Below are 72089 nucleotides of genomic sequence, written 5' to 3'. Positions count from 1 at the left end.
CACGCTGACAACCCCCGCTCTCACATGCCTTGGGTCATAAAACCCTCTTCAGCGCAGCTCTGCCGCGGAATCCCATCCTATTCCCAGCGCAACACCTCCCTTCATTCCTTTCCTGGTCCCGGGTCCTCTGATACAACCCCCCTTTTCCTGTGTGCCCATTTGTCTTCCTCGTTCCCAGGCCGCCACCTGGCCCTGCGGATACTGTTTATTGCCTCCCGTACAGTAGGAAGCTTCCCCCATCAAAGGACCCTCGAGTTGATCAAAGCCCCCACCCTATGAGATCCGATCAACCCCACACATTCCGTGAATCGGCGGAATGTCCAGCTGCGCGATAATCATCACCTGTTGTGACCGGGGTGGGGACTTCAACTGTAAATATGTGTGGGAACGGGCCTGAAGGGGAGATTCCGAGGATGTCCTTTCATACTTCAAAGCGTTGCAAGAATGTGTTACATGCAATAAAGATCATAAACCTGTGTATAAGAGGCCAGGCCTCAGAGATGCGAGGAGAGCACCTCGAGAAGATACCCTGTTGTCTGATTTGATGTGTTCTGCTCCGTCGGAATAAAACTTCTGTTTCCTGCCTTCCAGTCTCCAGCGCCTGCCTCTTTGTTTGGTAACTTGAATGGGTATAGAGGCGGTTAACGCCGGGCAACTCTGAAAAAGGTCATCTGCCCGTACCTTTTTCTACAATTGGCGTCCCAAACGTGGAGCCCATCAGCGACTCGTGGATCCAGTGGGAGAGGTCCTGACGAGAGAGTGAACGACTGCAACGATCGGGAGAGCTCATGTCCGATAGACCATCGTCTGACAGCCGATCATCCGAACTTCACTGGTTCCGAACAGACCTCTCTCGAGTGATCTACGGTCCTGACTGGGAACCATCAGGAGTGCCGCAAGGACTACGAAGGATAGAGGACGATCGGGCTCTGGATTCGGAAGACAAGAAAACTGTCCATGCGGTCTGGGTAAGGTCGTGTAAACACGACGAATTGCAAAATGATTGTTTGATTGTTTGGAAAATAGTAGTATTACTCTTTGTTGATTTGTTTGGAGATTCGCTGTCTGCAAACGGAGAAACAACAGGCTCTCTCTTTGCAAGCAGTGAAGGATAGGTAACGCAGACTTTTTTTCCCCATTGTAATCCGTGTAATCCGTCGTACCTATCTTTCTCCCCCACTGATTGATTGTTTGAACCCGAACTACTGTTCGCGGATTGTTTTCTGGAGATTCTCTGTCTGCAAACAGGAAAGAACAGGTTTCCTCTTTGCAGATAGTGAAAGGGTAGGTGACGCAAACCTTTTGCGGGCCTACTTATTCTCCCCACTGATTGTTTGATTGACCGAACATTGACTGTTCGATATTGGTTCTTGAGGTATTCACTGCCTGCAAACAACGTAGAATAGAAATATTCTGTCTAGTCTTTGCACACAGTGATAAGATAGGTAGTGCTGACTTTTGTCCCCATTTTTACCCGTCATGCCTGTCTTCTCCCCACTGATTGGTAGCCTGTTTAGCCCGGACCGCTTATTAGAGATGAACCATCCGGCTCCACTGGAAGGTACCCCTAATAAGGACATGTTCACAAAGCATGGATTGATCGCTATAGCTTATAGCAAGCTGTGGCATAAATATACGAAAAAGGATCGAGAAAGTCAGTGGCCACTGATAGGATCCTTCGATCATGATAAAATAAGCGCGCTAAAAACAGCCCTAGGTAAAAACAAGACAACGCCCACTATGCTTGATAGTTTCGGCATGTGGCGCAAAGAAACTGAACAGCGTAAGAAGAGAAATGAGAGTAGGTTGGGAAAAGAGCTGCGAAAAGCAGCCCACCTAGCTGCTCAGAAACTAGAAGAAGAGATAAAGGAAAGAGAGGAAGCCAAACAGAAACTAGAAATGGAAACATCAAACCAGTGCCCGGTTAGAACGCCCTCCACGCTCTATCCTGAATTGTCCCTGAAACAACGAGCTAACGATGATCTTTTGTTAGGACCTCCGGTCATCTATATGCCCCCTCCATACGCCCCTTCCCAACCCTTAGCACAGCACCCACCACCCCCAGGTACAAACGAGAGTAGCGCCACAGCTTCGGCCCCCATGGCCCCTGTGCCGGCCGAACTCCTTGTATTAGATACTACACAAACGACAACGTTAGGCGACCCTGAGACCCGAAGGGCCGGTTCCGCTAGAACAAACAGGTTAAGCAAAGATGAGCGAGCAGGGATTGACAAGATAGCAAGGACACTGGTAGAAAGAAAGGAAGATGAAGAGTATATCACGGATATGTTTAACTCGTATACAGGAAGTCACAGACGACATTTCTCCGTACGACTGTGTTACCATGTCTTGAACGCATACGAGGACCGATATCGAGACAAAGGTCCCGAGAGCCTAACGACTTTGTACCGGAAGGTCGATATCGGGGATGAGGGCGAGTGTGATGTGACGGACCTCCTTATGCGTACGCTTGAGGTTTTCCGCCACCGCACTGAACAAGAATCGGGAACTAAACCCACGACATCCGTAGCGACCGAACCACAAACTGAGCAATCTAACGCCATGATGCCGATACGAGAGGCTGCCCCTTACTGGGTTCCTCCACGAGGTGAAGGGACTAACGATGATGCAAACCACAAAGATGCAAAAGGAAGGGTAGTGTACAACTGGGTCTACCAGCCATGGGACCGGCAAGAGATTCTGACATTCCGGAAATCTCTGCCTGACCTACGCAAAAACCCCACTGCCTTCTATACTGAATTGGGTACAGCCCTAGGTTCAACAATTATGACCCTGGCTTACATCGACTTGTTCTTCGGGTTATGTCTACCAGCTGATGTGTGGAAGCAAATCCGGAAAGTCGACCACCTTGAGCTGTTTGGACATACCTGGTCACAACTCGATGGCATTGATAAACAACGAGAACCTGGACAAAAGCCTTTGAAATCCATTTTAGACCTCCCAGACAAAATCGTACAGAAATTAAAAACCCTGATTCCAGAAAAGAAAGTGGACTGGTCGATAGTAACGGCCTGTCGCCAGAAACCCCAGCAGGATGTATCGGACTACTTCTCCCGGTTTGAAACGGTGTTCTCCGATTACAGCGGCCAGGACATGACCACTGCAACCGGACACCATCTGTTTGTCCAGAATTATGTTAAGGGTTTGACACCAGAGGTCTCCCAGAAACTGCAGGCCAGCGAGAGTAGTTGGGCAGCCTCCAAACCCACGGCCATCCTCCAGATGGCCCAATATTATGAACATCAGAAAAATGAAAACGATAGAGCAACAGAGAAAAAGAAGAAAGACTTGAAAGAGAGAGTGATGATTGCACAACTGCAAGGGGTGACTATAGGACGAGACCGATACAGGGGAAACTATCAGACGAACGTCCCTAAGACTGCACCTCCCAAGGACCGTACTTTGACTCCCCACTTTGGACGTACGGACATTAGAGAGGACCAGTGTGCTTTCTGTAAAGGGACTGGCCATTGGAAATCCCAATGCCCGGTTCTTTTGGAAATAATCAGAAACAAAGACCCCAAGGACATAGCAAGTGGACCGAGAAATAAGGGACAGCAGCGAGGGCCCCCAAATGACACGACTAACGACAGATCAGGCAGACCAAATACATTTGATCGACCCAGACAGAACCAATGCCAGCAATCTGACTACGATGACGCCCACGACTTTGCATAGGACTGCCAAGGGCAAGGGAGGGATCCAGTCGAGCTCTATGTTGACCAGCAAGGCCCTTATGTCACTGCTAAGGTCTTGGGTACAAAGTCTCCATTTCTGGTAGACACTGGCGCAACACGTAGTGCGTTATCTAAACGACTGATTCCAAGGGCACCCTTGTCTGGCTCACTTATAACATCGACAGGTTTCGATGGAACGCCCTCCACTAACCCTTTGTCCGCTCCGATCCTCTTCGACTTAGAAAACAACACCACTGACACCACGTTTTTGCTGTCCTCCAATAGCCCTGACGCCATTATGGGACTCGACTTATCAAACACTTCCGAGCGACAATTAGATGTTCTCAAGACGGAGTTCGAGTTTTCCTTTACGACAACCCCGTTTTGCTTAGACATTGCCCTCCCCGACGCATGTTTTCCATCACTGACGCTGACACATCCCTGCTTGACACTCTGCCTCCGTACCTGTGGGCCAAGACAGATTCGGACGTAGGGCGCATGATGATCGACCCAGTGCACATTACTGTTCGACCAGACGCAACACTCCCAAAACTTCCACAATATCGGATATCGCCCGAGGGCGAGAAGGCATTGGTAAAGATTATTCAGTCACTGATAGACGCAGGAGTGGTAGAGGAAGTGGTTAGCAACGTTTGCAACAGCCCTATCTTGCCCATCATCAAGAAACAAGGAGAGGGAGATGAGAAAGCATACCGCTTTATCATTGACCTTCGAGAGATCAACAAAGTGGTTGTACCCCAGTACCCCGTGGTCTCAGACATCACCACCATCCTGACTTTGATTCCTTCTACTGCCACCACCTTCACTGTCATTGACCTCAAAAATGCATTCTTTTCCATCCCCATCCACCCAGACAGCCGATATCTCTTTGGCTTCACCCTAAAGGCCCGCTCATATAGGTTCTGCCGAGCACCCCAGGGCTACACAGAAAGCCCTAGCATCTACAGCCAGGCCCTCAAGAGACAACTAGATCAAGTCCAGTTACCCGATGGAGTGGCGTTAGTGCAATACGTCGATGACATCCTTTTGGCAGCCGACACCACTCCATTAGCAGTCACAGCCACCATTCAACTCCTGCACTTCCTTGCGGAAAATGGCCACAAGGTCTCCAAGAAGAAGTTGCAATTTTGCCAACCCCAGGTCACTTACTTAGGCCACCTCCTGTCCAAAGACGGAAGGAAACTTACTCCAGACCGGATCCAAACCATTCTTGAAACTCCTGTCCCTAAGACTCAGAAACAGGTTCGCTCCCTACTAGGCCTCACCTCCTTCTGACGACAGTGGTTACCAAACTTTAGCCTCATTGTGAAACCGCTACTTTCTCTGCTAGCTAAAGATGTCCCCTTCCCGCTCCCTTGGACCCCTGAATGCCAAACCTCCTTTACGGAACTACGAGATGCCCTTTGTTCGGCCCCTGTCCTAGGTACCCCCGATTACACAAAGCCCTTCTCCCTTTACACTCACGAAAGGGAGGGGTGCGCTTTATCTGTCCTGACCCAGTCCATTGGCCCAAAGCAACGACCGTGCGCTTACTTCTCTGCCACTCTTGACCCTGTAGCTAGAGCCTTGCCTGCCTGCCTTCGAGCTGTAGCTGCCGCTGCTATCATTATCCGACAGAGTGAGGGGATCGTACTCTCGAATTCCCTCACAGTACTAGTACCCCATGCAGTTGACACCCTCCTGAACCAAACCAAGACGCAACACCTGACGAGTGCACGGCTGACTGGATACGAGCTGACTTTGCTTGCACCCCATATCACCCTGAAAAGATGCACCACACTGAACCCAGCAACTCTGTTACCCTTACCAGAGAACGATCCCGATGTGCTCCCTGTACATGACTGTGTGACTCTTACGGAAGAACAGACTAGAAGTAGGGTTGACCTCAGAGACACGGCTTTTCCTGACCCTGACAGAGAGCTGTGGGTGGACGGTTCTTGCATCAAACTCCCCGATGGCACCACTTCAGCTGCCTATGCAGTCACCACGGCTCGAACTGTGGTCGAGACAGCCCGCATCACGCAACGATCTGCCCAGGCAGCGGAACTGATTGCCCTGACACGAGCCTGCATTCTAGCAGCAGGAACCACAGCGAACATTTACACCGACAGCCAGTACGCCTTCGGGGTGGTGCACCATTTTGGGCTCCTTTGGAGGGAAAGGGGATTCTTGACCTCACATGGCACCCCCATTTTGCACGGAGACCTAGTCTCCGCCCTGATCGAAGCTGTCCTTCTCCCCAAAAAGCTTGCGGTCATCAAATGCCAGGCACACAAAAAGGTGACAGACATTATTGGACAGGGGAATGCACTAGCCGACACCACTGCTCGAACGACAGCTGAAAATAGGACAACAACACGTATGTACGTAACCTGGTCACAAGCAGAAAAATGGACTGACGCTAGGGACACTATTAGAGACATTCAAATGGCTAGCACACAACACGAACTGACTGAATGGACACGGGTGGGATTAAAGGACGATGAAGGCTGCTGGCGGACAAAAGACACAAACAAATGGTTGCTACCTGACTCATACTTGATTCCCATACTGACTATGGCACATTCCCCTGCCCACATAGGATCAGCCCCCATGATTGAACTTGTCTCCAGAGTTTGGCACAATGATAAAATCACAGACTCTGCCAAACGTCTGGTCCAACAATGCTTGATATGCCTGCAACACAACCCCGGGAAAGGAACTGTAGTACCCCGGGGAGGGTTTGGGGTCCCAAATCACCTGTTTGAAGTCCTGCAGATGGACTACATTCAGCTAGACAGATGCCAAGGCCTGAAATATGTACTTGTTGTGGTATGCGCATTTAGCAAATGGGTGGAAGCATACCCAACCCGTGAAAACACTACTATGGCCACTGCGAAAGTACTGTTAAAAGAATTTTTCCCCCGTTACGGCCTTTGTAGAATTTTGTGGAGCGACAATGGCCCCCACTTTATAGCCGAAGTCATCCAGCTCATCTTAAAGGGGCTGGGCATCAAGTAGAAGTTCCACGCAGTCTTCCACCCCCAGTCTGCTGGACTTGTTGAGCAACACAATGCCACACTAAAGCTCAAACTGGCCAAGATAGTGGCTACCACGGGTCTGAAATGGCCAGACGCCCTCCCACTGGCATTGCTATCGATGCGTTCCACCCCCACCAAACATCACTTGACACCTTATGAAGTTGTTTTCGGTCGACCCATGAGCGTCTGGTCTGCACCGAAACCAACTTCCATTCATGACGTCCCGGACGTCCTAATGTCTGATTACCTGTATAAATTGACTGAAACTCTGTCTGTCATTCATCAGCAGGTGCAGCAGGCCATCCCCGATGCTTCCAGGGGTCCGGGTCACGCCATCCAACCTGGGGACTTCGTGCTGATCCGGAATTTTCAGCGGTCGAAGAGTCTGGAACCCCGGTGGACGGGCCCCTGGCAAGTGTTAATCACCACCCGGACGGCTCTTCGTGTGGAGGGGAAACGGCACTGGCTGCACGCACACCACTGTAATAAGGTCTCCTTGACCCTGGCCACGACAGAAAACATCAACAACCAAGAAGAGCTCCTGAACAAGGACCGACCGTCACTAACCTGCTATCCTGATACCGAAGCACTTGAACTTTCAAAATTCTCTGATCCCACTGTGCCATCCAGAGAAGGGTATTTCCTGCGTCGAAAGGAGGGAGCTTCGGCTAAGTAGACCACGGACTAAGTTAAATCTCAGAACGGTGACCTAAACACCACCAAGGGTCACCCGGAGAGAAGCTAAACGAAGTCTGTGGTTCTGCCTGCTACCGAGCACCTTGAAGATGATGGAAGCGCCAGACAAGAAGATGATGGAAGCACCAAATAAGAAGATGATGGAAGCAACAGGAAATACCCACTACAGAAACCCAAGAACAGACAGACTCCACAGCACAAAGACAATTGCACTCTTCATCACAATCCTTTTCTGCTTTCTCCTCATGACCACGCTCTGGATTGTGGAAGAAAATGCACCTGCTCACGAAACATTCCTGACCACTGCTCAGCCTACCACCATGAAGGAACATTATCTGATTTCGCTCTCTCCTCAACTCAGAGAGAGGCAAAAGGAGTTTTGGAATAACTCCTTTGTACAGTTGCTGCACCAGCACAATCTTGCCACCAACGCCACCAACTGTTGGATCTGTGGGTTGCTACCTCACGCCACTGGACATTCAATTCCTTTCATCCCTTCACCCTTCTCAGTTCATGGCTCCTGCCTTGCTTGGCTGATCCTCCTGCAAGAAAGCTATAAAGACAATGCCACCTCCAGCAAAACCATGACGCACTTCTATCATGGGGTCTGGCGAAACAAAACGAAGACACACTTCTGCCCGCAGACCTCCAACGACTCAATCCACATGGACATCCCTGCTAAAGAACGAATTGAAATGCAGGTGTTCAACAATCCAAACAGACCCACCTTCTCCTACCTGCGGAAACGAACGGCTGCCACTCTGACTGTGGCCCTGTCAGTCATCAACGTCACAGGCCACATGTGCATAGAAGGGCTTGGGACACAGCTGGTAGGCCGCAGCGCCTGCCGTTTCACCAGAACTTTGGACTCCACCGATCCGCCTTCCTTTGTATCCTCTCCGAATATGTATTTCGTTTGTGGCACGAAGGCTTACACCTGGCTGCCCAAAGGCTGGGGGGCACTTGTTTCATCTCCTTCATCCTTCCTCGGACTTATGTGGCTCCAGCGAATCATCATAGACAAAAACGAGCCAAGGACATTGAACAAGCCGACTCGACAGGAGCACAGTTCCTCGATGCGATGAAGGGACTCGTTCCACTCTGGGGCCCGATGGCAAACAGCCGTGCCATCCGACATCTGACCCAGGCAGTTGAGACAACAATGAACATCACAGCTGGTATCCTTGCTAATAACACCGCCGAGCTTCAAGCGGTCCGCTTGGTGGCACTCCAGAACCGCCTTGTCCTAGATGTGGTTCTTGCGGACCGTGGTGGAGCATGCCGCATTATTGGGTCCAGCTGCTGTACATACATACCAGACAATTCACCCTCAGTGTACAAAGCCATCGAACATCTTCACAGACTCTCTTCAGAAGTCCACCAGGAACAGGAAGAATGGTCGCTTGGTGGTTGGTTCTGGAACACCGTTAAGAACTGGGGCTGGAGACTGTTCACCATTATCCTGATTCCTGTAGTTGTGATATGCGGTCTATGCTTAGGAATTCAATGTCTGCCACCTCTGTGTTCATTATGTACAAATTGTATTTGCCCTAAGACTGTGGACTTTGGAAACGAACGCATGGGAGCATTATATGATGCCGAGGTTAGGATTTTGATGAAGATTGACATTGAGTAGGCAAGTTGGCTAGATATGTTGAAAAGGGAGGACTGTTAAAAGTTAGGCCGCAAACGTCAACATTATCGGCGCCATCTTGCCCCTTTTTGAGCCCACTCGTGCGCGTAAGCGGCAGCCATTTTGAGCACCATGGCCTCCCTGCCCCTCGCTGATAGCCAGCGCGTCTCTCTCTCTCTCTTAACCTCGCAAGCATCCCCCGCACGCTGACAACCCCCGCTCTCACATGCCTTGGGTCATAAAACCCTCTTCAGCGCAGCTCTGCCTCGGAATCCCATCCTGTTCCCAGCGCAACACCTCCCTTCATTCCTTTCCTGGTCCCGGGTCCTCTGATACAACCCCCCTTTTCCTGTGTGCCCATTTGTCTTCCTCGTTCCCAGGCCGCCACCTGGCCCTGCGGATACTGTTTATTGCCTCCCGTACAGTAGGAAGCTTCCCCCATCAAAGGACCCTCGAGTTGATCAAAGCCCCCACCCTATGAGATCCGATCAACCCCACACATTCCGTGAATCGGCGGAATGTCCAGCTGCGCGATAATCATCACCTGTTGTGACCGGGGTGGGGACTTCAACTGTAAATATGTGTGGGAACGGGCCTGAAGGGGAGATTCCGAGGATGTCCTTTCATACTTCAAAGCGTTGCAAGAATGTGTTACATGCAATAAAGATCATAAACCTGTGTATAAGAGGCCAGGCCTCAGAGATGCGAGGAGAGCACCTCGAGAAGATACCCTGTTGTCTGATTTGATGTGTTCTGCTCCGTCGGAATAAAACTTCTGTTTCCTGCCTTCCAGTCTCCAGCGCCTGCCTCTTTGTTTGGTAACTTGAATGGGTATAGAGGCGGTTAACGCCGGGCAACTCTGAAAAAGGTCATCTGCCTGTACCTTTTTCTACATTGTCCATGGATGGTCTTATGGACCAGGCAGCTGACTTTAAAATGTAAGCGTTTTCTGACGGGGAGCCAGTGGAGAGTTCTAAGATTGGGCAAGGATGGGGACAGGGGGGGGATCAAGGACCATCCTGGCTGCGGTATTCTGTAGGACCTGGAGTTTAGCCAGAAGGCTCTCATTAATGGAAGCAAGAAGTGTGTTACCGTAGTCCAACCGACTTATGATAAGGCCTTGGACTAGGGGCATGCGCGAAGAAAGGGGGATCCATTTAAAAAAATGTCTTGAGGTTGCGCATCAGCCCGAAGCTTGTGTGCACTATCTTGTTGACATGGCTGGCCATGGACAGCTTGTCGTCGATTGTCACACTCAGGTTACGGACCGAGGACTTGGGAGGGGGACAAGGCCCAAGAGATGGCGGCCACCATTCCTCAGTCCAGTATTTGTGGGCATTTCCAAAATGCACGATCTCCGTTTTGCCCGCGTTGAGCATCAAGAAACTGTTAGTCATCCAGTCCTTGATTGAGATCATGCACTTTTGGAATCTGAGTTGGATATCTTTAGGATCAGGGCCTCGTGTGATCAACAGCTGCGTATCATCAGCGTAGGACACAGTATCAAAGCTGTGTGCTCTTATTACACGTGCGAGGGGGAATACATATAAGTTGAACAAGGTAGGGCTCAAAATTGAACCCTGAGGAACCCTTTGTCATTATCTTGGCTGTTTGAAGTGAAAGGCCCAATTTGCACCTTCGAACGCCGATCAGTTAGGTAGCTTTTGATCCAGCGGAGGGCTGTGCCTTCGACACCCATCTCCAGCAAACGCTCTAGGAGAATGCTGTGTGAGATGTTGTCGAAGGCTGCCGACAGATCCAGTTGGACCAGGATGGCAGAATGACCGGCGTCTAGTGTGAGCCTGATGTTATCCACAATATCTAGTAGAGCTGTTTCAGTGCAGTGGTGAGCCCTGAATCCTGACTGAGATGGGTCCAGCAGCTGGTTGGCCTCTAGGTGTTTACATAATTGCTTAGTGATAAGGGATTCCATGATTTTCCCGAATATTGGTAAAAGAGAGATAGGGGGGTAGTTGGCAAGCACTTTGGGGTCAGCTGAGGTTTTTTTAAGGATAGGTCTTATGATGGCTTGTTTCCAGTGAGAGGGGACAGAGGTGTGGGATAGAGAGAGATTGAGGGTTTTCGTGAGATCGGCAATCGTAGCAGGCGCAATTTTGGCAAGAATATGAGAGGAGGCAGGTCTGTGGAGGATCCGGATTTGATTTTGTTCAATGCGTGAGCTACTGCGGTTTCTGAGAATGGTTGAAATTCATTGAGGACTGCGACACGCGGAAGGGGAAGCGTGACGGGCTGATTGAGGGGGGAGTTGGGAGCCCTTATGATTGTTGACTTGGGGAAAGATGCATGGATAGTATTTATCTTATCCTGGAAATAGGATGAGAGGGTGTTGACCCAGTCCTGGGACTCAACAGGAGGGGGTGGCAGGTCGGAGGGTTCGTAAAGTCTTTAACTATTTTATATTGCTCTTTATGTGAATTGGCTGCCGCGTTTATCCTGTTCCCCAAATAGGTTCTTTTAGCTGTGGCGATCTCATCCATATAGCGTCTGTGTGCTGTTTTGTAAAGTTGTTTGTCTGTTGGATTCTTAGTATGTCGCCATTTACGTTCAGCTGCCCTTGTCGATAGTTTGGTTATATCTAAGTCTGGGGTGAACCATGGGGAGAGTTTGATAGGGGCTCTGGATGCTTTTTTGGGGGCAATTAGGTCTAGACTAGAGGTAATTGCAAGTTCAAGGGTAATTTCTGCGTTATTAGGGTCGGTGAACAATGAGAATGGCGGGGGAGAAAAATGGGTGGAGAAGGATGGTGTCTGGCTAAGAAAACTCAGGAGGCGGGGTAAATCTATAAATGAGATTGCTAGGATTTCGGCTGTGTCTGGTATCTGCAGTTCTATAATACTTCATTAGGAGTCCTTATCCTTGGCTCCACCCCCTCCGCATGGGACTCCTGGTGGCCCTTGGAAATTCCCCTACCCTGATGGACCACGCACGAGACCTCAGCATCATTCTAGTCTCATCACTCAAATTGAACTGCCAGATCAACTCTGAATCCTCAATCTGCTTCAACACCCTCTGTTTGCTTCAAAAGACTTTCAGATGGATCCCAACCGAATCAAGAAAAACTGTCATGTACGCACTCATCAGCAGCAGAATGGGCTGCGGCAATGCTCTCTATGCTGGAATCAACAAGAAACTCTTTTGCAAACTCCAGATTGTCCAGAAAGTCGCAGCCAGACAGATCCTCGACATCCCCAATCGCAGTCACATCACCCAACACCTCTGTGATCTCTGCTGGCTTCCAGTCGAAAGAAGACTAACCTTCAAACTCCTCACCCATGCATACAAGGCCCTTCCCAACACCGGACCCGCACACCTGAACACCTGATTCTCCTTCCACGCACCCAAATGACACCTCCGATCATCCCAGGTCTCTCTGGCCACCATCCCACATATCAACAAGACCAGAACAGGAGGAAAGTCCTTCTCCTTCCTCACTGCCAAAGCCTTGAACACGTCTCCCTCCACCTCCGGCAATCTCCCACATTGCCCCAGTTCAGGAAGGTCCTCAAGACCTGGCTCTTCGAATGACCGCAGCACTCAAGGGAGCCTACCCCCTGGCCCCCAAGCACCTTGAGCAGTGGCGGCTCCTCTATGGGGGTGTTTGGGCGCCGCCCCCCTGCTTTCTCGCCGTGCAAGAAGGCAGAAACAAATGGTAGTTATTACCGTAATAACTACCATTTGTTTCTGCCTTCTCGTGCGGCGAGAAAGCAGTAGTTCCTGGTTGGGGGTGGGCGGTGTTTCTCGAGGGCACGGGGGAGTGGCTTGCCCGCTGTTCTTCATACTGACTGTTTGGGCATCCTGAGGCCGCCCAAACAGTCAGTATGAAGAACAGTGGGCAAGCCACTCCCCCTGCCCTCGAGAAACACTGCCCACTCTGCCCGTTCTCTCTGTATGCTGCAGCATACAGAGAGAAAATGACGCAGTGGGGCAGAGGTCTAACCAATCACAGCGCTGCAGTGGATGGGAGGGAGGCTGCCTGCAGCCTTCCTGTCTGATGACGTGCACCCTTGGAATTCAAAACTAGGACGGCGGGAGTCGGGAGTCTCGGGACTTAAGGTAAGTAAAGTTTTACTTTTATTTATGCCACCTCCCCCCCATCCCCTCCGTGGCGCGACGACCGCATTTCCACCCCCCCCCACCACCCGTAATGGCACCTGGTTCACCATTAGTTATATATAGTCTGTATTTTGCTGTTTGAAAGTACCCTGTGCGTGTTTGCTTCTGGTTGTGTTGTGCAGTCTTTTCATTATGTGTTTGCCTTAGTCAAGAGTTGGTGTTCGATGTTCGTGCTTGCGGTGTATTTAGGCGGGGTCTGTTATGTACGTCGTGGTGTTGGTATAGTACGTCGGGTCCGGGATGTTTTCCTCTGCAAAAGAAGGGATGTATATTGTGACCTGATTTGGTGCAGTAATTGTTCAACTGGCTCTCTGTGCCTTTCCAGGCTGTAAGTTAACCTGCTTACTAGAGACAGATTTCTTGCCGATTACTCCTGATGACAGGCCTAGCTTTCTCAACTAAACCTTACTGGTTCTTGGCTGCAGTTTGGCTGAGGACAGGTTTTAGTCAAGGTGAAAAGGAAGATAACGGATAAAGAAATATCTTAGGCACAGGACAATGATATGGAATCTTTTCCTGTGTCCTAAGCATTTAGAAAAGCGGCCTTTCAACATTCTATAAATATACTAAGCTAGAAAGGGGGAAGTATGTGTGTTTTAATATGTCTGTATATGTAGAAAACATTTAAAATACAAAACCCACATCGTTCTACAGACACTATATAATATTCTAATTTCCTGTATGCGTATCTGTATTTCCCATAATGTTTCGACCCACGTGTTTTCCCCTGTTTCACATTCAATCAGAGGCGCTATATTTGGGCCTTTGCAGCTGTTGCACTAAACGGCCTTGTAAACATGAGTGACACATTTTGCTGTGCAGCCACCATCACAGCATGCACATTATTTACTGCTTTAATTTGAAACAATGGCTCTGACGTGCAAGCCCTCGGTTGCTATCATAAAAACACAAAACATGTTAAAGCGTCTTTGTGGCAGGGCCTCAGGGCAGGTGAATGCAAAATCAAAGTCATTAACGATGAAATCCGCATCGCTTTCATTTCCATTCCTTTTATGTTGAGCGGTATTAGCTGTGGTTGTGGCATGTCATGTGTGAAGCAAGAGAGCAGGCGGGAGCCTGTTGGGCATTTACCTAGCGGCATCTTTAATGCAGTTGCCAGTTGTTCTTATGTTGGTTTTCAATGAAAGGCTTTAGTTTTAGAAGTTTTCCATCGTTCAGGAGCTTCTGGTTATCGGTACAAAAGGGGGTGGTGATGGACGGAGCATCTGAATCAATCAAACACTCACACCCAGTCAAAAGATCTGGGTTTAATCCATCACCGTTCTTTAGCCCACTCTGCCACCCCAATTCAGACATGGCTATATGCAAATCAGTCTTGACGCTCTGCCTCATGGGAACAGTCCAGCCCGAACTGCCAAGCCATGTCTTCCCTGGACCGGAAACAAGCTTCCGAGGACCGGTTTCTGGCATTCCAGCCGTCTTCAGCCCGGCTTCTGGTTATCCCCACAACACTACTTACCAGACTTTGCTCTAGTAGTTCTTGTCTGATGACATTCCTCTTCCTATGGCGCTACATAATTAATGAATATTGAGCTTATTGAATGTAGAGGCTTTCAATAAGACAGATATGCTATTATCTGTCATGAAAATGAAAACAGACGCTGGTTCCCCACAGTGAAGTATTTACGCCCCGCCACTTTCAAATGTCACCAGCCGCCACTGGCCTTGAGACTCTCACAGGTGAGTAGTTGCGCTTTACCAACCCTGATTGATTGATTGAGTCCCCTGTAAAATGTGGGGAGGTGGTCCCAGCCTGAGTCTGACCCCTGTAAAACGTGGAGAGGTGGTCCCAGCCAAAGTCCCCTGTAAAATATGGGGAGGTGGTCGCAGCCAGAGTCCCCCGTAACATGTGGGGATGTGGTTGCAGCCGGTGCCCCTGGCAGCACTGGCGTGTCAGGTGTGCCGTGGACCCTAATGCAATCAATGAAAATGGCATCCAAAACTCAGGGTAGCAAGAGCCATCTTTGGCTATGGAATGGGCCCCTGGCATCATTGTGCGAAGTACCACCACACTAGCGGTGTTGCCTTCCTCAGAGAGAAAGACCACCCATTTGTGCATGTTTGTAGGTTCTGGGAGAGCCAGGAGCTGATACTCGAATAACATTTTGTGTAAAATCTTCTGCTATTCTAAGTTTATACACTTAAGAATTGTCTAGCCAGCATTAAAACTGTTTCAAAGCGTTTTCTCTTGTAATTGTTGCTTTACCTTTGTATTGTAAAAGGGGAAAATACCGGTTTTTAAAGATTTTCCAGTATTTTTGTTTTTAACTTGCCTTGACATTAAAATACCGGAAAATCCGGTGAAATACTTTTCGGGTGGCAACCCTGCATTGCACTTGTTGCAGTCTCAGTGAAGCCCCTTTACAAATCCACATTCTTCCTCCTCTTCACCATTCCTATGCCGGTAAATCTTCCTGGAGTGGGTCACGACTGGTTGCTGCAATCTTAAAACTTCTTTCCAGGGCATGCTTGCCCGTCTGCACCCGCCCCTCGCGTGAACCCGGACCCTCTCCTTGTGTGAACGGGCACCTTTGTTTACTTCCGCGTGCCACCTCAGGGGACGGCGCTGCGCTCCCGTGTGCGCGAGGAAGCGCGGCGTCCGCACCTCCGGCAGGGTAAACAGGCCCAGCCCATGAGCCCAGCACCGGGGGTGGAACTTGGAAGGGCCCGTCCAGGATGCGGAGATCCTGCTGTGGAGCGAGCCGGCCTCCCTGCACGCGCCTGCGCTGCCGCAGAGCTGACCAGGGCTATCGAGGCACCCAGCGACGGCCGCGCTCCGCATTTCATCCCAAAAACGCAAGTGGCAAGCTTGGTATTTTTAATTTTTTTATGGAAATTCTCGAGGCAGGAAGGGTTGGCGTAAGACTCGGAAGCTACAGATCTCGCTGTCTCGTATTCTCCGGTGATGGGGCGCACATGGGAAGTGGCGTGCGGCATTGCTGGGGAGAGTTGGTGTGGCGTATTTTTTTTTTTTTTAATTTAATTTTTTCTTTTTTTCTGCCATCTGCAGAGTTCTAACTTTTTCCCCAGGAACGTGCGCGTTGAGATCTTTCCCCTGCTTTGTCTTTGCTTTCTGGGACTTGTAGTCTTGTTTTATGTTATTATCAGTGCTTTAAATGTAAAAAGAAAAGTGCCGGTACTCGCCAAATTGATTGAGGGTCTGGTAGGGGCGTGGCTTTGAGCCAAGTATTTAACAATGGAGTAATTTTATATTTATTTATTTTATTTACTAGAGTTTTATATAGCGCTGGCTAGACCCGGAGGTATCAGAGCGCTTTACATGCGGAGAGTTACATAGGTTAAAAGTTACGCATTGTTACTTCGGCTAAGTTCCTTCATATGTGCAGGCTGTGATTGGTGCTTTTTGCTGTTTTATATAGTGCGAAATTGGCCAAAGGGCATTAAAGCTTTTTACTTGAGAAGCAGAAGTTTTAGATGAAAACATACTTTTTTTGTTTTTTTTGTTTTTATGGCACAGGGAGTTTTCCTAGAATAACAGGGTGGGATTTCAACTCCCCGTGCCATAAAAACAAAAAAAGTATGCTTTTGTGTAGAACTTGCACTTCTCATTTAAAAGCTCTTTAATACCATCCTGCCAAGTGTGCACTATACATGACTGCAAAAATAGTACCAATTGCGCACTATACACATGAGCCAAACTTGGCCAAATATGTTGGGCTCTATGACAGACAATGATGAGTGCATTCTAGCGCGGCAGCCTTACACTCTAACTGACAGCGCAAAAGTTCCAAAGTGAGGAGCTCTGTCCATCAGGCCACATCTCTTTACTCCTGTCACACTGTCAGTTAAGAGTGTAAGGTAGCAGCAGCAACCTAGCGCAGGAATACACTCACTATTGGCTGGAAGAGCATCTCACAGACATGCTCCCTCCGAATGTATTCAGCATCACCTGCGCGGCATGTACCTATACCTCAGAGCCTGACCCCAACATTCCTCTAGGGGTACCGGTACTCTCTTGACACAAGGAGAAGTTCCGGTACTCTAGGGGAGAGAAGTGCCGGTACTCAGTACCGATGAGTACCAGCCCATTTAAAGCACTGATGGTTACAGGGCCAGCATTAGGGCAGTGCGACCGGTGCGGCCGCTCTGGGTGCTGACCTGTGAAGGGGGCGCTGACCTCAGGGGGAGGGGCGCTGTGTTTAGCAATAACTTATGATTGGAGAGTTGTGGGGCACTTTCGTCGGTGGTAGTGAGAGAATTCGAGGAGGCGGTCATGGAGTGTGGGGGCGCCAAAAATGATTGTCGCGCGGGGCACCATCAGCACTAAAGCCGGCCCTGGGTGGTTATGAAAATCAGGACTGAGTGGTGATAAAAATCGAGACTACAAGATCCAGAATGCAAAGTTGAAACCTGGGCTAGATGAGGAGCTTGTCACACACAGACCGGGGAAATGTGAGAGCTCAGCGCCACGATCGGTTACGTGAGGGTGATTTTATGCCTTTCGTTGATTTCTTAATTCTACAGCTCTAAGAATGCTGGAAATTGTAGTAGCCCCTTTTACTTAATTGGCATATTTTCTACGGTTACTACTAAGGCTTTAAGTCGGATGACAAAACTTGGAGGGGGAAGGGAGGTCTCTCAAAGCGGCGTGGCTGATGTAATTAGGGCGTGAATTAAAACACCTAAGCTAAAAGTGGTTACTTAGTATAGTGTGCCACCTGACTGGTAATTTGCTGCTTCTGTCATTGCATCTAGATATATATAATACAAGTAACATTACACATATAACAAGCCAGGAATATTGGCTTTGCCAATGGTTGTTAGTTGCATAAAATAAGTATAAGCAACAACTATAGCTTCCTTGTATAGAATATTAAAAATGCTTCAATTCTGAAATGACTGGGAAAGAACCATGACGAGTCTCTTTGAAGTTACATCCAAGGCAGTGAAGGGTGGTGCTGCTGCAGAGGTAAGATTTTTCCCCATCCTGAGGGCGAGGGGCAAAAATGGAGAGCCCAATAGGGACCTGTCTCATCAGCTGGCTTTTAGAACTGCCAGTGCTGAGTTCGGGCAGGACCCGACCCACTGAAAGCCCTGGTTACTACCATACATATTATCCTGGACAGTCTGTCTGTAGGGACTCGTACAAGTGTCCTTGGATGAAGGGCTGCGCTGGTGATGATCAGAGCTGCAAATAATGCATTCATTTTTTGTCTTGAGTGCACACAACTAACCTGAATAACCACCGGATAACCTACTCCGCTAGCTAGCCAGATATAGTTGTTGTAGGCAGTATGATGTCTGGTGCATGTGGCTACACACTTTTTCTTATCTTGATGAATATCGTGTGCCCTGTTATCATTTAACAGATAAACCAGGAGCTGTTCCACCAATCGCTGCCGTTCTTGTCTCAGAGCCTTCCTTTGTTCACTGGTCCGAGCTCTCAAGCTTCCAGGTCCTAGTGTGAGTACCTCATCCTGTGCAGGAATTACTTTGCATTCTGGGACTTATAGTCCTGTGTTTGCACTTATAAAACCTGGCCTGCATATCCAGGAATGCAAAGTGAAAAAAAAGACGGACTGGATGAGCTATGCTCTATGTAGTGTATTTGTAGAGTGCACCTGTTACTCCAAGGAGTGTCCTGGTGCTAGTGCAGAGAGAGCGGTCAGAGGGAAATGGGAGGGAGGCGCCTAGGGACTGGAGAAGAGCCAGGTCTTGAGTTTTTTCCAAACACAGGTGTAGCCTTGATGCATCTGAGTGTCAGCTGTAGTTTATTCCACAAGGAGGGACCCCGGAGAGAGAAAGATCTGCCCCCGACCTTGCCTTCCTAACCTGCGGAACTTTGGCAAGACTGAGATTTGCAGAGCGGAGGTGTCACTGGGAATATAGAACTTAATTCTATTTTGTAAATAGCCCGGGCTGGTTCCGAGTACAGCTTTCTGAGTATAGAGCAGTATCTTAAAGATGATCCTCTTTTTCACTGGGAACCAGTGGAGATTCTGAAGAAGTCCTGTGGCATGGGAATGATGAGGTAACCCAAATATAGTACGAGCTGCTGCATTTTGAACCAACTGCAGCCTATCAATCAGGCATTTGGGTAGGCCCATGTAAAGTCTGTTCCCATAGTCCAACCATGATGTGATCAGGGCTTGGATCACTTGTTGTCTGGCCGTAAAGGACAAGAGATACAGGAACTTTCGCAACATACATAGCAGGACAAAACAAGTACCCGCCACCGAATTGACTTGGGTGTGAAACAGCAATTGTCCGTCAAATTTAATGCCCACGTTTTTCACAGAGGAAATTTGAGTCAGTGGAGGAGTGGCATCAGATGGCCAGAAGGAATGACAAGGTACTTCGGCATTTAGAACGAAGAAGAGGCGCTCTGTTTTTCCAGCATTACATTTAAGTTGCCTAAAAGATAGCCACCTAAACACTGCGGTAAGGCATTTACAGATTCTTCTTCCAAGAAAAGTGCAGTTGGGTGTCATCCGCATATGACACGATCTTGATCCCTAGTGACTCCGACAGGGTGACCAAGGGAGTGAGATATACAATAAATAGAGTAAGGCTCGGAGCCAAGCCGTGTGGCACTCCAAGTCTCCAACCCTCAATTTACGAGAGTTGGCAGAAAAAGGGGGACACCACACCTCTTGTCCTCTCTCCTCAAGAAAAGATGCTAGTCATGTACCTTGCAAGCTTTGAGTTCTAACCACTGTGCATGCTATTATCCCTACCACTTACAGACCGTGTATAAACTCTGATACTGGACGCTGCTGCAGACCTTCCACCATTTTCTTCCCTGCCCCAGGCCACTTTCTGGTCAGTGCCATCATTGCTGGACGCAGGACTACACACTTAATTTTGACAAGCATCAGCAAAGGTAATAGGTCTGAGAGTCATGTGATAACGCATGAAGTTTTAGCACATTAGAATGGGACACACTGGAGAGAGCCAGCAGCAGACTGGAAGGGCTGTAGTAACAAAGTAGTCCCTCATGCAGACCAATACAAGCACTCAGGAAGAGGTGGAAGGATACACTCAAAGACCCACTGGAAATAGGCAAGAGATGTATTTCATTGGGCTGAGCCAAGACATGATTGATTAAGGCTGAAGCCAATAGCTGAAAGAGGCTGGTTGAAGAAAGCCAATGGTATATTGTAGCATAAGGCCTGTTAGAAGGCTGCAGTTTCAAAACAAAGATTTAAATAAAAAGAGGGGAGTTTACCACACTTACAATAAACTTGTGTTGAAATATGTAGCATTGTAGATTGGTAGTTGTGATTAATGGGGATGTTTTTCACCAAGGGCTTCTGAGCGACGTAAATTTACACGAATGAAGCTGTAGTTGCCTATGATGTCACTAACACTCCTTCTCCAGCAGTGCTTGAAATGGAAAAACAGAAGTGCAGGTACTCTGTAACAGAGCACCTGCTTGTTTCTGAAAAGTGCAGGTTCTCTCCAATTAAAAGTATTACGTTTCTTGAGAAGTGCAGGTACTCTTCCTCTCCAAATAAAAAAGTGCAGGTACTCCGTGCCGGACAGTACCGGCCCATTTAAAGCACTGATCTCCAGACTTAGAATCCTCTCTCCGCCCTCTTTTCATTTTCTCTCTCTGGGTTACAGTTTGATGACGAAAAATGTGTTACAATCCCCAAAAATGAGTGGCAGGGCTCGCCACCTGCAGCTGCTGGCCGAGATGACGCACTGTTTTGGATGACTTGCTGCATTCTGGCCCGGTCACAACAATAGAGGCCTCAGTGGGTCTGCACCGGTCCATTATGGTGATGCTGATTCTGAGGAGGAGGGTATGGCTGTGTAAGGACACCTACCACAGTAGAGCGCTGAAGAGAGACAATATGGCTGCTGCTTTATGAAAAGACATCTGCCTTGCTTTCATCTGTGATGTTGTATGCAGTACCCAAGCGGGCGTGTGTCTCGCTCCCTCCCCCCACCCCTCACCCACCTGTAATCCTTAGATATTCTAATTGCACATTTGTGTAGGGTACAACCTGCCATTAGTACAGTATCCAGTGCTCAATTTGTGTAAAAGATTGAGTGCCGGTGCCCCAAAAGTCCTCTCGGAAGCCCGACAGGCGCTATTAAATGTCAGCGAGCCGCATACCCAGACGGCTAGTGTCGAATCCACCTCAGGCCTCTTTAATCCACTAACAGACACTGTCTGCCCCTTATGTCGCTCTGGCAGTTTTCTGCTTTTATCCCTTGGTGATGGTTTTTCTGTCTTTCTCTTCTCTCTCCTTTGTGTGTTTTTCCCTCTCTTGCTCTCGGGAAATGTCTAATGAGGACAAATAAGTGCCGGTCCCCAGAAACGACTGCTGGTACCCCACCGGCAATAATTAAGTACTGACCATATTCTAAGCCCGGTGGTGACTTTTTCCAAATGGTTTCCATTTTCTTTGCGTTACAGTCAGGCTCTGGCTTTCTAGAGACAGGCGGTCAGTAGAGTTAGCGAATCTTTGTCAAATGAGTGTATCACCATTAAAGAGCTAAATAAATGTGACTTTTTGTGAATGTAATCCTGTCACACTAATTTGTAATGTGGACACATTTTAAGAGCAGCACGGAGTACTTGGAAAAGAGTGCACTCGTACTTTAGAAATTCTTTTATACACTTTTTTTTGCATTTCTATATAGCGCAAACTCGACCCAAAGGATTAGAGAGCTTTACATGAGCACCAGTTGCATTACAGACGGACAAGTTCAGTTTTAAATTATTTATTTTTCAATGTTTAGGCACGGCGAGATTGAATGTTTTGCCCAGAATCCCAGGATGTTTAAGCCTCTTGCTAGACAAGAACATGGTTCCCCAGCTTGAAAGTCAGCCGCTCCGGCCATTAAGCCACACCCTCTTTTTATATTTTTAGGTCGCCCTTAAGCTGTTTGGCTGCAAAAGGCCTATTATGGGCTTACCAAGACATCACAGTGGCTTACCGTCATCCCATTGCTTGGTTTTATTGTCACTCTGATGTACTTGTCTCTTAATGGATGGCGTTCCTTATCCTAGCTTGTGTTTGTCCCTACTCTGGAGCTTGGCTTCTTTACCATCTCTCTGACTGGCTGGCTACTATCCTCCACTGCTCACTTTCAGTTTTTTTTCCTTTTTGGTAATAGACCACATGTGAGGGCATGTCTTTTCCAGCTCTCTCCTCTTCCCTCATCATGGGCATCAGTCCCACCTGTGTGTTCCTATAGAGCTGAGTGTGTCTTCCCCTGAGCTCCCATCGTGTATCCCAGACTCTGTGATGTGTCCAACAGGTATCCACCGGCGTCCTGTATTAACACTGGCCCGGTCTCATCCCATCCAGGTACTACAATGGACCACGAGAACGAGGAGCTGCTGGGGGTTCTCTTCGGACAGCAGGATGAGCTCTTCTCCAGCAGTACATTCCCAGATGCAGAGAGTGGCACCTTCCCGCTGTCCGAGCATGTGTACCGGGCTGCAGCGGAGAAACTCTTCGAGGAGTGGTCCGTCCATGAAAACCGGGTAAGGCTGAGTCCAGTGCATGTACTTTGGGAAGGCTGTGGCAAGAGGTGGGTACAGATGGATGGAGCTTGTCTTGGTGTTGCTACAAATTTACAGGCTTGGGACAGTTGCAAGGGACGAGTTGGAGGACATAAGGATTTTAGGCTAGGGGCAGGTTTAATTGAGTGGAGTAGGGCAGGTGCAGAGTGACAGATTGGGGATGACGTTTTGGGGTGGGTACAAACAGATGGACTGGTTCTCGGTTCTAAACGATGCGCAAGGACAAGCGATGGACTGGGAGATAAAATGGATGAACCAGGAAAGGTATAAGAAATGATCTAGGCAGAAGCGAGAGGACTGGGGTTGTGGCATGCACAAATGCACAAATAGTCTGAAAGAGGGCAGGTAGAATTGGATGGGTTTTTGGCAAGTCAAAGTTTCACTGGGTTTTTTTGGGGAACAAAACCACATAACGTGTGTTGTGGAATTCACAAACTTCTAACGGAACAAACACACACACAACATCTCAGACTTGTCTGCCAAACTTAAAAGCAAAGCCCCTGTGATATTCTAATGCATCATCACAATCATAGTAGCAATATTCAACCCTGCATTTAAAAGGGATAAGATTGGGGGAAGGTTGGGGTAAAAAAAAGTGGGGTGGAGGGGAGGGGTAATCAAGAGGACCTTTTAGATCCATAAATAGAACTGATCCTCACTGTGCAAGCACAGGATCTCCTACTTTCCACATTACTGGCTTATGTTGACAAACGTTATCCAGTAGTAACTCTCCATCAGCTAAGAGACAGAGAACAAGTGCTGAACGTGCACCGCTAGCCACTATTGTCCTGAGAGGGTGACCCCGAAAGAGGCATATCTTCCTTTTCTATGTCACCTTAAATCTAGCTGGGCGCCACAGTGATGCCTCGACTTCACAGCCCAGCACAGTTCTATTGCCCGAACTGGTACTATTTCTCTTGTATCTCAACGCTTACATCCAGAAAGACTATAATCCTCCTATTCTTGCTGTGTAGACTGTTTCAGACAGTCTGTCATTTTAAAGACTGGTTCACCGATCTCCATGTCTCTTAGCTTCACAATAGTAATACCACTTGCTGCGTCTTAGTATGGTTTTGAGGCTGTCGTGCTGTTTGAAGCCTTTTTAGGCCAAAGCATGTTATGAGACATGTTGTCCGCTTGCAGTGGGCTTATAACCTGCCCCTTCCATACCATTGTTTGGCCTTATTGTCACTCTCATTTCTTGCTTCAGATTTGCTAGATCATGTGGGCTTTCCTTCTTTTTTATGTGTTTGTTCCTCCTCTGGAGCGTGAACACATTACATGTGACATTCCATTGCTCACTTTTGAAACACAACTTTTTTTCTTTTAAGTACTCCACAAGGGTGCATGTGTTTTCCAGCTGTCTTCATTGTACTTTTATCCCCCTTTGCCGCCCTCCAGGTACCTCTCTCTTGCCCTCGTGCTTCTCTTCCAGTCTCGGCCTAGGTTGCTTTCTCACCGGTGTGCTTCTCTGAGCCACCTCCAAATTGCTCTTCCACCCACTTGCTCCGCACACCCATGTCTGCTGAGTTGCTTCTGCCCACTCACGCCCTTCGTGTTGCTTCCACCCAGGGATGCCCTCCGTTTTACTTCTTTCTCGCCCCCCACGACCCGTGTTGCGTCTGCCCCAGCCTTACTTCGAAGTGCTTCACCCCATTAACCCTCCTGTCACGTTTGTCCCCCGAGGCTGCTTCCCCCATGTCGCTTGCCCCCCCACTACAAATACAACGCTTTAGTCCGTTTTTGTTTTTTTACCGACCCAACTGGGATGATTCATTAAAATGAAAAAAAACTGCATCATTTTGTGGGCACATACATGTATTGCATTTTTTTGTTTTATTCTTTAGCCATGCTGTACAGCATCTGCTATGCTGTGCTGCATGACTAAATACAAGTGACAAGTCAATAGGTCCAAAAGGCGAGGTCTATTGGCTTTGCCAATGCTTGTTCTCTAAGGGTGCTCATGCAGTCTGAGGGATCAGGTAATCTGCAAAGAAGGCTTTAATGAGAACCCCCGAACTCGAGCATTTGTGCATTTTCTTGCAACTGAATATGTGGCATTCCTAGTTCTAACCTTAACCAACTTTCCCTCAGTCGTGTCCAGTGCTAGTAAGGACTCCAAGTGGTCCTTGAGGGTCGTATGAGTCAAAAGGCTGGGGATGTCCACTGCTGGACAGGCTGGCGGCTCGAATAGTGGGGTGAGCGGCGGATACTTGCAGCTGGACAGACTGGGGGCAAGTAATGTTCTGGGTGAACACCCGGTAAGGCAAACTCTGCAACTCCTGGAGGCGGAGGGTAAGGAAGTAAAGAAAGCGGAGGAGCCTGTCTGGCTGCTTGGCAGGTGTCGACAAAAGAGAAAAGATCAGTTAAGCCCAGAGGGCAGCCTGGCCTACAAGGAAGACTTGCTAATCTCTTACCAGGCAGGTGTAGCAACCAGTGGTGCAACAGGTTTAACGCCACCAGGGCCTGATAATTGCTGTATTTTACTATGCATGCTGCAGTTAGGGACACTTATTTTCCTTTCTTTCACTTGGGCCCATGGCACCATGTCTATGCCACCGGACGCTTCTGAGAGGCTGGCCAGGCAAGAGCAGAGCCAGCTGCCTGACTCTCTTAACTCTGCCTCACCTACATTTGAGACAACAGCCTCTTGGGAATTTTCACATTTTTTCAAGATCCCTCGTATAGAATTTTGCCCAATAGAAAGAGCTTGTTCTCTCTATATTAGCTAAAAGAGATTTCCCTTAGCTTATGTGAAAGATGTTCTTTCATAAGTCTCAACTAGTGGTGCTCAGTGTAGAGTGGTACTTGTTAAGCAAAATTATTATTGCACGAGGGTTTTGCATTTTGATGTATTATTGTTACTTCTATGATGAGATTGCCCAAAGTAATGTTTTTTTAACATTTGAACTGGCTTTGAAACAACACAAAAAGATGAACACTTTATTTAAATTGTCTTCAAAACAAAAAGAGTTGTTACTGCCATTATTGCAGGATCCCTCTGTTAAATAATGCACATAAACACCTTGAAAAATGCCGACATCCACCGACTTGCACAGACTCTATCACAGAAGTCCACACCCCTACTTCCCTCCCACAATGATAGCTACTATTAATAAATTGTATGTTGGTGGCCATGGGGTATGCATAGTAGTAAAGGGATCACTGCTGTGTTGCCATGCCTTGCTTAACCCCCCCTTTTGCTTGCTTCTACTGACTGTGCCATGTGTCCCCCAATCTTTGTGCCCCGTTTTTTAGGCCTTGAAAGACCGCGACGATCCAGACGACTTTCTGCAGCTGATGATCAACCCAAACGATGTGTACAGCTCAGGCACCCCTATGCAATCGCCAGAGAGCGACAGCGGCATCTCTGACGACCACCCACCGGATAGCCCTCAGCACAGTGAGACGAGCCAGTCGGAGCAAGCGCTGGCAGCGCCGTACGAGGTTGTATTTGACATTGGCTCCCTAGGTACCATCAAGAGCGAGCCGGTCCACGGCGATGGCATCATCTCCATACAGCTAGGTCAGTGCACCTGTTTAGAAATGTAGCCGTGTTGGGATTATTGATAGAACCTTCTCGAAAGGCTTGAGATAAACCTCTTGGCTTCACCCAGGAAGCACTGACCTGCTAAGCAATTTTTAGGGATTACCAATAATTTTGTGGTCCTCTCTTCCACTGCCTTCAACAAGATCAGTGCTCCTATAAGTTAAAGAATAGGGAAGGCAGCCTTAGGGCTATCTTGCTAATGTTGTTCCGCGAGGTCAGGTCCCCACTGAGATGCATCTCTTACATGTCCATGAAGATCAAACCGCAGCTCCATCTCACAAATCCATAGGGAGTGGTCATGACATCTGGGATTATATCCTTTACCACATCCAGTGGATCATAAATGCTAAAAATTAGATTTTTTAAAAATATGGATGAATAGAGATGGTGCAGTTTGCGTCTCTTCCCTGCCTGCATAGTGATGGCTCGCAGCCCTCAGACCGAGCGAGTTCATTGCAAATACAAGTGAACTGGCTGTGGAGACCCACAACAAGCCTTCCGCAGCAGGTACGGCCTAAGCAACGCATCACGTTAGATTTACAGCCAATCCCAAAAACAAGAATGTACAATATTGACTTTTCTTAGAACATGGAGTCTGTGGTAAGGTGTTCGGCAGGAGTCTGCGAGAAGGCTCAGGGGAAGGGCTGGAAGTGTGCCCACAGTTGCACCACCAAGTTACCTTTAGATCACCTCTATGCAGGGTGACGGGGATTATGCAAGACTCCAGACTTTTGCTCAACATTATGGAATTGCCACACAGTGTGTCGTGTCTTCTTGAGTAACTAACAAGCAGTTCTAACAAAAGAAATTGATGCTCTAACACATCAAACTGAGCCGCTGCCTATGGAATGCAGTAGAGCTTGTGACACCTTTCATCTGCTGATGGCTATTGGGCGGGGTTTAAATTGTGTTAACTGCAAAGGGCGGGCTTAGGCGAGGCTCTTTTGTGGAATAAAGGCACTACCAACACTGACCCATTTAAATGTAATTCAAACTGGTGGAAAAACGGGTTTTAATCTGACATGATACTGGATTTCAATTTCTAGCCGTGCACATTTTTCCTTCGATCAATGTTGTTAGAGCAGCAGTAATTTAGAAGAATCCTAATCAAATTACATTTATTTTTAATATCTGGTGTGTGGTTCTACCGTGTATTTTGCTGAATCAGTTCAATATAAATGTGTAAAATATATTCTGTTCTGTGGATCTGCCTATTATTGTAAACATGTCCAGGGCCGGACTGGGAACCACAAACTCAGCTCCGAAGAAAAGTTTTAAAGTTTTCCTGGGATGTGCAGAATAAAAGAGGTACACAATTAATAGGGTTATGTACCAGGCGAGTGGAAATCTATATATGTTTAATGCCAACTGATTTACTTCTGGAAGTAGAACGGATACTATTAATAAATGGTGTTCCTCTGCGGTTACGCTAGACAAGATCATTAAATATTGCATAATCATTTAAAATTGCATCCACTGAAGCACTATTGGAAGGTTCACTCCCACACTGCGCCAGAAGTATTTTTTCTTTTATAATTATTTTACCACTTTTAGTTGCACCCATCCATGACGCCCCGACTGTCCAGTAGTCGTGCCTTTTTTTCAAAATCTAGCTGAAGGCTCAGTGTGTGTCTTTCAGGATATTTTAGCAATGCGGGTGAACCGTGCAATTCTGTTGCCTGTGCTTCGCATGTGGTTAGTGCTGCCTGGGTTGGTTTTATCATGCATGCTGTGGCAAGAATCAGAGACTTTTTAAGGCACGGGCAAAGTGGACAATTGTCCAGGGCCCCCACCTTTCAAGGGGCCCCTTGGAAAGAAAACTTTATCTCACCTCTGCTTATTTCCATAGCTCAACTTCTCTTTTCTCTGCCTACTTTTCTCTACCCCTGAGCCTGTTTCTCTTTGCCTAGTGGAATCTTATTGATTTCTGGGGGCCCTGGAAAGACATATTTTAACTGTTTTTGTGGGAAGCCTGTTTTTGTTAGTTTGACATCATGTGGGATTCAATTAATAGAAAATAAGTAACAAAATTGAAAGCTGTTGCGTACAGCGGGCCCCAAAAATATGTCTTGCCAAGGGCCCTGAAAACACCGGCAAGAATGAACCTCACTCCAGGGTTGCAACACGTTTGCTTAAGTGTCAGCATTAGTCTCTTTGGTTTGATACACATAATATATGTAATAGTTGCATTGAGCCAAAAATGGCTTCTGTCTGGGGTGGTTGTACGTCGGAACTACGCAGGCATTTGCCACACCTGCCTGAATTACGTGGTTCAAACCACACATATGTCTTTACAACACATTTCTTACCTGCACAAGTCGTTATAAGAGCTCGCTGTAGGGAAAGCGCTAGAGTCGGAATAGTAGAATCTACCATTCCAACTCCAGTCTGTGCAACAGTAGGGAAAGTGTTGGACTTAAAGTCCAAAATCAGTCCAACAACGCTTTCCTTTAGGTGAATCATTGTAACGACTTGCATGGTAAAGGAACGCGTTGTAAAGACACATTCGTGGTTTGGACCTGATTGTTTAGGCACAGCGTGGTTCGAGCCGCATTGAAAATGCTGTTTTCTCGTCTGAGGTTTGTGTTTTATCATCGCAGTTCGTACCTTCCTATGCCAACAGCCAGCCTGGCTTAAGTTGTCCTGCATCTTTTCTTGTTTAAGCCTGTTGCACCAATGGCTGGAATAGTTTCCATATTTGTTTTGTGTCTGGGTTGACAAATCACAATCACCTCAGTTTTCTGCAAACAGAAATCTTTAGAACTTCCTACAAATGGCAAAAGTGTTCCCATCCAACATTTCTACACTTCAGTGAGCCCACCCTCACCCTCTACTTGTTTGGGTGAACTAATTGAAAAAGCCAGGATCAGGCCAAAACATTTGAACGCCTATTTCTATGTTATTAGGGTAGGTAAAATGTTACGGCGTCAGCAGAGAAAATACATCAAAGACCACTCACGTTCTCTAGCTACGTCTCACATTTGTGGCCTAGCAAAGTACTGCTTGATGCACCATAACGAAAAAGTTGAGAACTCAAATGAACAATGTAACGATCCTGAAAAGGCCGTGACATTGATGGACAGGCTAATCAAGCAATGAAGAACATGAAAATCACCCTCAAACCAATGGTTGGAGGGACTGACCCAAAGATCACCACCTACTTTTCTCAATAATTGATTAAATGGGCTGTTCCAGACAGCTAAAGCTGTCTGTAGCCAGACCTGAAAATGGGATGGTCACAGGCTAATGGTATCCTCTCAGGTCTGTACTCTTTTGAATGAATTCCCTTTACCTGCTTTGCATTGCAATACAGTAGTGACAAAGAGTAGAGCCTAGGTTGTCGTTGGGTCTTGTTCGTGAGTGAGATGTTCCCTAGAGTGTTCTGGTAACCCACCTTCCACGCGACCATCAACATTGCTGATACTCTTGAGCATAAGAGTGGGCATCCAAGGGTATAGCGCCTCACCCCTTCTCTTTCGTGTCTGATCTCCATTTTGTGTTGCAAGTTGTCGATATTGCCTGTGTCAAAATAAAGACCACTATATGGAGCATTAGTTCTGGGTGGCATCTTACCCAGTTTAAAGGCATTGTGAGTTTTTGGCTGAAGTATTAGGGGAAAACATGCAGATTAAGGAAAAATTACTCAAATTTGGCATGTTTTCTCTGATTCGGGGCAGTTTCCACACATATTTCCTCTTGCTTTTACTACTTTCCACTATATTAATTCACCACTGATACTTCATGGGTTCCAGAGTAGAGTGCTTCTAACTGAAAAAGCGCTTTCACACACCATCAGGGGTCCCAAGCGCTATATAAATGCAAACCCTTTTTCCCTCTTTTATCCCTCCACTATCGTTCTCATTCCAAATAACTGACTAACCTATCCACCACTCAAATTACTTTCATATTTCACTATACCAATTCACCACTAATCCTTTATGGGTTCTGAAATAGCGTGCTGCTCACCGAAAAAAGCGCTTTGACGCCTCGTCTGGGCTAGTAAGTGCTATATAAATGCAATTACAATACAATACAATACGAGGAAACCTATTTAGTTTTATCAGGTGCGTTTAATCACATGGTAAACAGGGGTAGCTGAGCAGAGCAGGATAAGGTATACCACTGCATCTGACTGCTAATGGGTCATGGTCTGGAGAAGGAAGAAGCCAGACCGCATGGAGTAAAACCAGTTTAGGGAAAGATGTGTCCTATCAGCATACACAGTGAGTAAGTGTTATGGTGACTTTTCCAAAGTGCAGAGAAGCATTTCAGCATACAGTGTTGGAATGGCAGAGCTCCCGGTAATCTGAACCCACTAAGCATCCTACGGTAGAAAGTACAGTTTTCTACAACATTTCATGGAAATGGAAGAGCCACCATCAGTTCTGCTCTGCAGGGATCCCAGTAAATCTTAGATATGTCCCCTACCAACACATGGGCATACTCTGTGCTTCCTTAGATCATGTACCCCACACATTGAGGGACACTGGCAGGCATTGCCCGGTAAGTCTTTGTTAAATGGCTACCCTCTTTTTCCCTTTTAGAAATAGAATGCTATAGACTTAGAATCCCGGCTCCACCTCTGTAGTTTGTGTGCTCTTGGGCAAATCCCATGATCTTCTCCCTTCAAACAATGGACGGAGATTAGAAACGTACAAAATGATGTTGAGTTCAGACATCTCAGACGAGATAGAAAGGTGAGAGAAAACCTAGTCATCTGACCTTTACCAGAAATTATTGTAATGCAAAGGTCAACACAAGCTCACCAAAATATCAAATTAGGGGCCTCTTCTCACAAAATATATAAATATTTCTGGCCAGAGAAAAAAGAAAATGTGTGTGTTAAGAATGACAAACTTTTTTCCTATCACAGCAGCCAATGAAAACAATCTGTATTATGTAAATAGATTGAAATAGGGGGTACCGGCTAAATCTGAAAATTTAAAATAATGTACCACCTCACCCGCTCGAACACAACGCAGAATGTAAACATGACTGTGCCAGTGGTATTAAGAGATGCCAAGAATATGGTGCTTTCAAGTAGCCAGTACTTCCTTGTTCTGTTGATAGCTGCCTCAATCAATGTATGTTCCAGTAAAATCTTCTCATCTGGATTTAAGCCTGTAAGGATGTCGTAAAGCATACATCGTAGAATCGGTGGCGTCGGTATTGCTTTGCGGTAGTCTTTCGTAAACATCATCTCCATTTCCTACTAAATCCGACGTTAAGAGCTCCACTTTCCTTGAATTCGTTTCAGTTGTTGTCAATAGCCAATACATTTACCCTATTATGGGCTAGACTTGGACTTTGTGTTTACGATGCTCACTCTGTTCATGTTTAGTTGTTGCAGTCTTATTCCATACTTATCTTTCCTTTGAGTGAGCTTCAAATTCATCCTCTGCAACTAGAGGGAGGGGCACCTTTGTAAGTCTCCCCTACAGACAGCTTTAGCCATCAAAGACCTTTTGTGGACAGTACCAATAATTATTCTGTATTTTCACTCAGTCATTGGTTACCATTTTTTGTCTTTCTTGACGACATAATTTGACATTCTGCTCATAACATGAAATATCATTGTAACAAAATTACAAAAGGAAGAAAATCCATATATAAAGAAGAAAACTAAGTTACTTCTTTATATGTAGCATAATAAAAAGACTTACTAGAATTACAAAAACACTGGCAACATAGTATGATTGAAAAATAATTTAATATAATTTAAATTAAATTAAAGAAAAATATTGTTAAGAATGGAAAACGTAGTAAATATAATGATGTTGATTTGAATCTCGGGCCCTTCCTTAACACGTTTATATTTTATCTACTGAATTTAATACTATCACTATTTTGACTGATGCATTAATGTTTAATGTAAATTAAATGATAATAACATGGATATTGATGCATAAGTTACTTCCACACCCTGAAGATGCTGAAGATCTTCAAATGGCTCCCAAGCAACACTAGAAAAACTGTCACTCATGTTCTAGTCGCCAGCAAGTTGGACTGTTAGAACACCCTCTACGCTGAGATCACCACGCAACTCACCAGAAGAGTACAGACCATCCAGAACTCAACAGCAGGACTCCTCCTCAAACTCCCGCATAGAACTCACATCACACCAGCCGCGGCCTGTGCAGGTAAGAGCGGTGGGCGATGGGGGGCGGATTTCGACAGACGAGGACAAGGGAGAATGTAATTATTTATTTAGTTTTCCCTTGTGGTCGTCTATTGAGTCCCCCCCCCCCACCCCCAATCCGGCCCGCCGCTCTTACCTGCACAGGCCGTGGCTGCATCACACCACACTTCAGGGACTACACTGGCTCCAGGATAAACAAACGTGCTCAATTCAAACTCATTACACACACGTTCAAGGCACTACACTACTCAGGCCGCTCCTACCGGAACAGTCCCATCTCCCTCCACCAACCACGCAGGCAGCCCTGCAAGACTCCTACCCACACGCATCCCATGCATATACACAACCAGCTCAGGGGGACGGGCTTTCTCTTACATCGCTGTTAAAGCGTGGAACGACCTGTCACTCCATTTTAGAGCCTCTGCCTTTCTTCTTGAATTCTGCAAGAAGCTGATGCCCTGGCTTTTCAATGAACTAACTTACCGTAGGCAGGGCTAGGCGCACAGACACACACACAGCTGCTCACCAAAAGCATACCCTCATGGGTGATAGTGCTCTTTATAAATAAACATATCAGAACATATCATTTTTTTACCAAAATCTTTTTTTAATACATTTATTCCTTCTGTTATAAAATTAAGTGACATACAGAGTGACACCTTAGTCGGATAGTCCTACTTTTGTTTCCACATTTTTGGCCCAAAGACACACAGATCGCATACAGTGTGGTACGTAACTGGGGTGATTTTGGCAGTGGAATCGTGAAAGATAAAGGCAGCAGTAGGATTGCTTTGCCGAGCACTTCGGAAATGCTAACATGGAACTGGGTAGGAACAGAAAAGGGGATTAAAAGTGGGTAAAAATATAAGAAGAATAAACAGAAAAACAAGAGGGGGTAAAGAAAGAAACCACCCCTTTGAGAAAAAAAGACCCAGCATTGGGGATGGAAACCACCCAAAACAAATTGGCATGAAAGTCATTTTACAGTTTGTGTCGCTGCCTAGCAAAAACCTTTCTAACTGAAGAATATGTCTGTATTGGTTGGTGAAAAAAAAAACCATCAGAACCAGTTTCTTCAGGTAGGTTTTTCTCTGAATACACATACACTCTTTGAGATTGCTTCATGGCGTCACTTACCGCGTTACAAGCAGCCCGCATACCGTAAGTTCAGAATCTTTTCCATTGGACTTTCAGACCGTAAACAATGGTTTTTACATGGTTTGAGATGCCATAACACTTTTGACTGAACGAGTACCTGTGTTGGAATGAATCACCAATTTAATTTTGATTGTCAAGGGTCCCTGCAGGCTTACATTTTGTCAATCATAAATATGAGACACCGAGCAGTGCACACCGTAAATGCTTTGGAAGTGTAGAGAAGTCAAACGTACTCTTTCTTGCATCCAATACTGAAGGTCTATATTAATTGGATGAACTTCCAGACTTCTTGATTTCCAGTATGTTTTGCAATTAATAAAGTGATATTTATTTATTTGGATCGATAAATTAATCAAATCCATGTACAGATGTGAAAGCGAAGACAACAGTCTTGCAACAAAACATTATAATTTCTAGTGACTTCACTAGTGAGAAAAGAGTAGGCTTCCCCAGCACCCCAGGACTAAAATTAAAGCATGACGAGTCGACTGTATCAGTGTTACTGGTGCCTCACGTGTCTCTCTTGAATTACAGATGATTGGAACACCCCCATTATGGTCCCAGACTCGCGCATGGTCCATCAGTTGCCAGCTCTCCCCGCCACCTCTGTGCCGAAGCCACTCCAGTTGCCGTTGATAATGACAGCTGCTGAGCTTCAGGCTATGGAAGCTCTGGTAGGTGCTTGTTGACCCTTCCTCTTCTGATTTGTGCTTGAAATCCTCAGTTTCAAAAGCATTTACATATGAAACCGCATTTGCCCAACATAGTATCTGGTTAGTACATTATTGAGAAACTGCAATTAGAACATTGGGGTGTTAAGCGTTCCATTGAAGACCATGGAGTGCTCCGGGCTTCTAATGGCCGGTAGAAGCCTGGAGCAGGAGCAGCAACATTCTAATGTGCTATTACTGTGAACAAAGGCCTCACGGAACCATAGGGGACTTCCAACCCCTTCTGGCTCTGTGCGGCCTTTGTTTTGCAAATTAGAACATTCTGCCCTCTAAGGGCGGAAAGTTCTAATAGCCTTAGAGTCCTCCGTAGTGGGCTCTACCGGCCATTAAAGGCCTGCTCCCTTGTTAAAGACCCGAGCCGAATGCTGGTGTGGGCCTTTAATGACAGTTAGAGCCCGCTACGGCGGGCCCTAAGGCTATGTTGGTATATAAATTAAAAATTCAGGTGTAGGTGGTATATGGGAATGTAACAAGACAATCCAGTAAAACCAATTTAGGAATATCATGCAGGGCTTCACTATCAGTTCAGCTCATTATTCGAGACCTCGTATACCCTGACAAAGGCAGGCTCTTTGAAAGCAGCCCAGGGGGGTTTTACTGGGAAGAGGCTGTTCAGTGCTGAATAATGCTTTGTTTTCTCTTTTGGTTATGGACAGTATCCAGAGCTCATGCTGACAGATGAGGAGAAGAGATTGCTATCTCAAGAAGGAGTTGCATTACCCAACAATTTACCCCTTACCAAGGTATGGACAGAAAATGTATAAAGCTGTAAGAGGGAGGAGTTGGATGAGCAACAGTGTTATCAAAGTGACAGGGGATGCATACCAATTGAGGGGGTGGAGGCAGAGGCACTGGAACAGGGACAATCAGGGGATGGAGAAGGCGCAGCAGGAGTTCAGACGCCCTTCTGAGAGAACAAACACACATTATGTTACGTTATATTATTAAGGGTGCTAGTTTGATTACAATCAACAGGCCTCTTGTTTGTATTTTTATGATCAGCAAAGAAAGTAGTGGAGGTCTTTTTAGGGTGTTGGCAAGACCCATGGTTTAAACTAAACATACAGACAGTAAACCCATTCAGTGAGATGCTCAAGCAGAACTATATCGCTGTTAACATTTTTTAGCACAAAGCTTGTGCGCGTGATCCCTGAGACTGTTTATTATGGAAGAAACTTTTTTTTTCTTTTTGGTTTTAAAGAAATTGTTAAATTAGCTCTTTGTTTTTGTTTTTTTCTTACTTAGAAGTAGCTAGGTAGAGCCTAAAAAAAGTTTAAAATCATCACTGTGCGGTTATAATAATTTTTTTCAACACAACTGCTGCAAAACATAATAAAAACAAATAAAGTGGGCTGGCTTTAACCGAGGGAACATTGATCAGTCTCTTAAAGATAGCCCAGACCTCCTTGAAACGACTATTTACTATATTGTCACGTACTACCAAGTTAGTTTTAAAAAATGTGGAGTAAAAATCTGTAAATCTTGACTGTTTCATACATTTTTCACTTTAAAAATCAGTTTTGGGTTTTTTTTTCAAATCAATATTTCTTCTTGCTGTTTTGACATATCAAGCAATATCTCCAGGTGTGAGACAGGACCTTAAAATTACCCACAGTGTGCCATCTGGGTACCAGTCAGAGCAATGATTTCAAAAGGGAAGCATTGCACATGTCATGACTCCGTAGCGGCTGATACAGAAGGGGGTTGGCGGGGGGAGTTAAAAAGTAAAAATACACTTACCTCTCCATGGCCGCTGTCTTCCTCTGTTGTCTGTCCTTGCTTCTCTTCCAGGAAGCAAACAGGCCCCCCATAGTTAATCACGATGCTGCTGTCACCATTATAGCTGCAATGCCAGAAACCGGTCCCCGGGAGCTTGTTTCCTTCCCAGTGTAAGAATTGGCTTTTGTAGTTTGGTTTGCCCTGTTCCCATCATGCACTGGGACAGGAACAGACTAATTTGCATACAGCCAGGTTCTGAAACTGGGATGGTGCAGTGAGCTAAAAAACGGTGTTGGATCTAGCCCTGATCTCTTGACTGGGTGAGAGTTTTCTGCTTAATTCAGAGACTCTGTCCCTCACCACCCCTTGTTGTAAATATTTTTGTCCACCCTAAGCGTGGAAGGGTATACTCAGATGTGAGTCCCTTGCTCATTGCACCATCAGGATTCAAGCAAACCGGGCCGAAGACGGCTGCAATGCCAGAAACCGGTCCCCGGGAGCTTGTTTCCTTCCCAGTGTAAGAATTGGCTTTTGTAGTTTGGTTTGCCCTGTTCCCATCATGCACTGGGACAGGAACAGACTAATTTGCATACAGCCAGGTTCTGAAACTGGGATGGTGCAGTGAGCTAAAAAACGGTGTTGGATCTAGCCCTGATCTCTTGACTGGGTGAGAGTTTTCTGCTTAATTCAGAGACTCTGTCCCTCACCACCCCTTGTTGTAAATATTTTGTCCACCCTAAGCGTGGAAGGGTATACTCAGATGTGAGTCCCTTGCTCATTGCACCATCAGGATTCAAGCAAACCGGGCCGAAGACGGCTGCAATGCCAGAAACCGGTCCCCGGGAGCTTGTTTCCTTCCCAGTGTAAGAATTGGCTTTTGTAGTTTGGTTTGCCCTGTTCCCATCATGCACTGGGACAGGAACAGACTAATTTGCATACAGCCAGGTTCTGAAACTGGGATGGTGCAGTGAGCTAAAAAACGGTGTTGGATCTAGCCCTGATCTCTTGACTGGGTGAGAGTTTTCTGCTTAATTCAGAGACTCTGTCCCTCACCACCCCTTGTTGTAAATATTTTTGTCCACCCTAAGCGTGGAAGGGTATACTCAGATGTGAGTCCCTTGCTCATTGCACCATCAGGATTCAAGCAAACCGGGCCGAAGACGGCTGCAATGCCAGAAACCGGTCCCCGGGAGCTTGTTTCCTTCCCAGTGTAAGAATTGGCTATTGTAGTTTGGTTTGCCCTGTTCCCATCATGCACTGGGACAGGAACAGACTAATTTGCATACAGCCAGGTTCTGAAACTGGGATGGTGCAGTGAGCTAAAAAACGGTGTTGGATCTAGCCCTGATCTCTTGACTGGGTGAGAGTTTTCTGCTTAATTCAGAGACTCTGTCCCTCACCACCCCTTGTTGTAAATATTTTTGTCCACCCTAAGCGTGGAAGGGTATACTCAGATGTGAGTCCCTTGCTCATTGCACCATCAGGATTCAAGCAAACCGGGCCGAAGACGGCTGCAATGCCAGAAACCGGTCCCCGGGAGCTTGTTTCCTTCCCAGTGTAAGAATTGGCTTTTGTAGTTTGGTTTGCCCTGTTCCCATCATGCACTGGGACAGGAACAGACTAATTTGCATACAGCCAGGTTCTGAAACTGGGATGGTGCAGTGAGCTAAAAGACGGTGTTGGATCTAGCCCTGATCTCTTGACTGGGTGAGAGTTTTCTGCTTAATTCAGAGACTCTGTCCCTCACCACCCCTTGTTGTAAATATTTTTGTCCACCCTAAGCGTGGAAGGGTATACTCAGATGTGAGTCCCTTGCTCATTGCACCATCAGGATTCAAGCAAACCGGGCCGAAGACGGCTGCAATGCCAGAAACCGGTCCCCGGGAGCTTGTTTCCTTCCCAGTGTAAGAATTGGCTTTTGTAGTTTGGTTTGCCCTGTTCCCATCATGCACTGGGACAGGAACAGACTAATTTGCATACAGCCAGGTTCTGAAACTGGGATGGTGCAGTGAGCTAAAAAACGGTGTTGGATCTAGCCCTGATCTCTTGACTGGGTGAGAGTTTTCTGCTTAATTCAGAGACTCTGTCCCTCACCACCCCTTGTTGTAAATATGTCACCATTATAGCAGCATCGTGATTGGTATGAGCGCGTTAATTCGGCGTGCAGACAGAGATTGCGAGCCTGTGCATGATCTCCACCCAGGCTGTGCATTAAGCCCGGTGGAGAACATGCTTAGTGCACATGACTATTTGGTCGGCCCAAGGCGGCCGCCCAAACCGTCATGCACACTTCAGTGCCCCAACCACTCCATCCCCTGCTGGCTGTGACGACAGCCAAGCCCCGGCCCAAAGCAGGCTTCAGCACAGAAAAAGAAAATTATAATAACATCTTATTTCTCCTTTTTTTGCACTGCTGAAAAGCAGTGTGGGGACGCTCCTTCGCCATAGGGGAGCAGCCGCCGCTGTCATACCACCCAGAAGAGACGTTGTGGACCCTTAACAGGCCCACCCATGTCCTCCATTCCTTTTTGTATACATATCACAACCACAGAGAGGTATATAAGGACCAGTGACACGACCTTCTGTTTTTTGTCTTACAATATTTTATAGTTTTTTCAATTTGTTTGTTTTTGTCTTGCATAATGCCTAGAAATGGACTTCAGCAATGTTGAGATTCGAAGTGACATAGGTGTATGTTGTGCTTGGGTACAAATCACAACTCTTGCACCTGTGACTGCGCAGGAGCATGCACCCTAGACCCAATGGGAAAGCAAGGTCAGACATTTCCTGGTGATCCATGAAAGTGCCTAGTTAGTCACTCTCCAAATATAAATCAGGCCTAGAACCGCTCCTGCAATGCAGTGATGAAACTTGTTCACTGTAAAGAAGTGGACGAGGAAGAGTTTGTGCTGTAAGTAGTGTTCCTAGAGAACCTACCACTTGTGTTTGGGTTGGGCCATTGCTGGGGGGGGGGGGGGGGGGGGTTCAAGTAGGTTAAGGCACCAACCCTCTTCCTCTGAACCTGAACCCATTTTTAAAAGCTTTAGGTGAGCTTTGCCACTCCCTCTGTTGTTTCTGAGTTTTTTAGCCCAAAGCCTCTAATTTGCCATTATTTAAAGACAAAGCACCTTTCCAGCCCTACTCCTCAATTACTGCCATGCTGAATTTGCTGCTCAGACTCCAGCATGCTCTTGGAGCTTCAGAGCCAGCACTCTTTGTTTTCTTCTTCGGTGGTGCCAGTAGCTTTGCCTCAGGAGCAAGAGGATTTGCTCCCACCCAAGAATGAACCTACTGTTTATTAAATGAATGAATGAATATAATTTTTAAAAAAGCAACTTATGCCCATGGGTGTCTTGGCACTATAGAAAAGGAGGAGATGTCAGAAGTGAGTCAGGCCGATGACCAGGTGCCTTCTAATCCTGCGGGAAAAGCCACATCTTAAAGGCCTTTCTGAAAGTAAGTAAAGTGGGAGCAGCTTTTAATGTCAGTGGAAGGCTGTTTCAGAGCACAGCTGTGGCCCTGAAAAAGCTCTTCCCACCCCAGTTGGTCCTCCTAAATGAGGGGCCAGTCAGGTTCATGGCAGAGCCTAAGCAAAGCGTCCTCACTGGGACGTACCATTTGAGTTTCCAAGATTGACTTGTTTTACATTGAAGCGCCAATGTAGTCCTTCAGTGGCTTCCTGTAGTTCAGAGCCTCCATGCTTCGGGTTGAAGATATTAAAGTATAATGTTTCCTCCTTGATGTTCAGTGCAGCTTGGATGGGCCTGCAGAATTGTCTTATCTGTGTGCAGATTATGATCCCATGTAGTGATTTGTAGGCTAAAATAGCAGTTTCATTCTTTTTGTTGGTTGCAGCTGACGTGTCCAACTCATTTAACATGGGGTGTGGCCGACATTGACACTAATTTGAATTTTCTAGGACGAATGGCTCATCGGATTCCGTTTCTCACTGGGATTTTGCATATTTTGATTGGATGATTTATCCTCTTCCAATTCCAGGACTTGAACTTTAGAGACATTGTTTTTTGTTAATCCTTAGGTTTCACCCCTAAGGGCAAACGTGTAGGAAACCCAGAGGTTTGGTGAAGAGTGGCAAAGAGAAAATATTAAATAGAATCTTTCTCCTATTGTTGCTTCAATGGCTGTGGAAAGGTAGCATCTTTGAGGAGAAACTGGTTGATAAAACTTGCGGGTTTAACTTGGATATAAAAGACAGTCATCATGACTAAGTACAGAATGTGCTTTGAGGGCTATATGAAGGTTGAACAGGGTAGCAGGTGGGTAAGAGCTTTGACCAGTCAATTTAGTGTGAAACATTTCTTTTTGGAAAATGAGGGAAATAAAAAAGATCATATTTAAACCAGTAGATTGATTTTAGAGTTTTAGATAAAGCTGTATAACCTTGTTGATAACAAATGTGTGTGGTTGAGGACGGAGAATGTTGGGTTGGTGCTGGCTTCATTGTTGGCTGCTGTTGCAGGTGACCCAATCACGCCTGGATGTGGATCTTGTCCAGATGTTTACTTGAGACCATTAGAGTTGTTGAATAACAGTTTACCATTGTGGGTTATTTTATATTTACGTGTAAATGGATGTAATATACCTAAGCTTAGATTGAAGCTCTTAATAAAAACATCTGTAGAAATGTCTTTTTTCTTTACCAAGGCTTGTGTCGTAAACAGTTTTTGTGCTATATTTTCTTTATGGATGTCACTGTTTCAGGCGTCATCTTTACCAGAGTTTGCTGTCGGAAATACGCTACTGGACGCGTACCAGAATTTTTTTTTGTAAAGAAACATACAGTGAAATTGTGGCTTTCAAGCTCAATGGTTTTTAATGTCCATATATCCCCATTAATCGCTTTATTTAATTATACAATGATATTATTCGTCTGCTAGATTTGGGGTTAGAGGTGTATCAAGTTTTCAGCTTTGTCAATAATCATACGAAGCTTAGTATCCAATTGATGATCTAGTTATTTCTGGATGTTTTTAGGTGTTTGCACTTGTCCTCCTCAACATGCCATTCACTTCGGTTTCTAACTTCTATATAATTGCTTGATTGGAAATGTCTTTCCTTTTGTTACCATTTGCTATAATTTTTCGAAGGTGCACATTATCTTTGAAAGTCTGAAGTATTAGAACTGGATGCCGATAAAACTTTAACGCCCTTATTTCTACTAGGACAGGATCCAAGACCAGGTCTTTATGCAGCATCGTCAAAAGAGCATTCTTAAAACATTTCAATTTACTGTTTAGCTGAGGATTTAAGCCCTTCCTGACGTGGGATGATGCTTTCTTAAATTGAATGCCCACAGCCATGTTTATAATTTATTAATGGTAGGTAGGGAAAGGGACACACTCAAGGAGAACATCATACTGAACAGATTTCAACACATTTATTCAACAAACAAGCTTGAAAGTAAACTAATCAAACCGGCATGAGCAGAGGTCAAGCAGTCAGCAATGTACAAGAACATAACTGTCTCGCCCACCCTTTTTTTGAAGTAGCAGATCCATGTTGAATAAAATTTTCTGCGCGAGATGGCAGGGCAATGCTTGATGCTTTGGATGCACCATTCTGCTGAATCCTAGTTGGTCTACCTTGCACGGCACTAAGTATGCAAACAACTGGCCTTCTTCCTCATCTGCTCGATACATTGGATTTGAAAAATAATTTTACTTGGCCCCAAATTTCTCAGTTCAAAAAAATTCTAGGCCGTGGCTATCTTTTCCCAAAACATCATGTTGTCTTATCGGTGTCTGATTGATACCATTGCTCAAGCAATGTCCTTCCATATTAGAAATGTTCTTTTGCGCCTTGTAAGCATGTGGGACCACGCCTTTCTGAAGGAGCGTGGGTTGCTAACACTATGCATGGGCCTACATTTTTTCTCTTTAGAGTACCATCCTTCTAAGTTGTGATCTGTGAGCTTCAAAACTAGGCAGACGGGTGCAATTTTGTTTATAAAATGCATCCCCCATTCAGCTCCACAGCACCATACTATCTTTCTGTCTGGGACCAGCTCGGATGTGTTTTAAGGCAAGGGTTAAATATGAAAAAGTTGAGGTGCAATATTTTCCCTCAAACAATGGCGTAGCAGAGGGGGGATGTGGGGTGCACTGTTTTTGGGGGCAATGGAGGTGAGCAAGTCCTGTCTGTTGACTACCACAATCCCCCACCTCCCGAGAACAAGTGGTCCCTTGGCTGTCAGTAGGACACGTCGGCTGTCGGCTGCGACAGCCACGCTCTTACTTGCACCAGGTGGCAACCACGTTTAAACTCAATCCTGAATCACTACACATTGAGATTGTTGAAGGTAAACTAGCAAACTAGCTGCACCACTTTACTTCTATCCGCATGTGGCCTGCATCCCTAAAGATATGTTGTTAGGTGGTAAATATGTTGTCCGCAGAGTCAGTTCATGGGCTCTTACTTCAATGTTGGATATAATCTAGAAAAGAATTGTCCAGGAGACTGATAATGGATTTAAAAGAGACTTATTAGTTAGGTGCCATTAGTTTGAGTTATAAATCTCCGACAGAGCAAATATGTTATAAAAGGAAAGGAGAAATGTTTCCTTTGAGGGCTTGGGCAGTCGAGTGAAGGCCCTGATTGTGTTTTGTTTTTTTAAATTATTTGCTGAGTGTCATATTCTACATATACATCACTTTATATGAATGTATCATCAATTACATAACTGTTTGTACATTTTGTAATTATCATTGAATATATTGATATCATTCTATTATCCAGAATATATATTGTGACACTTTTTTATACAACAACTGAATTAACCCCTCCCCCCTGCCCCCTCCCCATGAACCCCTATGTAATTGCAAGTAGCTTGTATAGGTCACATCACATGAGTGCAGGCACTGATTGATAATACCAGTATCACGCAAAAATCTGTGGTCGGCCTAAAGGTACCTGGTTTATAAAGGCGCTCGCCGCCAGAACCTTGATGATTATAAGTAGGGCACCCAGTTTTCCATTTTTACAGATAAATTCAGACAGAAAACTATTTATTTTCCCCTCTGTATTTATTTTAAAATACGGAAAATATGTTTTTTTTGGGATTTTTTTTCTACTATCAATGATGAGTGTCAGATCATTCGGTGTATGGACTGAGAGGTAGGGGAGATTAAAAAAGACAATAGATTTCCTAATTAAGTGTAGATCTACAGTTATTTATGCTATTGTTCAATGCGTGTGTTTTCAGATAATGCTGTTGTACTGTATACTGCTGAATCCTTTTGGACATTCAAATGCGAGTATACATTTACCAGTTAAATGTGGAAAAATACCCATTGCAGCTTCATTTATACAGAAAACGCAAAATAAAAAGGTCTAAATACAGAAAAAACGAGCAAAAAATAAATATGGATAAATACAGACGGAAATGTCAACAAGCATTAGAAATGCAATAGGTCTCGCAGCATTAGAGTTAGTGCTTTTAGAATTGTTAATGGGTTTTTTTGTAAATCTTTAGCATGAGGTTGAGGGTGAGTGAAGGTGAGGGGTTGAGGGTGAGTGAGGGTGAGGCTGAGGGGTTGAGGGTGAGGGTGAGTGAGGGTGAGTGAGGGGTTGAGGGTGAGGGGTTGAGGGTGAGTGAGGGTGAGGGGTTGAGGGTGGGTGAGGGGTTGAGGGTGAGTGAGGGTGAGGGGTTGAGGGTGAGTGAGGGTGAGGGTGAGTGAGGGTGAGTGAGGGTGAGGGTGAGTGAGGGTGAGTGAGGGTGGGTGAGTGTGAGTGAGGGTGAGTGGGGGTGAGTGTGGGTGAGTGTGGGTGAGGGGTTGAGGGTGAGTGAGGGTGAGGGGTTGAGGGTGAGTGAGGGTGAGGGGTTGAGGGTGAATGAGGGTGAGGGAGGGTGAGGGGTTGAGGGTGAGGGGTTGAGGGTGAGTGGGGGTGAGTGAGGGTGAGGGGTTGAGGGTGAGTGAGGGGTTGAGGGTGAGTGAGGGTGAGGGTGAGTGAGGTGTTGAGGTTGAGGCTACTATTTATTATTCAACATTTTAAAAGAAATTCTTAGGAAAATCACTTGGGTAAAATCTCCTTTTGTCCCAAAAATCTTGCCAGTTCCACAGGCTTTTGAAAGCAGTCAAGTTAATTACAGCTGTCCGATTTACTAGTTGCTCTAGAAAATGTGAATGTAAATTTTGGGGAAATAAAATGCGTATACCCATACTAAATGGTCCGATTGCTTGCTGCATGAATGTGGGTTTAACATGCAGGTCACAATTTCACATTCCAGCAGGACAATTTTAATAACTATTCCATCTTCTCCCATTCATTGTTAGTGTAACTCATCTCAAATGTACTAAAGAATACTGAGCCGCCCGTGACTGGGTTTTAATCTTGTATTGTAGTATAGCTGTTTCTATGGTCAGGTGTTCTGTTGATTGTCATCGGATGCGTGGTTTGTGTTACGGTATTCAGTGTGAACGCAAGGAAGTTGCGTCACCTCAGGTTCCGGCGAGGTGGGAGCATGTCTCCAACCCATCATTCTTCTGTGAAGGCCGGCGGCTGTTAGTGGACTTGTCAGATCAGCGGACTGAGGTCAGCAACATGACAGCTCCCCGAGAAGCGCCTGCTAAAGGTAATGTAAAGAACTGCACCCCCGCCGCCATCATTACCAGTGGACGACCTCCATACAACAACGGGGCTCCTCCCTCCTAAACAACCTTCCCTCAAATGTACTATATTTAATCCGTTCCAAAGCAGGTGATTTACCCTTAAACATCGGTTGAGTACAAAGAACTGAAAACAACACTGCACACAACAGGAAGTAGCACAAGGAAAGAACACTGAAGGGTTGAGTAATCCAAATGCATCGGTGACTAAGAGGAGGATGGTTCGATCATGAGTAATCGTGAACCACCTTAATTCTACGCTGCAATTGACGTAATCAGGCTAGCCAGCCCTTTCATGCGAAGGTGTTTTCTCTGCTTGTCGGCACGACAGAGGTTACAGCAGTGCACCAGGTGGGTTGGGCCCTGTAGATTCTTTTTGTTCGTATTGTTTCAGACGCCCACTGACAGAACTTGGCTTGGTGGAAAAAATGCATGTAAAAGGCCTCAATCTCCGATCGAGTTCAGGTTTTTTTTTCTCTTTGGGATTATTACAAAATGTGTGCTCTGCACATGCATTAGAATAATTCTTCGACACCTTATGCATGGTGACAAAAGCCCCGTAGGGATGATTCCTCTGCTATTCATGTTCACAATCGCTGTATATAAAAAAATATATAAAAACAAGAAAAGAAACAAAAAGACGGGTAGGGAGAGGCGGCGGGAAGGGGAGGGGGCGGAGCGGGTTAAATTAAACAAACGAGACGGAGGGAAGAGAGGGGAGGGGGGAGGAGAAATGCGGCAGGCAGGCAGGGGAGGAGAGGAGGAGGAGGGGGGAGGAGAGTAGGGGAGGCGCGCCGTTCCACCTCTGCATCGATAGTTTGGGGGTCACCAATAAACGACAGGCCCGACCTACGGGTGTGTTTCTTTGTTTCCAAAGTACCCTATTTAAAGGGTGGATATTTCAGGTCGGGGATGCTACGTTTCGACGGAGGCTCTTTATTTTAAACCTGGGGTCGGATAATCAGAATGTGTTTGATGTCACTCAGAGTGGTACCGAGTCACTTGCTAGAAACAGAACTTAAAGTAGTGGGTAGGAAGCCGTCTTTAGTCTTATGAGGCCTATTGCGTGCGGACATAGTCATTACAAAGGTTTTAAAAGAGCGCCGACTCAGAAGATGTGATGCAGAAGGCATTATTTAGCTCCGGAGAGTTCTTGCAAATAATTTGAGGGTGGGAACTAACAATTTATACCCTTTCAGAGGGTCTCTCTGTTAAATGGGATCATTATTCAAATTGACCGCTTTGTGTGACCATGGGCCGCTGTCTGAATGAGCTGGGGAGAAAGTTGCCTTCCAAGTTTTGTTTATTTTAGAAAATGGATGGTGCGTAATAGTGGTCAAATTTAAAGCTCGAAATGATCCTAATTTCGGGGTTCGCTAAAACAAACTGGAATATTGTGCCATTGCGCGGGCCCAATCTCCATGCTAGAGGGAGAGGTTGCAAACTGCCCTTTTTCAGAACAAAAAAGACTTTGAAACCGTCCAGCGCCGAGAGTTTGATAAATGACACCGCGGGGCAGCCATGCAAATGAGGGAGACATTGAGGACGCAACATTTTATGCATGGTGACAAAAGCCCCGTAGGGATGATTCCTCTGCTATTCATGTTCACAATCGCTGTATATAAAAAAATATATAAAAACAAGAAAAGAAACAAAAAGACGGGTAGGGAGAGGCGGCGGGAAGGGGAGGGGGCGGAGCGGGTTAAATTAAACAAACGAGACGGAGGGAAGAGAGGGGAGGGGGGAGGAGAAATGCGGCAGGCAGGCAGGGGAGGAGAGGAGGAGGGGGGAGGAGAGTAGGGGAGGCACGGCCTAGCGGCCGTGCAATCAAGTAGTGAGGGGGCGGAGCTGGGGGAGGCTGTGAGAGAGAGTAGGCGGCTGGGGGCATGTGCACGCGCATTTAAGCTCAATGCGCATGCGCATTGAGCTTAAATTTATCGTGCACTGCAAGGAATCGCCACGATTCCTTGCAGTGTGGATAAAGAGTGGATAACTCGCAATACTCTCGCCTTGCTCGATGCGCATGCGCATCGACAGGCGAGACCTAAAAATAAATACCATAAAACAGGGAGCCCTAATTATGATAAACATAGTTGTGGAAGACATTACATAGACTGGTTTTAGGCCTTTCCCTCACAACCAGATGCTGTGCTACCTAGCGTACAACAGGCTACTGATTTATGGTGGACACCTGTAAGAAAGATTTTCTTAACAAGAACAATGTGTGTTGAAATGTCTTTCACGTCGATAAATTTGTGAGTCATGCAATAAAATTGTGTTAAAAGGAACTGTATGTATTTAGGTCTCGTGACTTATTGATAGTTTAGAAAATGGATTGTATTTGCATACACATCTACAATGTGTGAGTGGAACTGTGTAATGGGCAGCATTATGTGAAGCTAGTTGTTTTATTAAAGACTGATTGCTGGTTACGCAAATCATTCCCTGCAGAGAAACCCAGTGTTTTTGCATTTGATTATGCCCCGGTTCTGTCAGGGTAATGCATCCTTCCCTTGTGATTACACGGTTGTGTAGACTTGGACGTTATGGATGAGGGTTGTAAGCTGATATTTGATTGGGACACATCTGGAGACGTGGGAGAAAGACTATCCCAGCCTTTCTGGTTAATTAAGAAACAGAAGAAGGACACTGGAAAAAGAAAAAAGACTGTGTAGGCTTATTCCAAGTCATGGAAAATCAAAACATTGCCTGCCTGGAATTTGTCTAATTGCAATGTTTTAAATATCTAATTCAGTAAATTATTCATCTAGGTTATTTTGCGTTCATGGAGTTCGTATTATTATATGAGTTTCTGTTACGAAACGTGCCTTGATTCCCACTAAATGGGATGTTTATTCGTTTGTGTGGTGATTTGTGCATATCGACATGTGCCATATGCATCATATTCGAGTCAGGTTGAGCAGTTTCCATGTAAGTTGACTTCTGTTCATTGGGAATTGCAGTTTGTTAATGGTTATTGTGTGCTGAATGCTTTGTACGGCAAGACAGATTGGAAAATAGAATTTATGTCATGTAGGTTGTTGGGGAGTACTGTGTGATCATTTCAACTCCATTTGGTGTTTGGTTAGCAGTTTGGAGAAGACATTTTGGAAGTGTTGCGGATGTGGGGCAGCGCACCATCGCAAAAGATTTGAAAGTACTAGCTTTGTGAGTGTATTGTTGTGAACTTGGGAAAGAGTCAGGGACGGACTGGCCGTTGCGGGCACCTGGGGGTTTCCCGGTGGGCTGGAAGGGTTGGGGCTGATTTTTGACCCGTGGGGGGTGTTTTTGTTACTGTGGGCTGAGTGTGTAGCAGTGATGCGATATTGGACCCGTGGCAAAAGCGGCAGTGGTGCTTAATACTAGCACATCCCAGTCAGCCACCCACCCCTGGGCCGGCACTTCTCAGTAACTATAACCGCCCCCGCTCCAGATGCCCGTTGAGCAGAACTGGTTTCTTTTCGCAGTCCCGCTGTGGAAAGAAGTTCCGACTTTCCCTGTGCTGTTTTTCCAAAGGGCATGGTACCTGGTGCTGATGAAGTGAATTCTTCGGCCTGGCTTTTGGTCATATTGGTTTGGACAGTTAGTTTGACCGTGTGTATGGCATGTTGGAGTGCTGGACTGTACTTTTGTGTGTGAGTGTGAGGTTGCACCACATTTTTGCAATGAAGCTGCTTGAGGATAGAGTGCTTGCTCTAGGTTAGCAATCTGTTTCAACACTAAACGCAGAAATAGTAGTCTGGCACAAGACAAGGGAAGCAACGTGTTGATATTCATTAGGGCCGTGTTTGTTCCTGCTAAAGGCTATGCTACACGAGATTAAAAAACATCCATCACTGAGCGCTAATGTTGTTTGTCTCTGAGAGCCTGTCCCAATAAACACAGAGCTGGTAATGGCTTCCAGAGAGGAATAATACCAAAAATGGGACATTTCTGTAATGAAAACTAAGCCATTGTGGTAAAATTGATTGTGAGCACAAACAGACTGTGATCCTATCTTGTAACGTGTGTCTCTGGTACAGAAAATCAAGAGCCATAACCGCCATTCTCCGATTTCTCCCCCCCCCCTTCGCCCCAAAACTGATACAAATACATTTGACTTGAATAGTCCTTCAGTTTCAAAACCACAGTATCAAAAAACAGATATATACATTTATCACCATACAGCTGCTACTGCTCACGTCACCAAAAAGAGAAAACACTACATATCTAAAGGGTAACCTTGGAAGGCCCTACATTTACATTGATGGGACCCAGAGTTTTACTGCACCTTCTCACCATCCAGGTCAGAAGCCGCAGGAACAGATCTCACCCAATTTCCACAAATGACTAAAAACTCATCCTTTGCCGACAGCCTCACCAAATTGCACTCGGAACCATAAGCATAAATAAGGCATACAAGAGTGTCTAGGGGTGAATCGAAAGTATGCTGTAAATCCTTGGGAAGGGAAAGAAAGTGAAATCACAATGTAGCTTGGTCATGTCAAGCATGGGTTGCAGTGGAAATCACAACATGGCTTTGGTGCTCAGAACGTTCATTCCTCTTGCAGGAAGTTGAGCGACAAAGGTCCCCTGATGTGAGTGGAACAGCAGTTGGTAGGTGACTGGCAGCAGCATTCTGAAAAGGAGTGGGAATCTCTGGATGCTGTTTGGAACAGTTGTAGGAGATGTTAAATCCAGTGTGATATTAAAGCAGGGCCATATTGTGAACACAAGGCTTGCTAATCTCCTGCTTGATACGGTACTCGTATTGCAATTGCAGATGTACTTCATCTCGACTCGTGTAATCTCTTATTCCACTCTAGGCAGAAGAGAGAATACTGAAAAAGGTTCGACGGAAGATCCGAAACAAACAGTCTGCCCAAGACAGTCGCAGACGGAAGAAAGAATATATAGATGGACTGGAAAGCAGGTGCGTGGAGCATTAGAGGACAGGGAAGAGCTCAGTAGCAGACAGCAGGCGAGAGCTTAGAACAGTATGTTTTGATTTGCAGTTAAATCTGTGTAGCGTTTCATGTCCAATCCAAGTTGCCGAAGCACAATTACAGACGAGTAGGATGCTACACCATGGAAGTGCCTTGATCGGTGATTGCGCCTATAATGAGGCCCATCCCACCACTGTTCTCATGCCATTCATTCGCACCAACACTGTGCTCAAATCTTGTTTTTGTTGTTGGGTCTTGGCACACGATGAAGCAAACAGCATAATAGGATGCTTAGATTATGGAAGAAGAGAAAGTGAAGAAAGTAGTGTGGTTTGTGTGGGAAGTGCTTCATTGCAATGCTTGTGTTGTGACAGCTGGTTATAAGTGTCACTGCGTATCCTCAGAGTGCAGCAAGGGAGAGCAGAATAGCTGCACGTCTGTGAGCCTACCACCCCTAGGGTGAAGTATTCCAGGTCCGGGAATCAGCTATCCTGAGTTCTAGGTCATCTGACAATTGTCCACTTCTTGTGGAATCATCTTCCGTAATGAAAAGAATCCAGTGCCTTTTACTGGCATGAGTGTGCCATGGAAAAGGATGATACTGGGCAGAGAGAGGAGGGCTTGTGGCGGATCAATATGAGATCAGTAGAAAAGTTAAAACATATCTTTGCAATGGTGCGTATCATGGAGTTAAACTAATCCCCTAAGAATGACTAAGAAATCACCATGTTTGACTGATCACGCATGGCAGTCAGTCATAGAAAGATTTGTGTTCCTTAATTTCTATAAAGCTGGTTAGGAGTTCTACCCATATAGTTTAAAAAAGACATAACCGCCACAATTTTGAAAGGGGCACAGCCACTGCTCACTTCATGTATAATGCAATATTGCAGATTCGGAATCCTAAATGTTTTAAAGTGGGTGGGCCTCAGCAAAAATGGCCATGGTCCTAATTTCAGCTTGTTGTCACTGTTTTGAAAATCCTGCAGAGGCGGAGTTGTGCTTAACATATATGAGTAGGGAGGACATTAATTTTCCGAGGGACATGTAGATGCTACTGTAAGACCTTTAACACAGTCCCTGCTTCCACATCTTCTGTCCAATGCCTGTGTGGAACAAGCTCAACTAGCCCGGAAGACCTTAATCAGCCTGCGCAGATTCCTTGATGCAGAGTTTCTGACCGCTTATACAAATAAGGTCTCTGTCGATCGTTCCACCTGTGCCAGCGATCTGTGTGCACTCTCGGGCTCACAAGAGCTATGTAGTTTATTAACAGCAGAATCTGCCATTAGTGCACAAAAGGTAACCTAGTTTGTTGTGTGGTCATCTATTATTTTGTATTGATACAAAGGCGTGTATCATTTCAGTGTTCTTCAGCGCTGAGCAACATACTGTCTTAACAATCTGTAATAAGTGTCCAGTGCTAAAAAAAAATAGGCATTTGCAATGCAATAGGTCTCACATTTGCGAGAGTTTACGAAATTGGCATTAAAAATAAAAATACCTTTTATTTATCTGTTTTAATCATTAACACATAAATAAAAGGCATTGGGGCACATGCATCAAGCTAATTACCGGTCACAAAGGGGCAGATTTGGCCCCTTTGTGTCCGGTAATTAGCCTTTTGAGATGCATCAAGCCCAAAGCCATTCGCAAAATAGGTAATTGCAAAATTAGCGATTACTTATTTTGCGAATGCAGTTAAGGAATCACAATTTGCGATTCCCTAAATGCAATACAAGAAGCATTCTCAGAATGTGACTATGCATTAAGGAGTTGTAAATTATCGTCAACTTCAAGTTGATGGTAATTTGCAATTCCTTAGAAAAATGCACACAATTGCATTTTTCTAAGTGCCATGTGGAGCACATACATGCCCTTAGGGTATGTGTGTGCGCCCCATGTGCATACATGCCAATTTTGGGGGTGCATCAACGTGGCCTTTTGGCCCCCCGGCACCCTCGAAATTGCATTTGCAATTTGCGACTACAAATTTTGGTATCGCAATTGTGAATGGTTTCCCATTCATTCCTATGGGCCTCTAGGCCCACAGGTATGAATGGGAAAGCATTCCCTAATAGCAAATCGCAATTTGCGACTCACTATAAGTAAATGTAAAGGAATCGCTATTTTTTTAGCAAAAACTACATGCAGAGGAAATTGCGATTCCTCAATAGCGATTCCTTAATAAACGTTATTAAGGAATCACAATTGCTTAGCATGATGCATGTGGCAGATTGTCCTTTACAATGCCAATAGCTTAAACTCTCGTAACTGCAAGACCTATTTTTTCCGGGCTGCTTGGAAAGTGAAAGCATGCATGGCGTCCTGAATGTTGCAGGAAAGCAGGTCGTGCCTGCAGTAAGAGAAACTCATCAAAGAAAATAGTACTTACAGACTAAATAAGACATACTGTGTAACAACAGAAGCAAAAGGGCCAGTGCTCATTGGAGGTTTCCAATCAAGACAAGGTGGTGCTAAGGAGGGACTAACAAGCCTATTAGCGAATCAGAAGCCAGCATTTACAAAGGACAATGACACAAGCCAATGAAAAATATGGTCGGAAAGTGGGCGGAGCTTGAAGACCATTCTCGAATACAGCATGCCTCGCAGAACAGCCCTTGCGCTGCCCAGGTTCAACCTAAAAATGCTTACTGCCCCCACCTTTCTTCTTTGCAGGCCTGCGAAGCCATAGTCACACCTATTGTGGTTGAAGAATACAGAGTCTCCCTACGAGCTAGTTTGAGATTATTGTTGTGACGTGTTCAAACTTGAAATATTTTTTCTGTTCATTTATTGTATTGATTGTATGAAAATAGGTGAGACAATAATTTTGCACTTTTCATAATATTTCGAGTCTAAAGTCGCCACTGCAAATTTCATTAGTCCCATATTTAGCGTTTTGCTGAAAATGTGTGGCACAAGTGAATAACAATGTTTTCCCCCAGTTTTGTACCTTTTGTACACCGATTCACTGTGTTTCATGGTCATTTTGCTCCCTTCTGTAAGACAAGCTGCTAAAAAGTAGTCGCTTGCCTGTAATGTGTTGATCAGATCCGTGCTGCAAATGAAGAAGGGATTGAGCACTGGCTGGGCAAATTGAGAAGTCTTAGGGTTTGATGCTTCGTGCATTGCTGTAATCTGGTAGCAGACTCTGAATAGTTTGTAAATCAAGATTTCTGCCAGCGACTCACTGATACAAACCCCAGGGATACTTTTTCGCTGATGGACTACTATTTTTCACCTTCACTGAAGCTTAGTGCAGCTTTCAATTCTTGTCTGCTGACTTCTGTTTTTCTTTCAGGGTAGCTGCATGTTCGGCCCAGAACCAGGAGCTGCACAAAAAAGTTCAGGAACTGGAAAAGCATAATGTGTGAGTACTTTACAAATCAGACCCTAAGAATGGGAAGCCTAAGGGACCTCACTGTCTCATTCCAAGCTCATGCAGTTGCAAGATACCTTGCATACAGATTCCAAATTCACCCTTGGCTAACCAGGCACAGGGGTGTTGCATTGATGCTAGATCCTCTGAATTACGTACTGTTCTCAAATGCACTCAAGGCAGCTACTTCCAGGGTATTGGCGAGCTACCCATTCCTTCCGATCTACCTGTTGGAGACCCCTGGATTAGACTAAACCTATTCCGTCTTGAGTAGCGCCTAGTGAAAAGCTGGAGCGTGGCCATCATGCTGGAACAGGGTAACTGCTGTATGCTGAGAAAGGACACAGTTCACATAGTGGGTAACCCCTGAATGCTTTACATTTGTGTTAAAAGGGCAGAATAACCAAGATTAATCACAATCCCCAAATGTAGGCATAAGAGAAAGTATGTGTAACATAAACCTGTTTCCATATAGTATAGGGTTGTGCTGGCTCTAAATGAGCAGTAATCTCTTGTGAGCTGAAACATATCAGTCATGTGCACTGCCTTCCATCACACCCAGACACACTGGTTTGTTCTTATATTTATAGAGTGCCACTGTTCATCCAAAGGGTGTCCTGATGTGGACTGCAGGCTACATGGAATGTATGAATAGCACAGGCTTCCGTTTTAATTAATGAAAAGCTAGGTATTGAAGACTGGCTTCTTATTAAGTTAAATTTGTTAAACAACCCCAACAATACCAGAGTCCCGCCTCCTATGATCCCGCCCCTCCTGATTGTCTGCTCTGTGATCTCTATTCAAACATGTGGACTGGAAATTGTACCCATTCAATTGTTCTGTACCTGTTGACACAAACAGTGCTGTTTGTTTCAAGATGTTTATTTTCTTCACACGGTCTCCTGGTTAAGAGCCAATACCACATGGTAACAGATGAGGCTTGCTGGAAACCCTTCCACAGACTGGATTTATAGCTCATGTGTGTAGGCTCTTCACAGCTCAAACTAAACAGAAGTTTTGAAAATTCGTAGTCATCAGCGGTAGCCTAGAATTGTTTTGCTTGTGTTGTTTAGTAGCCAGGTGGTAGGAGTTCTGACTGTGATTGCCACAAACCCCGCCTCATTGCCATGGGTTCATCCTATCAGAGTCCTCTTTATGGCTGCTCTTAAGGCCTGCTCCTTAATGATCCTGGGCTCTCCAAGACCTCTCCTTCTCCTCACTCACACAGTAAAATGTTTTTTGAAGGTGGCAAATTTGCAGTTCTACAATATTTCAAATGATGGTAGTTTACAAACACCTATTAACATGACAGGTTAATTCTGTAAATGTGAATCAAAATCGTGTGTGGTCATTTACATGCTTGGAACCTTACTAACAAACTTTTCAAGCCAGCTGTGATTTCTTTCAATCCACAGATCCCTCCTCACTCAGCTGCGCAGACTGCAAACCCTGATTAAACAGACGTCCACGAAGGCAGCTCAGACCAGCACCTGTATCCTAGTATGTATACCATTTACAATTGGATTGGAAAGAAAATATTGAGACCGTTTTCACACACGCACCTGTATTCCATACGTTCACACATTATATGTTTCTAATGCATCACAAAATGTCTATACTTTTTGCACGGTGGGATACATTTTTTTAAATATGTTCAGAAATAACAATTTTGCTGCATAGAAATTTCGAGGTCAGAGGTAAAGCAAAACCACTAAAACGTAAAGGACTGCCAGGCCACTAAACGAAATCGTGCAGGTACAAATGGGTGTTTCTAAGATAAATACATTTGGCAAGCAAAATTTAGACTTTCTGGTTAGGAGTAAACAATGTACTATTTTTTAATGTAAACAAAGCAGTGATACAAATAGGGGGGATGTGAGTGTTTTTGTGTCAATCTTATAGCGGGTGTATGCACATTTACTCAAATTTGCTTACTCAGCAGAGGCTTCACAATTAGGATTTCACAATTGTGTCTCTCAGTCTCAGCACATAAATGCATCCATATATTGCCTTACCATGGGTTCTGGGTGGTTCAGATAAACTTGCATGTAAGGCGTATGTATCTCCTCTGCAGTGCATTCTCTCATCTTGGTCCCTCTTACCTTTGTTCACCTCTGGTGTTTTCTTGTAGTATTGTGCATTCACTGCGTGTGCAAGGAAATGTACTATCTTAAAGAACTGTGCATGGGCTTGGGCAGCTGTAAAACCAAATTTTGAAGTTGTATATGTATCATAGGTTTCTTGCTAATCTTACCCTAACATCTGTTTAGTATTATAAGTTCTAGATGTGTGAATAACCCTTGGCTTATTTGTAAAACTTTTCTTTCGGTCTCTTTTACTTTTAATATCTCATCCATTTCCCCCGCGCACACGGCTTTATTACTATGAAGCCCTTCACCTTGAGTACATTTTAACCTGTTCCATGCTGAGGACGGCTGGGGGATGGCCAGGGGCCATCCAAACCCCGCCCACTGATTAAAATGCTCTTACCGCTGCGGAATTCACGCTGTGGTCAATAGGTTCAAGATTGTCTTGACCAGAACATTTTGCATGTTAGTCATATTCTTTATAAGGACCTTTTCAGGAATTGTTTGAGCTAGGACCTTCAATTGTCACCAGTGTTCATAGATCCCTTAAATTGGCCATGTGATGATAGACGCAGCTTAGAGCAGTCTAAAACATGTTTGTGAACCTTCGAGATTCTCTGCGTGCAGAGAAAATTCCTCTGTTCCTTATCTTCTTTTTGCTGTGTGATATCTCTGTATGTGTTGATGGAACATAAATGATCACCACCCCTTTTGTGACTCTAAATGGAAGGACTCACATTAAACTGAGTTGATGTGAGACTGTTTTCTTTGAACAGTAAATGAGAAACATATTTATCAGCCTTCCATTAAACTTTGGGCTCTATTTAGAGTACCAATTCTCTGAATTTAGAGTTGTTCTCTGGCAAAGTGGACAGTTGTAGTCCCTGCCAGGAACCACTGTCACTGCAGTTCCTCTCAATGAGCCAAACATTTGACATGCCTTTCTCTCAAACATGACAGCTGCCTGTCAAACGTTTAACCCAAAGTGGGTTTTAATAAAAAACGAATGACCCCGAACACCATGGAAGCTTTCTCCTGTGATGTGGGGGTCATTGAAGAATTTTTACCGTCACTCACCTCTGGGCTTTTCACCGCTGTGATGCATAATAAAAACTGCCTGTTCGACCGCCCTAACCTCCGACAACCCTAACTCCATTGGGACATTGGAGGAGTATGTTAGCGATGGAACGAGTGTCGGCTCTATCGTGAGCGGACCTTCAGTTTGGCGGGGACAGTACTCCGTTGCCATTGCGAAGGAGTACCCGCTTTGCCAAACTCTAAATCAGCCACTTTATACACAACTCAATAACAACTATTTAAATAAGAACAGTCAACTTAGATAAAATACTGTGAATATATTTGAGCACACTTGATTTGTCAATTAGCATAGAAAAATGACATGAAAATAAACATGCATTCTATAGTAATCATATGCATTCACTTCTAAATTATTAACATGTGTAACCTAAAAGGGGAATATCTAGTAGATACAAACCTTCATAATCATAACAACTGCTGAACATAGCAGTTAATTGACACAAAGTCCCCTTCACTGCTCAATGCGGTAGAGTAGCCTTAATTCCCAATAACTGATACAACCACCAAGTGGCTTTATGTGTTCAGCATTCCGCTCTGTATGGATTGTTGCTGCCCAGACATAAATGATGTCTCCGATTCCAAATCTTATGCTATACACATTCCCCATGTGCCCTGGTACACACATCTTAGGTTTGAGGAACATCTTATCAATGTCTCAAAACAATTTCAAATTGTCTGGGACCTCCTTATGTATTTATAGACTAGTCTAACAAAAACTCAAAAGTAATATTTCTAGTGTGTACATTGGCCGAAATGTAATCCTTGAATTATGTTGGGATTAATTGCAGTATATTTACAAGTAGGAAACATTCAATTAGAAAAGTTAAACATACACATAATCAACTACTGTTTCTGGTGTATGCATTAGGGTTCAAAATAAATTGTCAGAAAAATCAAAGAGGCAGTTTTCAAAAGACAAAACCTTTTAGTTCTGAAAGCAAAACAAAGAGGATAGAAGAACTAATGTTTCCGGTGTTCATATTTGCTCTAAGAGTTGCCATTTAAAAGATGGGGTATTTCATTAAAGAGGCCGAAAAAATATTTTGTATTTTTAAATGTTAATGAAAATTTCAAAAATTTGGGGATGAAGAAAAGGTATAAATATATGTACATCCAAAAGCAGGTATTTCTGATCACTACCGTTGGTTGATAAATAACTTTAGCAAATAATACATTTACTGATATTTAAAAAATGTTTATGGGGAACAAACCTATTCTATTTTTGGTTGGTATAAAATTCTTCACGACAAATTGCTTTTCCATTAGAAAATTAAAAGATCTACTGTTTCAATTAAAATGTATGCCTCAAAGCATCTGTGTTTCGGATGTGTGCCCATGTCTCTCATACCTTAGTTCCTTCTTAGCACATTTGAAAGAGTTGGTAAGCTTCAGTTCTTTATCAAATTGGAAAGTGGAATGGATGTTTTGGTAATTTTGTTTCACCAATAAGTTCTCTTCCCTCCGGAAAGATTGCTTTTCTTACTTAGCCGATCTGCAAGGTAGCTAAACGGCTTGAACTCTTGTGCATTAGCTTTTATCCTGCAGATCATGGATTCCAATTTTGTCTGGGATCTCCACATGTGTATTCTTCCAAGGGTATGAAATGAGTAATATTGACTTGATGCTATAACGACTGTTAAACAAGTAACAAGCCGCCTACCTGCTAGCTTGCTAATAACATATTCATTTTTTTCTAGATCTTCATATTCTCCCTGGCTCTGCTGATCTTTCCAAGCTACAGCCCTTTTCGATCTAGATCGGCACTCAGCGAGAATGAATACAAGCCCACAGGAGGTAACAACTGTTATATTCCATATAGGTACCCCATTATAGGCTCAGGTACTAATCGCACCTTTCACCTACATTGCCCTCATATTGCACTACTTAACGGTTCTTAGGACAGACCTTTTACCTAGTTGAGGTAATGACTAGAGGACCTGGGCCAAAGCCTCATTTATTATGCATGAGGATTCTTGGAATCACAGCTGGACAGCAGGCCGAACATCTCCTGCATAAAAACTATGTACAATGGTTATTCCATCCGTCATCCTAGTTCGACCTGACACAGCGAGGTATATCCCCAGGAGGTATTGCTTTGGGTATATATACACCATCTCTTGCTAGGGTAGAGCGAGGAGAAAAGGACTTCCATGCCGATACACTGACGCGAGACGCTAAGGTTCCTGCATGCAGAAACTCCAGCTCGCAGTGGTCTGACATCCCTTCTGGGGTGGCCACCACAAGACCAGAAAAAGGTCTCACTTCAGGTAATGGGGTTGACTTCATCCTAGAGGGATTCTTGACTTACACACCTACATACATGCTAGGTACACTTGGGTACATCTAGTTAGGGTTGCATCGTAGGAGCACGCTTTTACTACTGTCATGTATTTTTATACTTGCCTGTATCGTTTTAGCACCATGGTAGAAATCTACCATCCATTTACTCAGTGCTTATAATCATCTATTTCTGTTACTGTCTAATGATTGTGTCAGCACATCTACTTTACACTAGAATGACGCTGGTTCAATAAATACTTATTGTAAAACATCCCATTGTTTATTCTGTGTATCTCTCTTAGAGACAAAGTGAGCACGAATGACTGAGCGACTAGTAGCGCTGTTTCCACGGTTCTGTGGGATCAGAGTTGTCATGTCCGATAGTTGCCAAGAACTATTCTCTCCTTGGTAAAAGTGGTTTCTAGTGGCATTGTGAGCTAGCTGGTATACAGGCTAACATACTCAGTGGGGGTGTCCGGAATCAGTTTGGACACCAAACCCTCAGTGTATGTTGTCCAAACTCGCAGATCCTATATAGGTTTGTAGGGACTACACGCCACAATAGCCCTCATGGTTTTTCTTCAGGAAGCTACCCTACAATAACCAAGTTATTTGGCTGGATAGAGACATGCAGCATAGGTGGTGGCTTTGTCTAGGGTGTCTGGGGCAATAGAGAGATGCCACAGACAGGCAAGTGCCTTCTGAAAGGTCAGCAGGACATTTACATACATGTATGTGACATGAAATTGTCAGCCTCACCCCTATTGGCTTTTCAGGATGATAGGCCAGTCCACCTTCAAAGATTTATCATCATTCTTGTGAGTGACTCAACATGTTGTGGTTATTGTGTAGCATGGACGTGTTTCTAGTTCACTACCAGCAGGCCTGCTTGAACGTTTTATTTGACTAGACCTTCAATAAAAGTTTCCTGATTAAAGCAGCATAAAACTGTATGCTGGTTGTAATTCCCAGTTTTCGTCCTCTAGATGTTTCTGTTCACTCTTGACTCACTGAGTCCTCTTTCCCTCCTTCTCTTTAGTGATATCAAGAAATATTCTGAATGAGGCCGAAGCTCTGGAACTGATAGACGTCCCAGCAAAGGAGGATGCTGTTCCTGGCCCAAATCCACCAGGAGAAAATAGACAGGAGAAACCGTGGGAACCCCTCGAGCCTTTGGCCCCAGAAGACGTCAAAGTGAACGTGGTGGCACAGAGGCACATCCAGCCACCACCAGATCTGCCAGGTCAGCTGAAGGCCAAAAATACTTCTCTTCCTAATCAAACAGAAGATGCAGACCATGCTGGCAAAAAAGCCTCTGAGCCCCCAGGAAGAGAACCACAGGGAGGATCTCAACAGCAGAGGGACCCAGATTTAGCCAAACCCATCCATGCTGATGAGATGTGATGGTGACCGGGAGTCAGCTGAACTGTGAATGGAAACCGCTAGCACATCTGTTCAGGCTAATGAACTCCTATGGCTGAAGGTGGAAACTAGGACTTTGAATGGACACAGCTAGGTTCCATGGGTGGGATTTTAATGGAAGAAGTAGAAAGATGTGGCCTTCTCCTAGGGTGCCTTATCAGTATCATGACGCCTAATTCTTTTGGGCAAGTTCATCTCCTTGTGGGAAACAACTGGCAGATGCATCTGCTGTTTTGGACATCCTGCTTTGTTCTGACATATGTTGACCTAATGCTTTTATGGTCCATCGCTTATACGAAAGTGGGTACGTGGTAGCTGACTCTCACACGTGGCATATTGGGGCCCAGAAGGTTAAATGCTTGCTTTCTTCTTCACACTCCTCTTTCCACTCCCTCCCAGCACCAGCAAGAAAAAAACAGTAGGATTCGGTCTTAGTTTGTCCTTTGAGAAACACAGCACCAAGCAAATGCACTTATTCTTTCCCAGTCTGTGACTCCATCTTCCCAACCCCCCAAATACATGCATTAAAACTAAAGAGAGGGATATTTGGGGTCAGAAAAGGGTCAGAGTTTTAAAAGTCTAACATGCATCAGGCAGTATTGTTTTGAAAAATGTGAAAAGAAGAAACAATACATATGAAATGGCTGATCCTCCTATAGAAGAACATCTTAGAGATGGGAATGGCTCCTTTAGCCATGTAGGAGCAGCATGATGCAGATAAAGCACGCAGTTGATAAGGCGGTGGCCTTTGACTTCCTCTGTGGGTCAATCTCTGACCCCAGCCCTACGCTATATAGGGTATGTAAAAAAAACAATAACTCCCGGGCATATAAACCAATGACACAATTCTGCATTCAGCCTTCACCCATTGTTCTCCAAAGAAATGAGTAATGTTCCTTGCCCACAATGCTATGTTATGTAGCATTGTGTTAACAGAATTAATACATAAGAAACCCATTATCCCCTGTGGTGTTCACAGGTAGGTAGTTGTTGGGTTAGTAGGTTACCAAGTTCAGTTTTTTCTTTACAACCCTATTACTTTCTTTTTTGTTTTCAGAAAAAAAAATACATGTATCAGGATATTACAGAAGAAGAGTTTACTGCATAAGCTACTCCCATCTGAAATGGGTCAGTTTGAGAACTCTGACATGTCACCCCCAAAACTGCTGCCATGAAGCCAAGACATAGGGAACAAATGATCATCCGTTTTCATACTTATTGCTACTTTATCCCCAAAAGCAATGCAAGGACATCTACGTCCAGGCACCAAACCCAGGCAGCTCTTTCAACCCGCTTCCCCCAGCTTCCCCCAGCATATGAATTAACAGCTGCATTTACACACAAATAAGATTGTGGGGATTCTTTTCCAGTCCTTTTATTACCCTCCGAACAGGATAACCGCATACCCCAGACAAATCACTTCCCTCCTAAATCAATGGAGATTAAGGCACTCAAAACAAAACTCACCTTTAGACCCATGGCATAATGTACCCACTTTATGCCTTTGATTTTCCATCCGAGTATACAAAGTTGTCTCCTGCCTAAACAATGACCTGAGCACTGGAAACACAAAACAGACCCTTTTTCCACACCAAGGACATTGTACCACCATACAGCAACCAAACCCTTTCTACCTTACATAAATGGTATGATATCTAGGTACTCAAACCAAGCCACTTCCTTTTTACAACAGTGGCATGAAAACCAGGTACTCAAACAACATCCTATCCCCTTTCACCAAGAGCCAGTCATCCAGGTACATGAATCAAGCGTGTTCTTCCTTACGACAACACCTTGGCTCTCAGCCACTAAACCCACCCTTCCTTCTACACCAACAGACTGCCACTCAGTGCTCACACCAAGCATTCGTCTACACGAGTGAGGTGAAATTCAGCTATTGAAGCAAACTTTTCCCTGCAGACCAATATCATGACTAACCAAACCCTTTTCCCCTCTACTAATGGCGTGACTCTGAGGTACTCAAACTAGACCGTCCCGCAAACACACCAGTGCTGCGACACTAGTGTACCAAACCAAACCTTTTACCTTGCACCAAATACATGACACTTTCATTGAGGAATCAAATCCCCAGCGCCGGGATGCCTCCGGGTAGCTGTGCGCTTTACAAATACTGGATTTATATTTTTTTACACCAGCGGTACGACACCCGTGCATTCAAACTAGAGTGTTAAGCTCACTCAACCTGTAGAGTAATGCCCAGGGGCTCAAACTCTGCAATTTTTGACCAAGTGCGTGACATACAAATATTCAACTCCAACCCATTGCGCCTTTCCCGTTCCATTTTCAACCAATGTCCTGACAACCTGGATAAACAAACTAAAAGTGCAAAGTTCCCAATTTATTGCCAAAAGATGTTCTACAAATGCCAAATACCGTCACGTTTTCCAATATTTACCTCTTGAAACAAATATGGCATCTTCTTATACAAATTTAACACTCATGCCAAAACCGAATCAGGGTACTCGTTTCCACAGAGCAATGAAGGCCCACCGTAAGACCAACGATAAGCCCCCAAGTCTCTGACAGAGGTGATTCCAAGCATATTATTGGTGAGCAACTGTATAAATTCCTATGGCTGGTCACACACTGTTGGGAAATTGTTTATAAATAGGTTTCACTTTGGAAGCCGAGCACAAGCACATCTTGACAACATCCGCTTTTAGCTTTGATTATTCCAAGCAAAACCTCAGAGTTGTGTTGTGATACGAAGGCAATGTGGCTTTAGACTTTACTTCGTTAGACATAGAGACGTCATACAAAATGCTTAGGATGGAAGAGGTGTGGCACCGCGGCCAGGGCTACTGACTCCGGAATCTGGGGGTCACGGTTCGATCCCTGGTGCCGGTGGCAGATTAGCCTAGCACCATGTGACTCTGGGCAATAGCTTGCATAATCTTCCCGACGGCCCCCAGCGCCTAGAGACCCTTACGGATGATTGTTCGCGCTTTACAAGTGTGGATTATTATTATTAGCTATGAGCATGGTGTTTTTAGCGGTTGTGACACCTCTGTATGCTTTTGGTTTTAGAGTAAGCGGACTCGAGGCAAGCTTGTAACAAATCTTCCTGTAATCGATGGAGATGGTCAGACAGTTAAAGTCCAACACGCTGTCACTCCTCCTTCCTTTTGAACTGTTGCGGTACACCAGCAAAGAACACTACGCCCTGCCTCCTGCACTGTTGTCCCCACCCACCACCGGCCCCCCACAGCCACCAAAGAAGACACACCTGCAATCACTGCAGGATCAAAATAACCAATCTGAATGTTGGGCATTGAAGTTTCAGAGAGCTCTATTTTTTTGCTATTTATTTTAAGACTAGGTGAAGGATGCCAGAGAAGAAGCAGAGTGATTCCTTGCGACCGACCTGGTGACATTTGTACAATATTTTATTTCTTATTAAAAGAATGTATTTTTTAGACTCACTCTACCTCTGTTGGAAATATCTTGCTCGCTCTTGCTTTGCCTTTGGGTACCATGAAACGGAAGAGCGATGACTGTTGAAATACCTACGCATACACAGAGCCATGGACAAAGTTTTGTGGATTCCACGACTGGGTTAGAAGGGTGTTCAGCAGGTCCGTGCCGGAGTGAATTGGATGAGGCAAATCGGTTTTTACTCTACAACAGTAGGGTGGGGGTTGGTGGCGAGGGAATTGCAGGTCAGGTTTTAGGAGCACTCGAAGATGTATGTGTTTCCCAGTACTGGAGTACCAGGGGGTGCAGCAAGTGTGGTCTGAGGTTTATAGGCCAAATTTTATCTGGATGTTTATTGGAATATGCGGGTGGTGGGAAGAGTGAATAGGTCTGAAGGATGCACCACTACAGTTTTGTATCCTGAAGAATGAATCCTCATCACAGGGTTCTGTGGCTATACTGTGTTGAATCGGTGCTGGTGCAAAATACTGCAGTGGTAGTAGCAGTTTGAAGACTGCAAGCTTCTAAATGCCAAGCATGGCAGCTTCTTACTGAGCCAACCAGTGCCAGCACACAGGGCCAGATGTAGGTCGCCAAATACCGGTCGGTAACAGCCGATTTCAGCCATTACCGACCGGTATTTGGGATTTGACATGTAGGGGGCCTCATATTTACAGAATCGGTATGTTTACCGATTCGGTAAATTTACAGAATCAGTAAAATACCGAATCGGTAAATATACCGATTCTGTAAATCCATATGTAGGTGGCACTGTAATCAGTGCACAGGCCCTTACCGAATCGTTATTTACCATGGAATACTATTCCATGGTAAATAACGAATTCCAGTGTACATGCACATCTGTGCATGTACACCTGTGCCATGTGGCACACAGACATGCCCTAAGGGCATGTATGTGTGTCACATGGCATACAAGCCAGAAACAGGGGTGAAACAGGGTGTCAAAGTGACACCCTGTCCCCCTTGTAAAATCGGTAAATTTACCGATTCCGTAATTACCGAATCGGTATTTGCTATGGAATCCTATGGGCTTCAAGGCCCATAGGAATCAATGGCAAATACAGATTCGGTAATTACCGAATCGGTAATTACCGAATCTTACCGGTTCGGTATTTTTACCGAATATTTTACCTACATAGCAATTACCTACATAGTAAATACCGAATCGGTAAAATTCGGTATTTACCATTCGGTAATTTGCTATTACCTACATCTGGGCCACAGTATGGCAATTATTACCCTCCCTGATCGTGTTAGTGCCTTACAAACAGAAGAGAAGAGAATAAAGAACAAGCAGTTGCAATGCAATAGGTCTCGCATTTGCGAGAGTTTAAGCTATTGGCATTGTAAATGATAGTGCCTTTTATTTATCTGTTTTGCTAATTAACACATCAATAAAAGGCATTGTCATTTTCAATGCTAATAGCTCAAACTCTTGTAAATGCAAGACCTTTTCAAAGAAGCACCTGCCATTGTCCCGGGCTGCTTGGAAAGTGAAAGCGTGCATTGCACGCTGAGTGCTGTAGCTAATAATGTCGTACCGGCAGTAGGAGAAACTCATTAAAGAAAATAGTGCTTAAGGACTAAATAAGACACACAGTGTAACACAGAAGTGAAAGGGCCAGTCCTCATGGGAGGTTACAAATGAAGACGGCGGTACTAAGGAGGGACTAACAAGATGATTAAGGAATCAAAAGCCAGCATTTACAAAGGACAATGACACAGGCCTATAATAAATATGGGGGGAGAGTGGGCGGAGCTTCAAGTACATACACAAATACAGCATGCCTCGCAGAGCAGCGCATGCCCTGCCCAGGCTCGACCTAAAAATACACAGAAAGACAGGCTGGTGCCAGAGACCTGAGCAAGTTCATGCACAGAACACAGTTCCCTGGGAGTGTTAAACCCCTTAAACTTGCAGAGTGCATAATCCTATGGTGTTAGAGCACTAAACGTATTATCCTGGAACTTAACATGCTATCGCTTCCACCGCTCCACCCACTAGAGATTTATTTTTATTTTTGTAAAGTGCGTTTGGTGTAGCATGAACCTATCTGCCACTTTTCAATGATTGTTTCTATTGCAGCAGGAGCATCTAGATCACAAGGAAAGGTAGGGAGTCAAGGGGCTGGTTAATACTAGATTGCAGAAACCAGGGGAAGACAGAGCATGGGGTGGTCTGGGAGGGGAGGGAGTGTTGTAATTGCAATAGTATTTGGCAGCACACCGCAACACGGCTGTGAATGGAAACCACATGCTAACTGCGAAAAGTGGATAAGGGCGATTAAACAAAACGCCACGTGATACCAAGACCTCCATATTATCACTTTTCATCCCAGCTTCACAATCAAGACGTCACAAGAAATGATAAAGTCCCATTCATGAAACGGCCTCTGGAATTCAATTCAGACGCAGTGTTCTCTAAGCGTTGATGCCACGTCTACCCTTAGATTATCATCAAGTAGCAAAGAAATTGAATCCGGGGCTGGAATAGAACTTTATAACATGAACAAACTGATAGATATGTTCAGTCGGCCAATGTTGCACCAAGGGAGGCATCCTTACAGAAGGTTTAGGCTTCACTAATCTGGATAATGACTATCATGGAGCAACGGAGGACCAAATGATGATGCCCAAAAAGTCAAATTATGTGGTGTAATGCAAAAGTGTTAATTCCCAACTTTGTCATTTTAAGGAACATTACTTTGTCTCATCGAAATTATTACCAATCGAACACATCAATAGATCAATTTACTACTGGAAGATGGTCAGCTAACCTTTGCAAAGGGTCTGCCACTTTCTGGCACCAAGCATAGCACTCTTTTAGTAACTTTTGATCGGTTTGAGCTAGAAGCAAACGCATATTTGTTTAAATCTGCAAATTAAGCATCATATGGTGGATTATGTGTTAAAGGCAGTAAATCTATAATTTTGTGGAAAATGCTGTGCTTCAGAATAACAAAATTACAGAGGTCCTTGTTGGTCCTGATTTGCTTGCAATTCCAGATCAAAGACGAACCTTCAGGCTTTCCCTAGGTTACTTTTAGTAGCACTACCACAAATATCACATCTTGAAAGGGGAGCCAAATAGCTTTTTTAATCCCAGTGCCATCCAAAGGACAACCTGCACACGACTCTCCGTAACCGAAGGCCTATAATCGGTGACTTGTTGCCAACCTGCTCAGCACAGAGTTCTTTGACTGAAGAGCAATGTTCAACATTCAGGTGAAATGCAAGAGACCAAACTCAAAGAAAGACATAACTATTTGTAAACAGGTCATCACCTAAAGAAAATGCGATTGTTAAATATTATTTGGAGAATAAAACGCAGAAGAAAAGAAGAGACAGCCAATCACCTTCCTTTTATGGATTCAAGAAATCCCCTCCAACGCTTTCGGCAGCACCTCCGGAGAACAACTAGACAGGGTGCATTTCCTGTGGACCACATTAAGAAACAAATTTAGGGGGGCAATCTAAGCCTTCGTAAACCACGTTTTCTTCTCCCATGCACTTGTCCGACGAGCTTTTGGGGGCAATCTCTGCCTTCATAAACCACCTTTTTCTCTCCCATGCACTGGTCTATTCCCCTATGTTTTCCTTTTTTAACATGTTTGTCTTTGCCAGTTAATTTCAATAATTAAAACAATAGAATAAGGTAGAAATTATGCAACATCTAAGTGTTGTATACCTCTGTACCTTCAAATTAAAGCAAAAAACTCTCACCGAAGCCACCACTTTACAAATAACTCATCCGGCTTTAAAAAGGATGAACACAAGTAAGGAATGATGTTGGTAAACAAGGCACTGGGTACACAGAACTGTACAAAAAGTCCTTCGAGTAGAAATTTGTAGGACATTAGGCAGAGATGCAAGGGATGTGGTCTAGTAGGGTATGCCAATTCACTAAGAACCCCATCCACACGCAACAATACAGGATGCTATGCCACCGAGGAATCCCTTCTGTCCTCGAGCAGATGTCTCAAGTCTGCTGAGGACCATCTTTCCTACAGCTACGTCTGCCTCAACACTTGAAGCCGACTCCAGATCTTTGTGACTCCCATCCTCACTGCCAGCAACAGCTGGACAATTAACTTACAATTAACAAATATTAACTTACAATACTGAAAATGCATCTCACTCCTATGCGTCAGGGTCCAAAACCCAGTATCAGTGCAGGGATCATTTGGGAAAGGGGAGACAACAACACTTTGACCACCAATGCCCCTTTTCACTGGGCTGTTTTTGGGCTGAAAGCCTAAAAATACTACCGAATGTAGGTAGGAAAAATCCTACCTCATTTATCTGTTGTTGGGTACCACACTGTCGTTATTTTATGAAGGACCCCATTATACTGAACAGTTGTGCTCTTTTTCATCTTACCAGTACCGGAAACCTTCTAGGTTTCCCTTGGTGCTTCTTTTCCCAGTTTTCTTAATATTAAGTCTTCGCCTTGGTTTCCCTTAGGAATGCTACCAATTGATTCAGTTTTGACACCAAATCTGTCATTGCTGATAAAATATTAATTGTTGTCTCAAAAGGCATTTTTGTCTTGTCGCTGTCTTTGCCCCTTGAGGTTTCATTATCCTGTGATAGATTTCTTGGTTTTTGAGCCTTCCTCCTTCAGGTCATGCAAACAGTCCTCCACAGTTTTCAGCACTTTTCGTCTGTTTGCTGAAAAATATCTTCGCTCTGGCACTGAAGTCTCCTTCACTCCACATCTGTTATGATTTTTTCTCCATCGCTGGAGTGAAGTCTGGTTTAAATGGACCCAAGTACCGGTGGGACAGAAAGGTTGTTAATGCTCGTATAGTTGCCAGGAATTACCAAATGTCAAGGAGTGTACATGGGATATGGCTGGACCTCAAATGTTAAGGTCTATGACATCCAAGAAGCCATTCCACATTACACCACGGATCTCCCGATCCCTTCCTCGCCCTAATGTTGCAGGTTTTCCGGGTTCTCTTGGAGCCCACAGTCCCAGGATGCCCAATCCAGGCTGCTCTGTAATAGTTCCAGATTACCAGGAAATGTAAGACATTTTTCAGTTTAAGTGCCTACAGTAGTTCTCTGATTTTCCATGATCTCTCTGGGGTTCTCCCAAAACTCTCTTTTCAATGCATACAGGAAGAGTTTGGAACGCATAGAGGAGTAGTCATTTTATTAGCGGAGAGCAGTCCGAGCCATGAAACTTGTAAGTGTTGCAGACTGCAAAGATGTTAATATCTCCTCTTAGACTAGGAATGGTAACTGTGTAACGCAAATTTACCAAAAGAGAAAACTGAAACCCCAACTATTTCGCTGGGGTGTCTCTTATATACAATGCAGTTATGCCCCACAATCTGTGTTTGTATGGGTGGAGTTAATCGGGTGTAGTTCGGATTTATCACAGTTTTATAGCTGGAGACTGCATGCAGTTGCATAAAATGTCTAATTATTTTGAAATTGAGGTTAATGGTTTGTTGACTGATAAGATCAGCCTGTCCGTGAAGAGTGGAACCTCATGCTCGGTGGCGCCAAAAATAATTCCCAGAACAGGACCAGAGCCCTCATCTTCATAGAGAGTCAATAGAGATTACAAACTGAAACAGGGACGTAAGGCAGCCCATCCTTGTACCTCTTTGCAAATGTAAAGGGTAAGAAAAAATCCCACCAGCCAGGACTTTGACCCATTAAATTGAAATCCAGCCGTAATCCAGCTGTGGTTTCTTCACACTTGGGCGGGAGAGCGTCATCCCCCCTGCTACGGGCTGCACTGGTAAAAAAAATTAAATTGCGGTGAAAATATTTTGTTGCCGTTTTATTTTTCCAATATGGGCCCTTGCAGCAGCGCCAGTCCCGAGCCCAGAGCCATGCAGGCTGCAGCAGAGGAAAGGAGTAGTGGCTGGCTGGATGCTCCAAAGTGCGCATGTCACTTTGGCCGGCTGTCTTGCACCAGCCTCAGTGACATGCGTAACTTAGAAAGCTGGGTACAATCAAACACAGGCCTTCAGAGCCTGAAGGAGCGTCCAGCCAGCCTGCTCTGTCCAATCCTGGTGCTGCCCTCACTCTTTTGATAGCAGCATCAGGATTGGTTAAGGAAGTTGGCCGGGCTGATGCTGAAGCAAGAAGACGATCGGCACCAGTGAGGACGTGTAGCCAGGTAAGTGACCTTTTATTTAATTTATGTATTTTGTTTTCTGTCCCATTATTTACTGTTCTTTTTCCGCCTCATCACTCCCATAGCTGGCAGCTGCCACTGCCATAACCATTCATATGGATCTTTCCTTGGTTTTAATTTATGCAGCTCTTTCAACATAAAGCGCCAGCTTACTTTGTTGAAAACTTTCTAATTTTCGAAAGGCAATTTGTGCTGCTTTACCATTGTTTCTGTCTGCCGATTTATTGTCAGGATGAGCTAATCAATTAATTTCATCTGTGTGGCATGGTCTATGGAAGAATATGTTTAATAATACTGGCTACACTTTCATGTACAGTTTGGCGTCCACGTTCAGTAAAGCTACAGGTTTTTTCAATCTGCATTAGTCTTGTACATTCTTCAGAGATGACCACTATGCCTGCTCTGACATTGTGGAGGTTACTGTCTTTGGACTGGTAAAGGTGTACAAGACATCAGTCACCAGTGGCACTTATTTGGGCGACTCTATAAAACTACCCTGTAGACCCATCGTGGCACAGTGCTTTGAGACAGTCAAGCTTCTAGTTGTGCAAGAAACATCTACGAGACTGCCAACCGTGCTCCTTCTGTTTCCAAATCATGGAACAGACCCAGTTTAAATCCTTTGTTAAGTACTAGGTCAGCCCCGATACATGGAGTCGCTTGGTGCTCTTCTCACAGATGGCAGCAATCGAGATTCACTACTAAGTCAAAGATGGATAGCTCTATTCGCAAGCCTCCTCTGCTTCAGATATCTAGCACCTCAAACACTGCCTGCACATCATCCAGACCAGGATGGCCAGGACCTACCTGAAGCTAAACCCAACAAAGAGAATTATTGGTATTTTCCAAGAACTACAAAAAAGAGAGAGTACACACCTGGCTTAATGACATGAACTTTGACGGTTTCAACTCCCCGACTTTTACTGAATGCCAGTCACATTTATCCTGGACACCAACCTCACCCTCAAGAAATGCAGTGCCAAGAAACCAGGCAGCATGATGCCAGCTCTCATAAAAAGAAAGTGAAACTGTTTAGTCCTGGTATTGGCAAGAAATGCTGATCAAGCCCTCATTCTCTTGCATATGGATGGTGGCAGAGCCTTGCTCCATCGGCTTCCAGAGTCGGCACTGACGCCTCTTAGGGGCATCTTACACGGCGCACCATTAAGAGAGGAGCTATGGGTCTTGTCTAGCTCCTGCTTTGGCTCTTTATCAATTAGGTAGCTCAATCTACCCTGATACCAGTTCTCTGCAATCCGCCTGTTTACAGTGGCGGCTACCATGTACGAGGGTCGGGCGGAGGGCGACAAAAATAAATAAATAAAACAGACTTACCGTCTGTCACAATGGCCTCCTTCGGACCTAGCAGCAAACTCCCCTAACTAATCCTGGTGCTGCTTTCACCAGCATGAATCTGGATGAGGCACTGTCACAGCCCCCACTATTTGCTTTTAAGAAAGAAAAAAGCATCGCAAATCATATCGTTCGGGCGGCACTTCCAAAGGTGGAGGGTGTAACTCTACGGAGTATGATTGGATTGACACCAGTCCTAGGACATCATAAATGCGGGACTTGCTCTTGTTGTGACCAGACAGTTGAAGGAGTTGTCTTTTCGCATGAAGGTATCCATTGGAGACACGAAACCTTCACTAATTGCAAATCGAAGAATGTTGTTTACGGGATCTTGTGTCCTTGTCCGAAACTGTTCGTTGGCAAAACAAGTCAGGAAGTACGCCACTGAATCACCCAACATAAGTCAAGACTAAAAAGGAAAGTGTTAAATGCTCCTTTAGTCAACAATTGGAAAGCCAAGGAACATGCGGAGAAAGACTTAAAATGGACTGACATCTAAAATTGAAATGGACACGTGAGGCTGTGACGTCAAGGGGAAATTAAGTCAACGTGAAGCCCTGCTAATCATGAAGTTTAATACTGCAACACGGGGACTAAATGAAGTGTCAGAAATTTTTAAGCCATGAACTGCCCGGTTGGTTTATACCGTTGTAATCAATAACATTGCCCTCAGGAAGTGTTCTGAAAATAAGAGGATAGAAGGCTTAGTCTGTGCCTTAGGCGGGTAGAAGGCTTATATTATATTTTACTTTGGTAGGGTATGGACCCCGAGTTTCCAAGTAAATTGAGGATTAAGAGTTATTGGTCAGTTAGGACTTACTCCAGTCCTTGATTTAGTTCAGACTGGTCATAAGTCTAGGTTACATGAATTAGATATTTTTTCCTCAAATTTAGGATCTGTTTTTAAGTGAGGCATTGTCCGTTGGAAAAAGATACATCTTTGCCTCTACCCCGGGGATCCGTATAGACCAAGAAAGCTTTTAACTACAAGCGCTGCACCACAACGACGTATCCTAGCAACACGTCGTCATGCGCAATATGGCCTCTTTAAACTACGTTTCCCATGAGTTCCATCATCCCAGTATTCATAGCGGGACCATCCGCTGTACACCGTACACGAAGGACGTGCACGCGGCTAATTCAACAAGGAGCAATAATTGCATGTATATACACTTTTGCCATAATTCGGGACGATCGTCCGGAGTACCTGTTTTCAAGTGTGTCATTGTTTGTATGAAAGAGACACATTTTTCGCCTCTTGTACGGAGACCCGTATA

At 45.1% G+C, this 72089-nt stretch overlaps 1 protein-coding gene across 1 annotated transcript; it reads left to right on the top strand.

Moving 5' to 3' along the window:
• The first annotated feature begins 15778 nt into the window (after nt 1-15778).
• On the top strand, nt 15779-63289 carry CREB3L4 (cAMP responsive element binding protein 3 like 4). Its single transcript, XM_086947539.1, has 10 exons — nt 15779-16019; nt 22511-22689; nt 25987-26254; nt 34110-34249; nt 34963-35049; nt 49458-49564; nt 52882-52950; nt 54375-54459; nt 57842-57938; nt 59464-63289. The coding sequence occupies exons 2-10, from the start codon at nt 22519-22521 to the stop codon at nt 59826-59828; spliced, it is 1389 nt and encodes a 462-aa protein (XP_086803665.1). The 5' UTR covers nt 15779-16019; nt 22511-22518; the 3' UTR covers nt 59829-63289.
• The last annotated feature ends 8800 nt before the right edge of the window (nt 63290-72089 follow it).

Source organism: Lissotriton vulgaris, chromosome 12, assembly GCF_964263255.1.
Source record: "Lissotriton vulgaris chromosome 12, aLisVul1.2, whole genome shotgun sequence".
Classification (NCBI taxonomy): domain Eukaryota; kingdom Metazoa; phylum Chordata; class Amphibia; order Caudata; family Salamandridae; genus Lissotriton; species Lissotriton vulgaris.
This window is presented reverse-complemented; position numbering and strand designations above follow the sequence as displayed.

Coding starts and splice junctions, on each gene's coding strand:
- CREB3L4 (XM_086947539.1), top strand. CDS start 22,519: ATGGACCACGAGAACGAGGAGCTGCTGGGGGTTCTCTTCGGACAGCAG. Junction 49,565..52,881: donor ATAGATGGACTGGAAAGCAG/GTGCGTGGAGCA, acceptor TTTTTCTTTCAG/GGTAGCTGCATGTTCGGCCC. Junction 57,939..59,463: donor TGAATACAAGCCCACAGGAG/GTAACAACTGTT, acceptor CCTTCTCTTTAG/TGATATCAAGAAATATTCTG.